This window comes from Sarcophilus harrisii, chromosome 1 (assembly GCF_902635505.1).
Source record: "Sarcophilus harrisii chromosome 1, mSarHar1.11, whole genome shotgun sequence".
Lineage (NCBI taxonomy): Eukaryota > Metazoa > Chordata > Mammalia > Dasyuromorphia > Dasyuridae > Sarcophilus > Sarcophilus harrisii.
In genome coordinates this window covers 84,048,420-84,103,614 of record NC_045426.1, presented here as the reverse complement: position 1 = coordinate 84,103,614, position 55,195 = coordinate 84,048,420, and the positions used below count along the sequence as shown (strand labels likewise).

The window sequence follows — 55,195 nt, the reverse complement described above, 5'->3', positions numbered from 1 at the left end:
TCCCCAAAACAGTACTTGTATTTAAATCACAGTTTTATGATCCCATCAGAAATAGGTAGTACAGTAGCTACATCACTGGGTCTGGAATTAAGAAACCTGAATTCAAATCTGGCCTCAGGTATTTAACTAAGTGTGTGACCTTGGATAAATCTACCTTAGTTTTTTCCAACTATAATATGAAAATAATAACAGCATCTACCTCCCAAATTGGTCTTGAGAATTAAATAAAATAATATTTTAAAGCATTTATCATAGTGCCTGGAACATAGTAGGTACTTCATAAATGCTTGTTTCCTCTCTCCATTCCTTCCTGTTAACAGGTGAGGAGGGGAGTATGGGCAACTGGTTGAACTTCAGGTTGGATGTTGGGGAGAGAAGGTGGAGAAGCAGAGTACACAGATTATGGGGAATCTGCAGTGCTAGGCAGAAGTGTTACCTATGGTGAACTCAGATCACTGATAGAATATTGGAGTCAGACATTGACTATGTGATTCTAGGTAAATCATTAACTTTGCTTCCCTCAGTTTCTCATCTGTAAAATGAACTGAAGAAAGAAACAGAAAAATCATTCCAGTATCTTTGCCAAGAAAACCCCAAATGAGGTCACAAAGAGTAGGATATGAGTGAAACAATTGAACAACAAAGACTGAGCATCAGGAGCTCAGTCTCATATTCCCCTACCCCACCTGGGCTATAGTGAGGTCCTGTGATGAACTATGGGTATCCAGGCAGAAGGACAAGACCAGATGGGACAGACTGGCCCCAGGGATCCCTGTCCCCAAGCACAGTTCCCTTCCTAGTTCTCAGTATGGTTCCCCATTAATTGAATGACTTGTCATCTCCACTTGACTGACAGGCAAATTCATTTAGCTAACAATGGCACTCCATGACAGCCCCTCAATTCCCCTTCTGCTTTCCCCCTCTACTCTCAATTCCCATGGGACTCTGGCTCCCAGCTCCAGCTGAGTCCCAGAACTCAGCCTGAGGCATTCATGTGAGTATTAGGGAGGGGGAAGGAGAGGTTTAGGAAACCAAAAAGTGGAGGAAAGATTTTTTTTTTAGGCTCAAAAGATTTAAAGAAGAACACTTAGAACATAGAATTTCAGAGCAGGAAGGGTCCTTAGAACATAGACTATTAGAACTGAAAGGTTCATTAGAAAATATTCTAACCTACTCATACTATAGACAAGGACATTGCAATTCCAAAAAAGGAGTTTATTTCTTTCGATGTCAAATGTCTACCTTGTTTTGGTACAGGGTCAAATCCAGACTATTAAAAGGTCTAAATGCAAGCCTTTTATACAATAGCTATCTCCCAACCCAATCCCATTTCATGTAAAATCCAAAGGCCCAGACAAACTTGGATCCTTCCCTTTAGGAACTCCCCAAATGGTTGGGGATACAGAACTGTGTGCTGGAAGAGTAGGAGAAGACTTGTGAAACTTCAGCTGGAACCTAATAATAATGTTTGAATTTATGGAAAGCAGGAAGATAGTATTTCAGCAGGGAGAACAGGAAGCAAATTCACTATAAATAAACTTGAAGTAAGTAAGGGATAATGGGAAACCCTGTCTGGTTAAAGAATGTAGGTAAGTTGGGGGTGTGGGGGAGGATGGAGAGTCAGAGTTGGGTTATATTGCGAGGAGAAAGGGGAGAGTCTCCTTTTAGGTGGACTTTTTCTAGGTAGAAAGGAATAAGAAATGAAGAAGGAAATGAATGTCAGACTTGGAATTTTAATTGCATCTCCATCTCCAAGTAGCCAAAAATCTTAATCTTAACCTCAGTTTCTCCATCTATAAAGTGAGGTAACAATCCTTGTATAATCTACATCATAGGATTCTTGCCAGACAAGTGTTTAATAGACTTCAAAAGTCCTAGGTACAGGAAAGCTTTTATTTTTAAGCCCCGGGAGTTTACCTCTACATCTTCTTCCAGTTGATAAGTCAAGCCAGCAAGCATTTATTAAGCACCTATTATATTCAGAGCACTCTGCAGAATCTGAGCTGATAGTAATTTTTTAATAGCTGATTTTTCAAAATATATGAGAGAGAGTTTTCAACATTCATCTTGCAAACCTTGTGTTCCAAATTTTTCTCCACCCCCTTCCCACCATTCCCCTTCCCTAGACAGCAAGTAATACACTATAGATTAAACGTGTGCAACTCTTCTAAACATATTTCCAAAGTTATCATGCTGCACAAGAAAAAATCAGATCAAAAGGGGAAAAAATAAGAAAAAAAACAAACAACAAAAAGGTGAAAATACTATGTTGTGATTCACATTCAATCTTCATGGTCCTCTCTTTGGATGCAGAGGGCTCTCTCCATCACAAGAACTGGTAGTAATTTTAAAGGTCAGGGCTGTGAACTAGATTTCTAATTACTAAATTACATTTAGTTAATTTAGTTATTACTTCCCTAGTCAGTTCTTCTCTTGCCTCAGTTTCTCCTCTGTAGTTGGGGGTGAGCAAAAAGACTATCCATTTTAAAGATTTTCAGATACTTGAGGCTGGGGTACAATCTGTTTCTGGATTCTGACAATAGCAAAATGCTTTTCTTTCACAGATGAATTTTGACAAATAAGCTGATTGAATGTTAATTAATTGCAAATTGAATGATATCATTAAAATGAAGATCTGACTAGTATTTAAAGTAGTTGAATTTGAACTTTAAAATTGCAGAGAAATTTAAATAACAGATTTTTTTTAAACCTCCCGGTGTGTAGCAGTTCCCCCTCTGCCTGGATGTGTTACTCGAATAAAAATAGCCTCTTAATGAATAGCAGGTCTGTGCTTGACTCAGCAGTTACATAACTCTGAGGCATTGATGGTCAGTCTTGTCCTTGGACAGACCCCTTTGGCTGCCTAAATTCTCCTCCCCACTTACTGCCATCTCAGAAAACAGAATTCTAGATACCTGCCTTCCAGAGGGTCTTGGATGATCTTAAGTCATTAAAAAAATTTCTCTAGGCTTCTGTCTCCCTGTCCCTTTGTGGAAAATTCATTTCCCCCACCCCTCTGTGCTAGGAACCCTGGAAGGGAGTAAGAGGCAACATAGTAGAAATATCACTGGACTGAAGCTAAAAGATCTGTTTTAATCCTATCTCTGCTACTTTGTACAAATGGTTTTACCCTTCTAGGCCTTAGTTTCCTAACCTTCAAAATGGATTTACTTCTAGTTCTAAATATGGGGTCCAATACTGAACTCTTAAGGGGCAAAACTAAGAAGCATAAATGCTGCTTTCCACTACAGAAAAGGAAGAGTTCTCCAGATTTCCAAAGGGAGAAACTGAGGACCCAAACAAAGACCAATTCTCTGCCAAGGGGATTTCATTTTAAGAAAAGCTGATCTGAAGAATCCAAACATGCAAAATAAGGAATCAGGATGGAATTGTTCCAACGGATTCTTCCTTTTATAGTTTCCTAAAGGGATTCACTACAGCTCTCCAAGAGCACTGGAAATATTTGGTGCTCTGCAAAAATTCCACTGATGCAGAATTCAGTTCAACAAGTCTCTATTCAGCCAGTGATTTCTTTGACTCAGGGAGCTGAGCTCACCTGTGGGAGACTGAAGGGAAGAAGAAAGGCAAGTGTTTGGGAGGAGGCTTGAGGGATAGGAGGACTGAAGGAGCTTGCCCTAATAGCAGTGTAGTACCTAGAGCCCTCAGAGCTTTATTTGGGGAGCTAAGCTTATCTGTGGGGGAATAAAGGGAAGGAGGAGGGGTAGGTCTTCTGAAGGAGGTTTGAAGAAGAGCTGGAAAGCACGGAGCCTGGAACTCCTAATGCCTCCCTTTATTTCAAGATCTAGGAGTAGAGTTAGCCCCCGAGATAGAAGACAGGAAGCAGTGCTGGGAATGTGTTATTCAGGTACCTTTCAGAGGCTGACAATTCTACAGCTCTCTCCCCACCCCCTTAAACCTCCAGCTGCCAGTGGGATGGATAATGGGGAACTGCAAAGGTCAGAGCTGCCCTAAATTTGTACCCAAGGTTATGTCCAGTAGAGGAGGAAGCAATATTTAATGGAAGAGCAATTTCAGTTAACAAGCATAATGTTAACTATGCACCACTGTGCAAAATGCTGGGGATTCAAAGAAAGCTAAGTCCTTAAGGTGCTCACATTCTAATAAGGAGGATGACAAGCAAATAACTGTACATAGTAGATGAGAAATGTGGGAGAGATGCTATGGAGAAAAAATTAACAAGTCTTGGCAAATTATCGCATGTTGGAAAGAAAAGACATGTCCCCTAGTTCTAGGAGGGAGGGAGATACAATCCTTCTAGCACTGATTGAGGGAAGGCAGGAGGACAGTGCATGTCTCAGTACAGAGAACTATCAACAAGATGCATCATCTTCAGGGATCTAGCTGATCTAGAAGGAGCTGTCAAGGTCAGAGAGGCTCCATGTGACATGTCTCAAAGTACATGTATCAAGATCCAAATACTCTGAAGGTCCAAAATGAACAATTCTGTTCAGGGATCTTGAGCTACTCCTGGAGCTGTCAAGGTAGAAGGTTCTCAGGTGAAATACAAGTTTTCTGTCTGAGTCCCAGATCCACAATACTCTCTGAAAGTCCAAGGAGGAATTTGAAAAGTTCTTTTGGGACTGAGCCTCTCTCTGAAAAGAATTCTCAGATGTGAAGATCTGCCGAGATCTTCTGACTCCTCTGTGGCAGAGCTACACTTTCCACACAGGATAGTCCTCTAGTCTAGGAAAGAACTTGGACATAAATTGAGTTCTCTATTCTTAGAGGATGATTTGGAAAGAACTTGGATGAGGCTCAGTGTAGATAGATCTAGCCTGAGATCGATTTCTAGAGATCACTCTGTGAGACGAGAGCTCACATTTTTCAGAGGCAAACTGAGCTAGAGAGGATGAAAAGTCCACTGTCCTGGAAACGAATTCTATGAGATCTATAAATATTGAATTTTATATACTATATCATTCCTACTAAGAGATAATGTGAGCTAGAACTTGGCTGAGGCACAAAGCTTAGAGCATAGATATAGAGAGGACAGTGATTTCATAGAGATCACCTAGGACAGACTCCATTTTTTACAGAGGCAATAACTGAGCCCTAGGGAGGTGAAAATATTGTCCCACAGTCACACAAACTAATTTATAATTATTTTATAATATATTTGATATATTTATAATAATTATATATATACATCATCTACTATATTGTAGATAGTGGAGCTACAAAGACAAAAGGAAATATAGTCCCTGTCCTTAAGGAGCTTATATTCTTTTAGGCGTTAATAGCAGTTAAGTATATATTTTACTGAGCAGAATAACTCAGTCAAGGTTCTCTAGTCCAGCTTGCTTTCCACTACACCGTTTCCTTATAAAACATAATCTCTACAATCATGGAACTCATTGTTAGTAGGGGAACAAGCAGCATACACATCTGCAGTACCCAAGATGTGAGTGCATCAGATAGAGGCAAAGTGCCCTGTGAGCACTTTGTGAGCACTCTTTCCTCACATGATGTCCTTTCTGCAGCTTTTCTCAGCCTTTAATTTCATCAGAGAAGTGCTGCCTCTGTTGCTGGTGCATCTTGTTCCATGCTTGGCAATGACTGCCTCCTGAGAAGATAGAGATGATGAATACTAGATCCTGTCTTTGGGAAATTTTTAGTCTGGGGAAGAACTACTAAGGAATCATAGGGTCAGACCTTGACCTCTAGGTGTTCACATCCTAGGGAGAAAATAATGAGAAGCCGATCCATTCCTTCATTTCCAGTCTGGGAGACACAGAATCCCTCTGCAGAAAGCATGACTGGCAGGTTCTGGGGGAAGGGCATGGGGGGTGAAGAGAATGAAAAGGCTATCCAGGCCTTGATTAAATAGCTAGCTGTTCCATGTCCTCAACACTCCCTCCTATTGTAATCCCTTTCTCATCAGTCTGTTTCTAGTCTTTCTCCTAATTCCTTATGTGTAGATTCATACACAGCCCTCATCCATCCATCTATCCATGATATTTCCTTAATGAAAAACTAGGACTCCTCATGACTGAAATTAGTCTTGCCTTCATGGCCCTTCAAGAACTGGCCCCAAACTACCTTTCTATTCCAAACTATCCTCCTTATGTGCAGATAGCTTATCCTTTTCTTTCTCTGAACTTTTGCTAACTCATTTGTCCCATCTAGGATTCTTTTCTATTTAACCTATCTTTCAATTTAACTTCACAAATATTTATAAAATGCCTACTATGTGTCAGGCACTGTTCTGGGATCTGGTAGTACAACTCAGAATTTAAAACAGTCCCTGCCCAAAGACAGAGGAGAAAACATATGAAAATAAATGTACAAAGTCAATACAAAATCTATGGGGGAGGAGGGAAATGCCAATATGGTAGGGGTGGGATAGAAGTGATAACAGTTGAAGGAAAAAGGAAAAGATTATATAGAAGGTGACATCTGAACTGACAGGCTTTGAAGGGAATTAGGAATTCCAAAAGGCAGAGGGCAGGAGGGATATCATCCTGGACTTGGGGGGATAGCTTGTATAAAAGTATAGAAATAAGAGATTGAAGATTGTGTATAAGGAAAAACTAAGAAGGCACTGGGGTTGGAACATAGAGTGTATTCAAGAGGGAATAATGTGAAATAAGTTTAGAAATATAGGGTTTCATTTTGGTAGAAAAGAGCACTGAACTAAGAGGAGACCTGAGCTGAACTACAGATTGGACTACATATCATATCCAGAGAACTGTACCTACTTCTGGGCTCCATATTTTATTTTCATTTAAATTTTTTTTTCTATTTCCAAGTTGATTTTTTTGCATCACTTTTATTTCCCAATATATCCTTTCATTGCACAGAAAGCTATTCCTTGGAAGAAAAACAAAAGGGAGGAAAACACGTAATTCAGCAAAACTAATCTCTTCAGCTAAGTGACAAATCTCCACATGCCCTTCCCATATGGGGTTCACTGGGAAGACCATTAACTGATCTGGGTCTCATTTTTGTCATCTGTAAAAGAAGAGGAATAGACTAAATGACCTCTAAGGCCCCCTTCTACTCTGAATTCTAAGATTTCTAAGATCTACAAACTCTTTAATATTCAAGACCCTCCATAATCAGCCTTATCTTACATTAGTTACTTCCTGCTCTCTAAGTCACAAATCTGGCCTATTCGTTTGCCTTCTTCCACTTCCCTGTATCTGCATAGGGTTTTTGTTTTTGTTTTTGTTTTTGTTTTTTAATAATTGAAATCCTTGTCCTTAAGACCCAACCTGGATGCCAGGTTCTCCATGAAGCCTAGAACTCATTGTCTAACGCTCTTGTTTGCATCATAAATCTATTTGGACACAAAGTAATAGATTTTAAGCTTCTTGAGGGCAGGATTGGATAGATAGGTAGATAGACAGATAGACAGATGGAGATTGGAGATAGATGGATGGATGAATGGATAGATAGATAGATAGATAGCATCGCTTCTAAAAATCATAGGATTCTTTTTTGGAGGGACTAGGGAGTATGGCACTCTGGGTCTAACCAATTTTTTTTTTCTTAGAAAATTCTATTGATGCCTTTGTTTTCACAATTCACTGATTTCCAGATAATCCCCACCCCACTCTGAAATGAACCATTTCTTGTAATATAGGGGGGAAATAATAAACAAAACCAGCTGACAAAATAACTGTCTAACAATCTTCTGTACCTATAATTTCTCGATTCTCCCACAAAAGAAGACAAACCAATGTAGGATTTTGTATGCAATAGGTACCTAATATTATTTAAACTGAATTGGTCTTTCAGGTTCTTTGTTTTTCATTTTTCTCCAGCAAAGACATTTTCTTTGGTATACAGGTTGTTCTGAGAATATTACATAGGACATGGAGAGCTCTGGCCCCAAGGCATCATCTTTGTCCTTCTCCCAAGCCTTGGGCAAGGACTCTGCTCAAAGTTGCTCTGATAACTCTGGAAGGCCTTTCTGAAACCCATCCCTGCTTTTCTCAACTACACCCTGGGATTCTCCCCTTCCCAAAAGGTCCCCTTATCTTGGGATTGTGATAAGTGGGAACAGAGCCTCTTGTGAAGGTATGGGAAGCTTTCTCCTAATCTGATGACTACCTTTTTCTGGACACCTCCAACTCTCAGAGTCACAGAATTTAAAATCACTCAAGATCTTAGCTATTAACTGGTTCAATCCCATTGTTTTACTGTGGCGGAAACAGGCTCAGAAAGAGGAAGGGACTAACTTAAGTTAAAACATGTAATAAGTGGTTGGAATTTGTATTTAGCTTCCCTGAAATGCAACGCTCTTTCTACAATATCATATTTTCCAGTTCTGCCATTACCCTCAACCTCCAGTCAAAGTGAGTCACAGAATGTCAATGCTGGGTGATGCTTTTGAGCTGGGAGGGACTTAAGAAAATAGAACATAGAAATCAGCATGTTAGAGATGAGAGGGACTTTTAAGACAGAAAACAGAATATTAGAGCTTGGAGGAACCTTAGAGACCATCTATAATCCCATACCTCCATTTTGTAGATGAGAAAACTTCCAAGCTCCACTGTGGCCTTCCAAGAAAGCAGGAAGTGGGATGTCTAAACCCATTTGCTTGCTATTGCTCATCAGCTTTTATTTACTCAAAAATAAGTACGATGTTTTCTGAAATGCTTGCCTTTCCTAATGTTCCCTGCAGAGTTATTCCTCATCAGCAGTGCTGCAAATTGAATTGTGGTACAGTGCAGTTACCCAAGCAAGGGATGATATGGGACTGGGAGGCTGGGTGCTTGGGTTCATGCTTATGTTCTACATTGTTCTAAATCACAGTGAGTGCTGTTTTAAAGACCTTTGGGCTCCAAACCTTCCTTTCCTTCTTGCCCATGTCTCGGGGAAGGAGATTGGTTCAAAATGGGTAGTATCCTGCCCTTTCATAGACAACATCCCACCTCCTCAGCCACACACAGCTGATCAGAGAGCAGAGGGTACCTGTCCTTCTGCCCCCAAGCTTTCTCAACCATTTTCTCAATCCATCCTGACAATGACTTTGTTAGGTAGGGAAGGCAGGCATTTAGATCATGATAGGCAATATGATGGTGCAAATATGAATCTAAATCCATCTCAGACGCTTGGTTAGTTATGTAACTCTGGACTATTATTCTCTTAATCTATGTGCCTTAGTTTCCTCATGTAAAATGAAGAAATTTGATTTACTGGCCTCTGAGGTCCACCCAGATCTAAATCTATACCATAGGATGGCCATTTGACAGATGAGGAAAGCTAAGGCCCAGGGAGATGAAGAGATATGATAGCACAGTGAAACGCTACAGTAGACAGCTCCCTCTTTTCTCTATGCTAATCCAAGTATGATGAAAAAACATTGGATGACCTAGATTCTAATTCTAGTGCTGACACTCACTACTTTTGTTACCATGGGCAAGTGACTTCCCCCCTATGACCCTTAGTCTCTTCATCAGTAAAATAAAGGCGTTTAGGTAATTTTAAAGATATCATGATCCTCTTCTCCTAGCCCACTGAAGTAACAAGTACTCTGAGGGACAGAATTCTGGACATGGAATCATAAAAGCTATACCTGATTGTGAATTCCAAAATTCAATAATTGTATGTTACCTTGAGCACATTGTTCTACTTTTATCAGCCTCAGCTTCTATATCTGTAGAATGGGGGTAATAGTTTTTGCCCAACCTGCCTTATAGCTGTGAGAAAGGCATTTGTAGGCTTTACAACACTAAATAAATGGGAGCTGTTATTATTAATCCTAGCCTTTCCTGTCCCTAGGGGAGCTCACAGTACCTTGGAGGCTTTTTCATAGATTTTACTGTTCCTAATAAGTGTCAGAGCACAATGACATATAAAAGCAGGCAGTTTTTGAGGCATCTCCAAGCCCAAGGTGACAGCCCTGGGGGCTGCTGGAATTCAGAGGCAGCCTCTTGGTAGATGGTCCCTCGTTTCTCTGGTTCTCTTCCTGACCCATCTCTGGGATGTTCAATTGATCCCATCACTGAAGTGCCTCCACAAAAAAAACTCCCTCTCTTTTCTAGGGAGGTGTTGCAAATATGAGGAAGGACCATCATTGTAGTCAAATAGCTTCTGATAGTATCTGACAAGTGCTGGCTTCTGGAGAAAAGTGAGGAGGACAATCAGCAGCAGGTGCTCGGGAGCCCTGCAGAGTCAGGTCTCATGAGCCCCCAGTGATATGCAGCCAATCCCCCACTTTTGGAGGACCTAATTGGGTCCTTTCCCCTGGGGGAACTACAGAGACTACAGGTATCATCATGGCCCAGAAAAAGGAGCCAAAATGTACCTTCTTCTTGAGCACATGGATTTATTCATAGCGTTTCCTTCATTCCCCCTTCCTCAACTCCCCATTTTCCTAGCTGAGTTCCCCTATTCCCTCAGTGACCCCCCATGTCTTTCTTGAGCCCCATGTTCCCACTGAATCCCAGTCTCCTCTGTTAGAGCTTTTATCAGTTATTTTTAATCTTCCTTGCCTTCATTGAGTCCCCTTTCTTTCATGGAAAGTCCATTCTTCTTTCTGATTTCTTTACACTGAGTCCTCTGCATTTCCTCCCTGAGTGACCATGCTCTTACTAACTCCCCACTGTCCCTTACTTGGCCCACTATCTCCTCTCTGACCGAAAAGAAAAAATCTTCCTTTGAGACCTTAACTCCTCACTGAGCCACCATCCTCGTCACTAACCCCCCATTTGCCTCACTGTGCCCACTATCCTCTCACTAATCCAAAGTTCTCCCTTCTCCTATCCACTGTGCATGCAATGCCAAATTAATATTCCTGAGTCATAGGTCCAACCATATTATTTCCCTGTTCAAAAAACTCACAGTTGTTTCACATTGTCTCAAGGATAAAACGAAGAATGACTCCTCTGGCATTTAAAACCTTTCACAATCCAGCCTCCAACCCACTTTTCCAGGCTTATTAACATCACTTGCCTACTTTGGCCAAACTCAAATTCTGTCTCTCTGGCCAAACTGAACTATTCCAGGTACATTACTAATTATCTCCTGTCTCCATGTCTAGAATGCCTCTCAAGATTCCCTCATTCTTCAAAGTTTAAGCCAGTTGCCATTTTTTCTATGTAAAACTTTCCCTCATCTCTAGCCATTCCAAGCTTCTATGGTAGATTCAACTATCTCCCTTCCATTGCTTTGTATTTACATATGTGCATATGTATTGTTTCCCCTGTAGAATATAAGTTTCTTGAGGGCAGGGATTCCTTTGGTTTTTATCTTTCAATCAATCAGTGAATTAACATTGTCATAGTGTCCTGCCCCATTTCAGGCATCATGCTAGCCTTTGAAGATATAAATACAAAATATAGCTCCTGCCCAGAAGAATTTTATGTTCTACTTGGGGTGAGGGTGGGAATGGAGAATACAATGTGGTCACAGATGATGTGTAAGACATACAAAATAAGTTCAAAGCAAGTTGGGATATATGTGAAAGGGGAGAGTATTTTTTAATTGGGGCAATCAAAAAAGGCCTTTTAAAGAAGGTAGCATGTTTTGGAACAAAAACTCATTATTTGACAAAAGCTGCAAAACAGTAAGGCAGAAGAAACTAGATATAGACAAATATTTCACACTATATATCAAAAGGAGGTCAACATGATTTATACATATAGGGTGATAACCATAAGCAAATTAAGAAGGCATGAAATAGTTTATCTGTCAGATTTATGGATAAGGAAAAAATTTGGGACCAAGGAAGATATAAGAACATTACAAAAGGTAAAATAGATAATTTTGATTATTTAAAATTAAAAAAATTTTACACAAACAAAACCAATGCAACCAAAATTATAAGGAAAGCAGAAAATTGGTTAAAAAAAAAATGTTTTGTAACAAGTATCTCTGTAACAGGCCTCATTTCTCTTAAATTCATAAAAAATATGTCATCAACCCAATTGATAAATAGTCAGAGAATATGACAGGCAGTTTTCAGACAAAGAAAACAAAGCTATCCATAGTCATAGAAAGAAATACTACAAATCACTATTGATCAGGAAATGCAAATCAAAATAATTCTGAGGTACTATGTCATACCTATTAGAGTAGCTAATAAGACAAAAAATGAAAATGTTGGATGTTGGAGGGGATGTGAGAAAGCTGAAACACCAATACATTGTTGGTGGATTTGTGGACTAATTCAATCATTTTGGAGAGCAATTTGGAACTATGCCCAAAGAACTATAAAGCTGTGCATATCTTTTGATCCAGCAACACTACTTCCAAGTCTATGTTCCCCAAGATATCCCCTCCCCCACCAAAAATGGAAAGAGACATATTTGTGCAAAAATATTTATAGCAATTCCTTTTGTGGTGACTAAGAATTGGAAATCAAGGAGGTACCCAGCAAAATAGCCAAATAGCCAAAAAAAGAAATGGCTAAAAAGAAGCTGTTATGTGATTGTACTGAAATATTATTATGCTATAAGAAATGATGAGCAAGATGATTTCAGAAATACTTGGAAAGACTTTTGTGAACAGATGCATACTGAAGTGAACAGAAGCAGGAGAATGTTCTTTACAGTAATAGTAATAATGTTCCATGAAGAAGTGTGAATAACAGCTATTCTCTGCAACACAATAATCCAAAACAGTCACAAAGGACTATTGATAAAGTATATTATCTGCCTTCAAAGAAAGAACTTATATTGATTGAATATAAACTGAAGCATGCTATTTTCTACTTTGATTTTTTCTTTTATTTGAGTCATCTTATACAAAATAACTAATATGGAAATATTTTACATAATTACATGTATAACCTATATCTGATTGCTTGCTGTCTCAGAGAGGGGAAAGGCAGGGATAGAATTTGGAGCTTAGAACTTTAAATAAAAGTGTTTAAAGATTTTTTTTTATTTAATAGCCTTTAATTTACAGGATATATATACATGGGTAACTTTACAGCATTAACAATTGCCAAACCTCTTGTTCCAATTTTTCACCTCTTACCCCCACCCCTCCCTAAATGGCAGGATGACCAGTAGATGTTAAATATATTAAAATATAACTTAGATAACAATAAGTATACATGACCACAACATTATTTTGCTGTAACAAAAGAATCAGACTCTGAAATTTTGTACAATTAGCTTGTGAAGGAAATCAAAGATGCAGGTGTGCATAAATATAGGGACTGGGAATTCAATGTAATGGTTTTTAGTCATCTCGAGTTCTTTTTCTGGGTATAGCTAGTTCAGTTCATTACTGTCATTAGAAATGATTTGGTTGATCTAGTTGTTGAGGATGGCCTGATCCATCAGGACTGGTCATCATCTAGTATTGTTGTTGAAGTATATAATGATCTCCTGGTCCTGCTCATTTCACTTAGCATCAGTTCGTGTAAGTCTCTCCAGGCCTTTAAAGATTTTTTTTTAAAGAATGTGCATGATGAATTTTGAAAATGACTAGGAGTTTCAGGAGGAAGGGGTGAGAAGGCATTCTAGGCATGGGGGACCATCTTTGCAAAGGTGTGGAGGCAAGAAATGAAATGTTACTTTTGAACAAAAGCCATTAGGAAAGTTTAATTGTGTCACAGAATAATTCAGGGGAGGGAGTAATGGAACAATAAAAAAATGAAGGACCTTTAAAATGCTAAAATGGTGTTAAAGGGAAATAGTTAAATTTTGCATATATTAAGTTTGAGTTGTTTCTCTAGCAATTGTTATTTATTTATTTATTTTTATTTAATGATTATAACTTTTTATTGACAGAACTCATGCCTGGGTAATTTTTTACACCATTATCCCTTGCACTCACTTCTGTTCTGACTTTTCCCCTCCCTCCCTCCACCCCCTCCCCTAGATGGTAAGCAGTCCTATACATGTTAAATATGTCACCATATATCCTAGATACAATATATGTATGTAGAACTGAACAGTTCTCTTGTTGCACAGGGAGAATTGGATTCAGAAGGTAAAAATAACCTGGGAAGAAAAACAAAAAAATGCAGGCAGTTTACATTCATTTCCCAGTGTTCTTTCTTTGGGTGTAGCTGCTTCTGTCCAGTATTGATCAATTGAAACTGAGTTAGATCTTCTTTTTGTCGAAGAAATCCACTTCCATCAGAATACATCCTCATACAATATTGTTGTTGAAGTATATAATGATCTCCTGGTTCTGCTCATTTCACTCAGCATTAGCTCATGTAAGTCTCTCCAGGCCTTTCTGAAATCATCCTGCTCATCATTTCTTACAGAACAATAATATTCCATAACATTCATATACCACAATTTATTTAGCCATTTTCCAACTGATGGGCATCCACTCAGTTTCCAGTTTCTGGCCACTACAAAGAGGGCTGCCACAAACATTCTTGCACATATAGGCCCCTTTCCCTTCTTTAGTATTTCTTTGGGATATAAGCCCAGTAATAACACTGCTCGATCAAAGGGTATGTACAGTTTGATAACTTTTGGGGCATAGTTCCAGATTAGCAATTGTTATTTATCAGGAGTTTAATAGATGCTTATTGATCAACTAACTGATTGTTCTCTAATTCTCTCACTGAGTTTCCAAGTTCTCTCTGAGCCCCTATTTTGTCCTTAAGTTTCCATCTGCCTTATACAGCCTCCTTTTCTGTTATGAGCCCCATCTAGGCCAGGCTGCTGAACCAAACTCAGGAAGCAAAAGGAGTCAGAGGAGAAGCAGCAAATCTAAGCCTTGATTTCAGAGGGGATATAGTCAGAGGAGAAGCAGACTTGGATGCTGCTCTCCCACTGTGAGCTCACAGTCTAGAGAAGACAAAGGAGGAGGGGACTTCAGATAACTGACAGTTTGGGACATTTGCTTCTATCTGACGGATGAGATTAAAGCTTAGTCTCTTCAAGGAGCTTTTGTCTTTTCTGTCATGTCCCAAGGCATGTCCTTTGGTTTAAATTCAAGAATTGGGGGGAGAGAAGAGAGTATATGTCTGACTGGGGTGGGGAGAGAGAGAGAGAGAGAGAAAGAGAGAGAGAGAGAGAGTGTGTAAGGGAGGGAGGGAGAGAGAGGAATGAGAGAGAGGAAGAGAGAGAAAGAGAGAGAGAGAGGAATGAGAGAGAGGAAGAGAGAGAGAGAGAGAGAGAGAGAGAGAGAGAGAGAGAGAGAGAGAAGGAGGGAGGGAGGAAGAGAGACAGAGACAGAGACAGAGAGAAAGAGAAAGGGGAGAGGGGGGTGAGAAAGAGGGGGGGTGAAAGAGAGAGGGGGGAGAGAGAGAGAGATGAGAGAGAGGAGAGAGAGGGGGGGAGAGAGAGAGAGAGGAGAGAATGAGAGAGGAGAGAGACAAACAGAAAGGGATAGAGAAGACAGAGAAAGACAGAGACAGAGACAAAGGGAGAGGAAGAGGGGAGGAGAGAGACAGAGAAAGAGACAGACAGAGACTGACAGAGGAGGAAGGAGTAGGGAAGACACACACACACACACACACACACACACACACACACAGAGAGCGAGAGCGAGAGAGAGGTACACACACAGAAAAACACAAAGAGACAGACATAGAAAGGGATAGAGACACAGACAGACAGACAAACAGAGACAGAAAGACAAAGAGACAGACAGGAGGAGAGGGAAAGGGGAAGAGAGACACAGAAAAATAGAGACAGACATAGTCACAGAAAGAGAGGGAGGGAGGGAGAGAAGGAGAGAGAGAGAAGGGGAGAGAGAGGAGGATATGGGAAGGGGGTGAGAGAAGAGGAGATAGAAACAGGGGGAGGGGATAGAAAAAGGGGAAAAGGGAGAAGAGGAGGAAAGAGGGGGAGGGAGAGGGGGAAGAGGGGAAGAGGGGGAGAGAGGGAGAGAGGGAGAGAGGAAGAGGGAGAAAAGGAGGAAGAGGGAGGGAAAAAAGGGAGAGAGAGAGAGAGAGAGGGAGGGAGAGAGAGAGAGAAAGTTGGTATCAAGCTCACTTTGGAATAATATCTCATTGCGGGCAGTGGTCATTTGTTTTTTCTTTGTATTCCCAGAATCTAGACAGGTGCTTGGCACGTAGTAAATGCTTTATGTATGCATGGTGATTGACTGACACAAGTATAGAGCTTGATACTATAGAAAGACAGAGACCTTTTCTCCTTCCTCATGGAAGCCCAGAGGGATGATCAGAACCCCCTCCTATCCAGGGGAAGGCAGTGGGCACTGACCCAGGGCTAGGGAAGTACAGGGAAGAAGGGAGCAGGCAGCCTGGAGGAAGCAGAAAAGGCTCTGGAGGAAGCTTCACTTGGGCAAACCCTGGAGCGCAGATAGGATTTCAGTTGGTGGAAATGAAGAGAGGGCATTCTAACTGTGTGATGCAGGAGAGTGCAAGTCAGAGAATGAGGAACCCGAGGGGAGAGAGGGGGACCCGCTGTGCCAGTGGAACTCCTTCCCACTCCAGTGGTCCCGGCACTCAAGGCTGACATTCGCCACATTTTCAGATGACGCACTTGCCAGGAAAAGGTTGTGATCTCTCCGTTTCTCTACCTAAATGCCCCCTCCCCCTCGCCCCACAGCTTGCTTGGAAGCTTGCTGAGTGCTGGAGTCTATCCAATTTCCTCGGGAGAGGAGACTGAATTAGGGGAGACTATGAGGCAGCCTACGTGCAAACTGCACAGGCAGTTCAGGTGTGAGTGTGTGTGAGTGTGTGAATGTGTGTATGAGTGTGTGTGAGAGTGTGTGAGTATGTATGTGTGTGTCTGCGCCTGTGCATTCTGGAATCCCTCTAGGCATCCTGCTGCCATAACTACCCAGTGACAGCTGAGAGAGGAGGCGGAGGGCTTCCTCTTGTCTCACTGGACCAGGGAACTTGAGAACCAGACGCCAACTTTTCTCTCTGTGAATGCCTCCGACAGACGTCCCCTCCCATCTCCCTCTCCCCAGTTGCTGAGTTTTAGTCGTAGGACATGCCTTGGGACATGGGACAGGAAAGGGGAAGGATCCCGAAGAGACCAGACTTTCTCCCAGTTAGAGAACTGGCCCGTCTTCTTTGCCTTCCCCAGGCTGTAAGCTCCCAGGGGGAGGCAAGGCCCAGTTCTGCTTCTCCTCGATTCCTCCTAGACTATATCCCCCTGAGGGCAGAGTTTGGGTTTGTCCCCTTCCTGGCTCCGTTTTTTAATTTGACTCTGAGCTTTGTTGTCAGCATCCCTGGACTAGATGGAGCTATTTACTGGACAGGGAAAGGGGCAGTATGAAACAAATGGAAGTGTAGAGAGAAGACAGGGCACTCAGGGATTAGAAATATAATCAATAAGCATCTATTAACAATTATTAGAGAAAAAACATTCAAATTCAACATGTCCAAAATTTAACTATTTTCCTCCCCTTTGGGGACTTTTAAGAGCATTTTGTTGATTTTGGAATTAGAATCTCAAAGCCAGGCTGGGTCCATGGTTTCACTCTTCCCAATTCCTTCCAATCCTCCTTCCCTGGGTCTTAGTAAAATCTCAATTCCCTGCTTTTTTTTTTTTATCCCAGGAAGCAGGGCCTAGAAATCCGAAGAAAGCTCAAAGACCATTTAACCCACACCTGAAAAGTTATTCCCCTTAATAATACTCTAACAAAGGTCATTCAGGCTCCAATGGAAGAAATCTTCCCCCCACCAAAGTAGCTAACATCCACTGGAGCTGTGACAGCTTTCCTAGGTCCAAAAAACTCCGCAGCTAATCTCTCTTTCCCATAACAGTCTTTCAGATACTTGGAAGTCAGAAATCATGCCTCCAGCTCACTTTTCTCTTCTGCAGACTAAACAACTGATTCTCATATGTTGTGTCCATCTCCAGTCCTCTTGCAACATTCTGTTCTCTCTCCTCTGGACACACTCGATTTTTCTGGAAAGCCTTCTTAAAACAGCCCCAAACTCCAGATGTGAATTGCAACTCACAGTGTGACTCTGGACAAGACTTACCTCTCTACCTTCTCTGCCTATAAAATGGAGACAATCTTGCATACTCACAAATTTTCAATAGAAAAATGAACTGTATATACCTCAACGATACTGTATGAGGATGTATTCTGATGGAAGTGGATTTCTTCGACAAAAAGAAGATCTAACTCAGTTCCAATTGTTCAAGGATGGACAGAAGCTGTCACACCCAGAGAAGGAACACTGGGAAATGAATGTAAACTGTTTGCATAAAATTGTTTTCCTTCCCGGGTTATTGTTACCTTCTGCAATTTTCCCTGTGCAACAAGAGAACTGTTTGGTTCTGCACACATACATTGTATCTAGGATATGCTGTGACATATTTAACATGTATAGGACTGCTTGCCATCTAGGGGAGGGGGTGGAGGGAGGGAAGGGAAAAGTTGGAACAGAAGTGAGTGCAAAGGATAATGTTGTAAAAACAACCCATGCCATTCAGGCATGGGCTCCGTCAATAAAAAGTTATAATTATTAAAAAAAAAAAGAAAAGAAAAGAAAAAGAAAAATGAACTGGAGGGAAAAAAAAACCTTAAAGCCCTATATCATTACAATTATATTTTTCCATCAGGCTCCACCCAAAAGAATAATGGGAGATAAAATCCAGGCAAGATCCCTGATGATTTCACGCTTCCTCCTGAAAAATCTGGAGCTCAATTGGGGAAGATCAGATGATCCTGGGTGCCTTACTTCTTTGATTAACTTGGTTCTGATCCTGGGCCCTTTATTTATTTGGTTAACAGGTAAAATGGTTGAGTAGAGAGGGGTACATATAAAGGGCAAAGAAGAGGAACCTTGGGCTGAGCCGAGAGTCCTGCAGAGAGATGGTTAAAGCCAACGATAGCTGGTCACGTTGAATGAATTCTGTTCATCCTGTTCCTCCCCTAGCTGCTAAAACAGGTGTTTCTCTGTCTAGGGCTTTGTGAGAATTTCTTCTCTGAGAGATAACAATTTCTCAGTTATCTTAGGATCACATGGTTTAGAGGCAGAAGAGAATTTATAGCTAACCTAGTCTAACTCCCATTTAGAGAGGGTATGGGACTAACCTGGGACACTAAGGGAGCTCATGAGGCACAGAGCTTTCGGTGAGGTCCGTGCCCTTCCCACACGTCTGAGTGCCATCTTGCCAACAGGGACTTATCTCCTGGGTGAAACACAGAACTGGGCACACAAAGAAGTTCTGGAAATTCCTAATGAGGAATTAACAGCCTGATATTAAGGGCAACATCAAAGCTAGAGCTGGGTCAGAGCTAAGCCCGAATATATAATTTAATGGGAAACTTCACTGTCAGGAGAATAGCTATTAAAAATGATAGCTGGAGGGCTTGGAGGGAGATGGAGACCAGGTCTTGCTCTGTTTTCATTGCACTTAACCAGGATGGAAATGCAGCTGCTCCCCATGGCCTAAAGCAGTAGGTGACCTTCAGCCTTTGTTGGGCCATGCATGGATGGCTCCATGGCCTCCTTTCCTAGACAACTTATGTACCCGTGCTTCTAAACTCTGCTCAGGAGTACACTCAGCTGGTGCAGGTTGCTTCTGAGGATTGTTAGTGATAATGATAACTGATTATTTGTTGTTCCAGCATAACTTTTCGTGACCCCATTTGGTTTTTTTTTTTTTTGACAAAGATTGACTATTTCCTTTTCCAGATCATTTTTACAGATGAGGAAACTGAGGCATACAGAATTAAGTGACTTGCTCAGGTCCATAGATACATACATATATTCATACAAGTAAGTGTTTGAGGCCAGATTTTAAACTCAGCAAACTGAGCCTTCCTGACTCTAAGCTTGGCATTCCATATTAGCTGCCCTTAATAATTTATACATTGATTTAAAGATTTTAAAAGTGCTTTACTGACATCTCTAAATAGCTACTTGATGTAACAGATGAAACACTGGGCCTGATATTAGGAAATTCTGAGGTTAAATTAAACTTCAGACATTTGTTATCAGTTTCCCCAAATGTAAAATGGAGATAACTCTAAAGGTTATTGTGAGGATCAAATTGAGAGAATATTAAAGTATTTCTCAAACCTTAAGGCAATAAATATATTAAACTCTGGTTCTTAAACATCAGAGGTGGCACTGGAATCCAGGTCCTGTTGGTTCCAAATTCAGCACATTAGATACTGTCTAGAACAGGCTTTGGAAAATTCCATGCCCATTCCAGATATGAGCAGACAAAGCTTAAGAGTCAGATCCCCATCTCTGGAGCCTAATTGTGGTCCCAAATGCCTCAGCCTAGGATCCTATGTCTCACTCTGCCTCTCCTCTCCTATCCCCCAAAGGATCCCAGAATGAAAAAAGAATTCTCAGTGGGCAATGATCAGGAAAGGCAGATGATCTAACCCAGAGTCCCTCATGATCAAAAATGGGCAAGAAGCTATTTGGCTCCCACAGCCAGGATGAAAGGGTGTGGTGCACTAGAGTTTCTGAGAAGCCAAAAAAAAAAAAAAAATCCAAATAGTCCTTGCTCCTAAGAAACGAGCTGCTCCTGGGCTCATGGAGGAGAAAACATGCAAACAGACATATATGAATAAGATGGAGACAGGATAAATTGGGGATGGTTTCAGAAGGAAGACATTAAAATTAAGGAGGATTGGGAAAGGACAATTGGTATAGAAGATAGGACTTTAGCTGAAACTTTGAAGAAAACCAGGGAAGGATGGAAACAGAGATAAGGAGGGAAAAAATTCCAGGCCTGAGGAACAGAAGGAAGGGGTTGAAAATGTTCATGCTTCAGACAGACAGAGTGTGGCCAGTATCACTGCATGGGCGAGTCCTTGGAGGGGAGTGAGGTGTAAGGAGGCTGGAAAGGTGTGAAGGGGTTGGGTTAGGAAGGGTTTTGCAAACTAGAGAATTTTATAATTGATCTTGCAACTAATAGGAAGCTACTGGAGTCTGTTAAGTAGAGGAGTAACATGGTTAGACAGGCACTTGAGGAAGATGATTTAGACAGCTGAATTTTTGGTCACCTCAACTCTTTTCTCTTGATCAGCCTCACCAGCTGTTAAGCCAGGATGAACCTCCCCAAAATACTACTAACTGTCTCTCAAAATGTAAGTGATCTCACAAGGGATGGATTTCAACCAGAGTATGGTCAACACACTGTTCCTCTTGCTGGAGTTCAGACCCCACACTCTTTTGGCAAAGAGCCTGAGGGTCTTCTTATAGCCTTTGGCTGGGGCAATGACCAAGAAACTCTGACCATCAGAATTTTCCATCTGGGAAGGACCTTAGAAACCAAGTGGCCTGATCTTTACATTTTGCAGGTGGGGAAACTGAGGATGCCCTGTGAGAGGAAGGGACTGAGAGGAAATTGGTTTTTTTTTTATCCTGGGTTTCTTGCTTACTGTCAATCAAAGCAGGTTAAGATGGAGGAAACCCAAAGTCCAGAAAGTCAGCAAAGCATGGGATGTGGGTTGGGGGGAAGGCCCGGCTGATCCTGGGACATTATCTTTACCCAGACAGTTTTCGAGCAACTTAGCCAGGCTGGGCCAGGGATGAGAGAATCAGAAGCCCAAGCCAGCAGGAGATATTTTCTAAGTGAATAGTAGACTTTCTGGAATGGATCTGATCTGGTGAACAGGATGAGGGGAAGAGGAGGAAAGCTCTGTGCTTTTTACATTTTCTTCCTTCTCCGCCTGAGAACCTCCCTCCCCCGTTCCCTCAGCAGCCCCTTCTGGGGAAAGCAGCCATTCACGGGCCCCCAGTCCCCGCCTGGCCTGCTGTGCTGATGGCCTTGAGGCTGGTATAAATAGAAGTCTGAATGCCTTGGTTACAATGGATGGCTCACCCTCACCCTCCTCCTTCCTTTCCCAGGCCCCCCTCCCTACAGATTCCCAGCCTCCCTTCCCCCAACTCAGCTGAGACTGTGCGGACAGAACTGGGGGATGGTGTCTGGGCCAGGAACAACAGGCTGACGTCCAGATTTAGCCCAATGAGGAGGGCCGAATGTCAGCAGGTCCCATAGGCCTTAGATCCAGAATCCCCAAATGTCCGAGTGGGAGGGAAGAACACGGCCTGTCCAAGGTGGAAGCGGGGACTCTAGGCCCCATCCTGACTTCAGAGGAAGAAGAAAAGGGATTTGTTTAAAGTCACAAGTGGCAGGGCCAAAGTCTCGAACCTGGCTCTTCGGACTCCCAGGCCCGCCCCTCTTGTTGGAGGAGAAGGCAGCTCCCGGGAGATCACTGGGGAGGCAGAGAAAGGCAAAACAAGAAAACAAATACACAAATATCAGTCCCGCTCTCAAGGAGCTCATAATTTAATGACAGAGACAACATGAAGACAATTATATACAAACAACAGCATAAATCAGGGATGGTCTCAGAGGGAAAACACTCAAATTAAGGAGGACCTGGGAGGGATTATTCTTACAGAAGGTGGGATTCCAGAATAATGTTTTTTTCAATAAAAGGTCAAGGAATGAATGAAAATATAATGATGAAAGTTCAGGCATCGGTGGGAGGAAGTATTTGTAGGATCCTCAAGCACTCTGTAAGGCCAGCTCTTCCCCAAACTGGCTGAACATTTAAGGGGTCTCAAAAGAAATGAAGTGGTGGTTATAACCACTAAGGGACCACCATGCCTGGAGAGGAAGGGAGATAGGGGGCCTGCCCCTGATCCTCTGTAGGTATTAGAGCTGGTGAATGACAGCTCTGTGCCTCTTTTCACACCATTTGAAAAAGGTCCTGTCCCCATTCTTTCCTCAGAGGGAAGGAGGGGAAGGATGACCTGTCCTCCCCCTGTCCCTTAACCACCTCAATTATAAGCATGGAGCTGGACCAGGGCTCCCGAACAAGGACAGCAGCCAGGATGGGCCTTGAAATGTTTGCATTTCTCTCCAGCACCAAGAGCTGGGGAGCCCTGAGTCAGACCAGGCCAGGGGCTCTGTCTGTTGGCCTTGCTCTTCCTTCCCTCAGTTTCCCTGAGCTGCCCGCTCTGGGTCCTAAGCCCCCAGATCCAGGCCAGGTAGGCTATCCCTCGGGCCACCTATATCGCTTTGGGAAGGTCCTTGTCCCAATTCAGAGGGCATCCTTCCCAAGAGCAGTTGTCATGTAGTGAGGGGAGGTGCCGAGAGGGGCCGGCGACCCCCGACTTGCTTGGAGGCCTCCTTTCCCTCATCCTTCTTCCCTGACTCCTCAGGTCCCATCTCTTCCTCCTCACTGTGGTCCAGTTCATCTTCAGAGCTGGGGCAGGGGGGCAAGCTACGGCCACACTCCAGGTTCACGTAGCCGCTGTGCAGGTTGACATAATGCTCCCCCCGGAGGGAGGCCGAGACACACTCCACCTCCCTCACCAGCACCCCGAAGGCTGGCCGCTCTGTGGGGACGGGATCCCAGCACTGGAGCATCACTGAATACCTGGGAAGGACAGACATCCTCAGAGGAGGGAGCGGAGGAGGGCACACAGATTGCCATCCGCTTCACACTCATCTAATTGCACCTTCTCCCTGAGCTCGGGCCCCAGCCCAAGAAAGTCTCACTGAACCAGAACTCAGTGGGGTTCTTATAGATCAACAGTCCCACCCCCTTCATTTCACACAGGGGAGAAGTGGGCCCACAAGCTGGGGAAAGAATCACTCAAGTTCATAGTAAGTTAGGGCAGGGTTAGGTCTGAATTCCAAGGGTCTCATCTCCCAAGCCAGGGTCTGTGTGCCCACTCTATACACCAGACCTCATTTTGAATCCTGATTCTATCCATCAGACTCTATGACTTTGACCAAGCACTTCTTGGGGGCCTCATTTCCTTCCCCAGAATGAGGCGATTAGGTAGTGTAAAGGCCTAAACCCTTTCTGGTTCTAATTCTTTGTGGCATTTGGGATTAAGTGACTTGCCCAGTATGGTTCTAATTTATGAATCTCTTACTCCAAAAAAGAACATTGGAATCATCTGGGGGTAACAAATGAGAACTGAAAGGGCCCTTTACCATTCCAATCCCCTCATTTTATAAAGGAGAAAACAAACCCAGAGAGGCCCCAGGGCATCCTGATTCCCAACCTAATACAGCCAGCCCCTTCCCTCAAGCGAATTGTGCCCCACTCCCTAGTGCCTTCATGGTACTCACAGGGCATCAGGGCAGTACTCGGGCTGGGGTAGACGTCGGCCTTGTGCCAGGAAATGGGCAATGTCAAAGGGATCGATGTTGGGATATGGGGATGCCCCTCGAGTCAGCAGCTCCCAAAGGAGGACCCCAAAGGACCACTGGGGATGAAGAAGACAGAGTATTAGGAGTCAGTGGAAAGCCATTTCAACTGTTCTCTGACTCTACAGCCTGAGAAGGGTCCTCTCAACTCCCCACAGGACCCCCTTGGCTCTAGATGAGGTGCCCGAGGCTTATGGCAGACTTTTTATCCTTTAAATGGCCTTTCACATTTCTTCCTCATTCCCCCTTAGATCTCAAATCTCCCAAAACCATCCTCCTGAAGCCCCTTTGCTCCTCTACCCGACCCTCACAGAAAATCTCCCCCTGCTTGACAGGAGAAACTGAGATCCAGGAATGATAGAAATGACTCTAGAATCAATTCTTGATTATCTGTCTGTGGGGGAGGAAGAGGAAAGGGGGTGAATCACCTTGAGGACTATCTGTGGCAAATTCATATTCGTGACAATAGTGACTCATTCTAGAGCACTGAGTGACCAAGTATCATTACCCTGAGTCTGACACTGACTGTGTGACCTTGAATGGCAATGTGCCTTTCTGAGCCCTAGCTATAAAATCGGGTGCCATCCCCTGCGCCTCCCACCTGCAGCTCATGAGGCTGCTGAAGGAAAGCCCTCTGAAGGATGCAAAGGTGGTGGCTGGGAGGCTACACTTTTAGGTTAGCCCCTGTCTGGGGAGAGTCGGGCTACAGTGGGTCAGCTAGTCCTTTTATAAAGGGAGACTGTGAAGGCTAAAGGGGCCAGGAAGGGGAAAGGGGAACTGTCCCCTTGGTTGAGGCTCACAGATGCAGACCCCATTCTGTAGGTGACGAGAAGGGGAGGGCTCCTTGCCTCTGATCAGACAGGTAGGGTTTGGGCAGGGAGAGAAGAGAAACAGCCCCTCTTTACCACGTCCGACTTGGTAGTGAACTTGTAGGTCTGCAGACTCTCCAGAGCCATCCACTTGACCGGTAGCCGGGCGTGACTGTGCTTCCTGATGCTGTAGTACTCCTTGTCCACAATGTCCCGGGCTAGGCCAAAGTCAGCCACCTTTACTGTAAACGTCTCATCCAGCCTGGGGAGATGGGGGCAGGGGCCTCTGAGGGGATGGTCAGGGAGCGGGGCTGCCCTCTCTGCCCCCCTCTGCTGGCTTGTCTGGGTCAGCCCTGCAGGTAAGCTAATTCAATTCCATTTCACAGGTGGGAGAATTGAGATTGAGAGAAGGGATGTGACTTGACTAGAGCAACATGCCTTCTTATTTCAAGCCCAGGGTTCAATCTCCTATATCAGCAAGCTTTCTGTCTAGTCCCACCTTCATCGTGGTTCTACATGTGGGAGCCAGAGGGGAGATTTTCCCACGACCTCACATCCAGGTTGTTGCTGGTCTGTGGGCTGGTCTCCCTGGAATCTGGCAGCTGTTCCTGGACTTCCTGACCCAAGCCCTCCTGGGTTCTCTCTGCCCTGGCTCAGACTCCCCCTAACCTCTGCTCCCTCCCCCAGCTGGCTCCTCACATGCAGTTCCGAGCTGCAAGGTCTCTGTGAACAAATTTCTTCTCCGCCAGGTAGGCCATCCCTCGGGCCACCTGGATCCCGAAGCCAATGAGGTCCTTCACTGTGGGATTCTGAAAAGATATCACAGAGTCAATGCGGGTGTGCTGTCAGGGCCAGGTCCCCCTGGATGCTCAGAGACCTTGCCCTTGGCTTTAACTCTCAGAGATGGCCTGGCCAGCAGGAAGTCAGTCTGGGGGAGTTCAGGGAGAAACAGACCCTTGATGGGCTGGGCAGGAAGACCCCAAAGGTCTGTGACATGGCCTGGAGACCGTGGGCAAGTAGGGGAGGTTGAATCAGGCAGAAAAGGCAGAGCTGTAGGTTTCTCTCTAAGCAAGAAGGGAGCCTGGGCTCCAACTGGGAAGCCATGGCCCTTTCGATCTCAGGGGATGGAGGCTGAGACCTGCAACCTTGGGGGCCCCGGGAGGAGCTGCAGCAGTCGCTTTGGAAGGCTAGTGGTGGTCTGGGGTCACTCACCCTCTCGGGGGAGCGGATGAAGTGCCGCAGATCCCCGTGCTTCATGTAGGGCAGCACCACGCTGGGGAGCCCCTCGGAGGGCAGCAGGATGCCGGTGAGGGACAGGACGTTCGGGTGACAGAAGCTCCGCATGAGCAGGCCCTCCCTCAGGAACGCCTCCACCTCCTCCAGCTCTGTGATCCCTGCAGAACATGCAAGCTCTCAGGGTAGCCGGGGCCTGGTCAGGGAGGCTCTGTACCAGGTGGAGGAGGACCGGCCCCCCGCAGGGCAAGCCTTCCCCAAGCCATCGGCAGGGCACCCTGGGGGGATGCCGCTCCCTCACAGACCCTGGCTGTAGTGTGCCCTTTTCCTGAGAAGGGAACCAAGGCCGGGGCAGCCTGACCCCACGGCCAGGGCGGCTTTCCCTTACCACAAGGGGAGAAGGCTGATCATCTTCCCTCCTCCTCCATTCCTCTCCCCCTGATCCCAGGTAAGGGCCTGACTGCAAAAGCCCAGGGATCCCAGACAGGGCTGGCCCAAGCACAGACACACTCACGATTCAGTGATTTGACGGCACAATGGATTCGATTCTGAGAAGAATCCACATATTCCCCATGGTAGACAATTCCAAAGTGTCCTGGGGAGAGAAGAGGAGGGCGCCTAAGGAGGCTGGGATGGGTGAAGAGCAGGAGAAAAGCTCCTCAGGGATGACGGGAATGGACCTGGCTTTATCCCCATGCCATCCCCGGGCCCTGAGACTCAACCTCACCCCCCCCCCCAGCACCCAAAGGATCCGACATTTCCATTCCCCCAACCTTGGGCCCTTGGCCCGGCCTCACCCACACAATGACCTTGCCAGCCCTCACCATTGCTGCGTCTTGGGGGAGGGGAGAACCTCCATCCTATCCTATCCCCCTGGCCCAAGCCCCCGCCCCTGCTCTGACTGCCCTGAGCCTCCTTGCCAGCCCATACCTTTGCCAATGACTTGGTCGTCGTGTATAAGTATCCTCTCAGGAGGGATGAGGACATCCTTCACCTCGGCCAGGAGCTCCGAACTCAGTTTGGCCACACAGATGGACTTGACCCGAAGGAGGGGAACCCCACAACCGCTGCTGCTGCCCGTGGATGATATCGGCTGAACAGGGCCAGGTTCTAGTGTGTGGAGAGGAAGGGAAACAGTGAAGCTCTGAGAGAGCTGACCCCCTTCCAACCCATCCCTTGCCACTGCTTCCTTACCAGTGCCATTCCTGTAATCAGAGCCTGATCGGAGCAGGGGCAGGGAGACAGCGCGATGACTCCTGTCCAGAGATCCTCTTGGGTCTATTTGAAGAGAGATTTCTGTGAGAGCAACAACCCCCCCTCAGAGCTGTGCTGACCACAGCATACCCCTACCTCAACCAGTGAGTCAGGACTTTCCACACCAGGTGGGGCCACTGGGAAGCAAGAAACTCAGATTTTAGTTCTGCATAGATTACAAACTCCACGTACAACCTTAAGCAAGTCACATTTCCCCAGGCCCCAGTCTACCCATCTGCAAAGAAAAAATAACCTACCTTCCCTGCCAGTGAGGGAAATGGGCAATCTTTTAAAGATGAACTGAGGGTTGCATTAAGTCATTCCCGCCCCCCCCCCCAACAGATAAGCATAAAGTGATAATGAGTGCTGTTCTTTTTTCTCTTTCAGAGGGAAAAGAAAGGAGTTACTTAGCTGTCAATCAGGAGCAAGTGAGTCAAATCCCAAGAACTCATTAGCAATAAGAGGCAATGTGACAGTGGTGAAGAATTGGGGACCAAAAGACTGAGATTCAACTCCCAGCTCCTCTAATCTGCCCCTGGGCCTTGATTTTTCCTCCCTCAGATGATTCCCCTATGTCCCCCTCATTCAGATCCCGTTATTGGCTGAGAGGGGAGCCCTGATGCTTGGAGACTGGGACACGGCAGCTTCCCAGGGCCCTGGCCATTCTCTGAGGAAACTTCATAGACCACCTAAGTCTGCTTTTTATGGGGAGGCTCTTTACTCCTCGGCTGTTTTGTGTCTTCCATTTTATAGCAGGAATCGAATTCCTTGCCAGTGACCCCAGACCTCGTGTTATTGTTTGTTCCTCTCCTGACTCTCTGGGGCTGAGTCCACAACCAGACAATAGGCCTCTGTCAGCTGGTCACTCCATCAAGTGAGTCACCGGCCGTTCCTCTCTCTGCCTCCCCGTCCACAGGGACTCCAAAGCACAGAGCCCAGCAGTTGGCTCCCCCCCATGTCCAGGTGTGGGGAATAAAGCCTCTGGCATCTTTCCTGGTATTACCGAAGATGCCCCACACTGAGGGTGCTGAGGCCTCGGAGGCCGGAGCAGGGTCAGCAGGGTGCAGTTAAGATGCTCAGGCGGAGGAACTCCTGGGGGGGGGGCAGAACCTCATTCCTTCATTTCTTCCAAGCTAAGCATCTCTGGAGTAACATAATCTCAGGCCTGATGGAGATATATCTTGGCAGAGAGGGCATCCACTGAGATAGATTCCCTCCACCCCAGTCTGGCCACCAGAGAACTCAAACAAAGGGATCAGCTGGTCCTTCTGAGGACACGGCTACCCCTGACACCTGCCCTGCTGACACAACAGTCCAGGACAATCCTCAAGGACTCAGGATGGGAAACGCTACAGAGCACACTATTTTCTCTTCTTGTGGTTGTTTTTTTGTTTTCATGGCTTTTCCCTTTGGTTCTATATCTTCTTTCATAACATGACTAATGTGGAAATATGTTTACATAATTGCATATGTATAAGCTATATAAGATTACTTGCCATTTTGGAGAGGGAAGGAAGGAGAAAAAAATTGGAACTCAAAATGAGTTGAATGTTGAAAACTCTCTTTACATGTAATTGGAAAAATGAAATGCTATTTTCAAAATTAAAAAAAAATGAAATATGCTGAATGTTGTCTTGGGCGCTTTCCAGAGATAATAAACCAATCCTGGCTTCACAAGTCCACACCTGCTTGTATTCCCCAGGTAAAGAGCTCCTGTCCTAGTCAGACCTTCCTTTGAATGCTTCAGGTAAACAGGCTTCATCCTTCATGTGTACTTCTGCTACCATCTGGAGCTCAAAGAACCATTTTGTACCAGACTCCTAGATTCCTTCACCAGCCCTGACTGATTCCCGAGGGTCACCGCTTCTCACAAACCCATTTTCTTTAAGCTGGATTCACCAGCAGTCATTCATTTCATCTCCAACAAGAAGGCCTGTTCCAAAGCTAGAAACTTTGCTTCCACCTGTGGCCCACTCTCCAGAGGAAGTCCCTGCCCCCCCTGCCCTGCTTCCGCCTGCCAGGGGCCCGCTTCCTCCTGTCACAGAGCCACGCCGGCCCCCATTCCCCAGATAATTGTCGCTTCTGGTACATGGGGGAACATGGGCTGGGTCATCTACATTCAGGCTGGTTCTTCCTGTCAAACGATGCACACCCAGCTCGGGGAAGGCTGGGGCCACAGCTGCTCTGTGGCATCCAAATTAGCCCTTGTCAGAATATAGGTCAACAAGTTGTTTTCGGTTCTTCTCTGAAATTAGCTCTGTACACATGCTCCCCAGCACTTTCAAGACAGCCCTCTTCAAGTCCAATCGCATCCATTTGTGGAAGGGAGAGCCGTCTCCCTGCCCACCAGCCCTCCATTGGCAAATGCAATTGGTTTTCTCTGATCATTGATCTTCTGGCACACAATTGTCCCCTGATTATCTCGGTCGGCATCAGGGTGTGACCTGAGAGACCTGCAGGAGGCCTTAAAGCCCCCGTCACTTTCCTCCTCCCAGCGATTTCCAAAATATGCCAGGGAGTCTGGGCTGGATCCTCTCCCCCACCTTCTCTCCTTCTGGCTTTTTAGCCATTTTCTGCACCTCCATCCAGGGAGAGACAATGTGTACAAGACTCAGACAGGGCAGGTGGAAGGTAGCCTGGGAAGAGCAGGGGCAGGAGCCAGGAAGGGCGGGGGAAGGCCCCCTGTGTGAGGTGGCCGCAGGGCCAAGTCTCCAAGGAAGCCAGGGGGTTTGAAAAGTGGACTGAGAAGGGAGATTCCAGGCTTAGGCTTAGCAAAGGTGAAGAGATGAGGGCAAGCCTTCGTGCAGGTGAGTCAGTATAGATGGACCTTAGTGCGAGTGAGAAGATGCGTGAGAAGACTAGAAAGGAAAGAAGAGGCCCCTGGTGAAGAGCTTTAAATGCTAAACACAGGAGCTTCTCATGCTTCGTGCTGCAGGTAATAGGGAGCCACTGGATTATTGAGTGGCAGGGTGGGAGACTGGGGGGGTGGGGGGAGGGTGACACAGTCAGACCTGCACTTTCAGAAAATCACTTTGGCAGCTGTGTGGAGGATGGATTCGAGTGGGGAGAGAGTCGCTCTGCACTCGGTAGATACTTAATAATCTTTTGATTGATTGATAATAGACATGCAAGTTTTCTGAGTCATCATGCAGAGCATAATGGGTGCTATAATGCATTATAATTTTCCATTGTTAGAGTCTAGTCCCAAGGGCATAGACTTAGAATAACAGGACCCCGGAGCCCGCTGGGATCTTAGCGTGCAGGGGGCAGGTTGTCAGGCCCGGGAGGGACCTCACGACCCAGGACATAGAATGTCAGACCCAGGAAGGGACTAAACACCGAAGAACAAAACCGTCTCCGAGCTGGGAGAAACTGGAGATCACGCAGCTCAGCCTTCTCGTTTTAGAGATCAGGGAATGGAGTCCCCGGTGGGGGGGTGACTTGCCCCAGTCAAGGCCAGGGGCAGGAATAACAGGCAGCTTTCCTGAATCCCCAGTCTGAGGATTTGGTCAACTTTTAGGTCTACTCTGGGAAGAGAGGGAGAAGGGAGTGTGACTGAGACCAGGGATCTGCTCCTTCAGAGTCAGTCTAAGAGCTGAAAGGGACCTCACCTCAAAAGCATCTTATGACCTGCACCCAAGCAAGAATGCCTTTAACAAAGTGCCCAACAAATGGTTGGAGACCCTCACTCATCACCCCCAGACCCCCCACTTTGGGAGGGAATAAGCATTATTTGTACCAGGCATTGTACTAAGCATTTTTACAAATATGATCCCTTTTGATCCTCACAACAACCCTACAAGGTAGGTTCTGTTATTAACTCCATTTTACAGATGAGGAAACTGAGGCAAACTGAGGTTAAGTGACTTGTGCAGAATCATGCAGCTGGTGTCTAAGGCCAGATTTTAACTTGGAGCTTCCTCCCTCAAGGACTCTGTTTGGTCTCCCGGATCGATGAGGGGGCATGGAAACGAATAGAGGAAGAGGTAAGGGAAAGATGAGTAGACAGAGACTCACCCTGCCTCTTATTCTTCTTCCTCCACAGCTTGAAGAGCAGCAAGGACAGGAAGCAGACCACCAGCATGGTGATGATTAAGAACACAATGATGAAGGCTTGGGGGAGCTCTGAGGAGCTTGGTATCACGTTACTGAGGCGCCAACATTCCCCATTCAGGCAGATCTAGGGACCAACCGATCCAGCTCAGACCCCGGGCTGTGACCTGAGCCTGGCAAAGCCCCTAGATTCCCCTTACAAACCCCCCCCCCCAGGCTCCTCCTCACAAAGCCCCACTTTGGGCATCTCCAGCCCACGGGTAGCTCCTGGTTCCCTGGCTCTGTTAGGTAAGATTTCAGCTTCTGATACTGAAGCTGGATAGGGGAGTGAGGCTTCCATGGCATCCCCTGGTGTGCCTTCCCCATGCCCTGAGATGGCACTGCTGGGGTCCCAGGGTCTCAGAGGGCCCGAGGCGGCACTGCCGGGGTCCCACAGTTGGGGGAACAATCCCGTCCCACCTCGGGTCACAGAGGGCCTGAGACGGCACTGCCAGGGTCCCAGGGTCACAGAGGGACAGAGGCGGCACTGCTGGGGTCCCAGGGTCGCAGAGGGCCTGAGATGGCAGGGGTGGGCCCGGGACCTAGAAGACTAGTGTTTGAGGCTCGGGTCCCAATTGTTTTTTCCGTGCTCCCAGAAATGGTTCTACCCTTGGGCTGGGAATCTGAGGCTCAGGGAGACCAGGGATCTGTGCTCCAGTGCCCAGGAAGTCCTACCTGCAGGGGAGCTCCACTGCGGGGGATGGACAGGGAGGGAGGAACATAGCAGATCACGGGGTTATTCTTCAGGTTGGCCCGGCAGCTCTGGCCACCCACGGTCATGTTCACCTCCATGCAGGAAGCCACGGCACTCAGCCCAGGAAACTGTGAACACAAGAACATGGTCTCTCCTCCAGCTTCTTGTCCCTTTTCTCCACCAGTCCCCTCCCTCCCTCTCTGCCAATGGCTCCCTGCTCCCAGAGGGTCAGAGTCTCCCGGACTCAGAGTCTGGGGTCTCGAAATTCACACCTCAGCCGTCTGAAGCCCCCACCCCACGAACCTTTATTTCCACAGTGCCGTGGTCAATCTTCAGGGGGCCCAGCTGCGGGTGGACTTGTGGCTTGGGGTAGAAGGGGAAGTCGGGGTGGAAGTAGAGAACAGAGCCGTCCCCACTGATGCTCAGGTTGCCCTGCGCCTGCTCCAGGTCCGGCAGGTGGGCGTAGGCAGGAGCCCAGCACACGCGCTCAGTGGGGAGAGTCTCATTGAAGCACTCCTGGGGGCCAAAGTTAGGCAGGTTGGCAGCCCTTCTTCCGGTCCCGGGACGGGGGCTGAGGGCCGCGAGGTCACCCACGCTAACATGGGAAGGGGGAGGGAAAGGTCTCAAAAGACTCCCAGGGCTGGGGCTCACCAAGCGCTCCTTTGTCCTGTGCCCATCCTCGAAGGCGAGAGTCATCTGCCAGACGGCGTCCAAATTCTGCCCTTGGATGGTAATGCGGGAGCCGCTGGGGGTGCAGAAAAGGAGACTTTGTGTTCTGTCCTCCCATACAGAAGAGCAGCAGCCTCCAGGGGGAGGTGGTACCCATGAGTGTGTCCATGAGTGCCCAAGTCCAGAAGGGAAGTGGGACCCTGCACAGGGTGTGGGGCAGTCACAGCCCAAAGGAAAGTGCAGGAGTTAGCGCTCAGTTCCTCATATCCCTTATGGACTGGGAGCTCCTCAAGTGAGGGGGGGTGGGAGACAGAAGGTGGAAGGGACTCACGGATAGCTGCAATTGGGGGAGATGCTGAAGATTCGGGGATTGTCCCGATACTGGAAGAGCCACGGGATAGAGATATTGGAACCTCCAATGGACAAGCTGATGGAGACATTGGCCACGTCCCTCCCCGGCGGCGTGACACACAGAAGCCTTTGTTCTTCCATCCTGGGGAAAGGGGGAGGACAAGATTCAAGGGCTGAAAGGGGGGGAGTTGCAGTCTGGCCTGGCCCAGCTTCTCCTTCCCTCCTCTTTCCCTCCTGAGACCCTTTTCCTGCTCTGGGCTGGACCCCTCCTGAAGTCTCCACTCAGCAGTCATCACTCACCCCCTTTTCGTGTCCAACTCGGGCTTGTCCAGCAGCAGAAAAGAACTGCAGCGTTCCTGAGCTGCAAAATGAACCTAGTCCAGTTCCTAACTGAGCGGGAGCTTCTACAAGGCTATTCCCAACCAGTAGCCATCCAGTCTATGCCGAAAACTAAGAGGGAGGGGAAACTTGTACCTTAAATGCAGTTTCTTTACCCTGAAATAAAGTCTGCCTCCCTGTACCTGCTGCTCCTAATTCTGCCCCCTGCAGTCAAGGGGAACTCTAAGTGTTGCTGACAAAGTGCTGGGCTGGGAGTCAGAAGACCTGAGTTCAAATCCAGTCTCAGACGTTTAATAGCTGTGTGATTCTAGGCCAGAAACTTAAACTCTGTTTCCTTGTCTGTAAAATGGGGATAATGCTAGCACCCACCTCCCAGAGTGGTTATGAAGATCAAATGAGATAACAATTGTAAAGCACTTACAACAGTACCTGGCACAGTTAGCTCTCCAGAAATGTTGGCTATTATCATTACTATGTGACAGCTCTTCAAATACTTTCTCTAAGTTACACACTTATTTATACACATTTGTACAAAATTTGTACACATTATGTACAAATACACATATGTCAGAATTGGATAAATCTAACCATAAAAAAATAATAAAGAAGTTAAAGGGATGAATACATTATAGAAAAGTTAGATCTGGCAGCTCTCTGGAGAAAACTGAAGGGGAATAGGAAGGAATATCTTTTTTCCTCAGCAGTAAGTGGCAACATCACAAAACTGGCCATGTATTAGGACATAAAGCCCTCACAAACAAATGCAGAAAAGCAGAATATTAAATGTACCCTTTCGGTACCATAATGTAGTAAAAATAACATTCAATAAAGGGCTTTAGAAGCATAGATTAAAAATGTATTGGAAACTAATCAAATCCTAAGGGATAGATCCATATATAACTGGATAAATACTAGGTGGTGTAATAGAGCACTGGACTCGAAATTAGGGAGACTTGAATTCGAATATTGCTTCAGACTATCACTACTCATACGGCTCCAGGCAAGTAACTTTTTACACTTCTCAGCCCCTTGAAAGCATGGATAATAACAGCATAAATTTCACAGTGTAGTTGTGAGGGCGAATGAGATAATATCAGCAGAGTGTTTTGCAAACTTTAAAACACTATATAAATACTGTTGTTTGTCCTTTAGTTTCTAAGATGACCAATGACATCATAGATGTTTCTTGACTTGTGCTTAAATTAGATTTAAGCAAGGCAGAGTCACACAAAATTGCTATCTTTACTCTCTCTTCATTAAGCTCCAGGAGCAAAACAAAAGGCAGGACAACTGATGATGGCCCTGGATGCACTGGGAAATCCTGGTAGCTCTGATTCTTGACCAAGCTCTAAGCTCTCCCTAGCACCTGCTTCAGCCACCTTCATGGCCCACTGGAGGAGGGGGAAGTCTTCGTGTAGACATCCAGACATCCCCCTAATTTTCTCAAGGGTTTGGGACTTCTTCATTACCCTCAATCTGGTTTAACCCATCTGCCAAGATGGTCTATCAGCATGTGGTCACTGCCTATGTTTCGGCTTCTTGGAGTCATTAGGTAACATGTGAACCCTCAAGGTGGATGAACAGCTCTGAAAAGGGCTCAGCAAGCCATCATACAAGAGGTGCTCTTCCTCCTGAACACCCCATATGCCCCGATTATAAATGATAGCTCCTAATCAAAGCTTAATATCTCTAATTCCTGCAAAAATCTTTCACAACTAGACAAATGTGTCTCCTTGCTTCTGTTTCTTTGCTAAATTCTCTTGGAAATTAGTCTGCTTGTCTTGACATTACAATTACAATAAACTTTGTCCTTTGACCAAAACAAAAAAAATATCCTTCACAAACCCTCATTATTCCAGACAGGCTTTGCAGCATCTAGAACTAAATATAATTCTCCAGGTGTGATCTGCCAGGGCAGACAGAGTATGACAGAGTTAGCAGCGTTCTCATTCAGGGGGCAGTGGACTCCTCTCAAAGGGACTGAATCACATCTTTCTTGTCACTAGGGCTCTCAATACAGCTATCAACCACAACAGCGCTTGATTGCTTCCACTATTAACTTATGTTATCAGATCTCAACTGGGCCCTCACTGCAGCGAAGCAATCCTTTTATTTCTCCTTCATTAATTCTCTCTTTCACTTTCCACAGTGATTGTGCCAAAACTTCTCCTCTCTTCAAGCCTTATTATTGTTTTCTGACCACTTTCTCAGCAGAAGTCCTGACTTCACTTTACTGAGTAAATAAGAGACAATTCACCAACAGGAAAAATTTTCATCTCCTATCTCCATCCATCTTCTCTACATCTCAAAACCTTTTGATTCCTATTCTCTTCTCCTTCCTTCTAGTTTCTGATGAAGGAGCAATCCTCAGGGTCCAAGACCAATCTCTTCTCTTAGACCTTTGATCCCACCTCCCTTCCATCTCCTCAGATAGACTAAAATACAATCATTCCTCTTCTTCCAAACTTCAATCTTTCCCTTTATACCATCTCATCCCTTGCTACTTGTAATCTCTTCCCTTGACCCTATTGTCTCCTTAAACTCTCCTCCATTTCTCAGCCAAATTCCTAGAAAAAGCTACTCATTGCTTCTACGTCCTCTCTTCTCATTCACTTATCAACCTTTTTCAATCATCTGAAACTGGCCTCCCCAAAGTTACCATGATCTCTTAGTTGCAAAATCTGGTAGTCTTTTGGTCATTCTTCCCAACTACTCTGCAGTATTTGATCCAAAGGATCACTATCTCTTCCTGGATACTCTTTCCTCTCAAGATTTTCATGACACTGTTGTCATTCTCTTTCTATTTGTCAAACTGTTTCTTCTCAACCTCCTTTGCTGGTCCATCATTCATACGTCACCTCCTAGCTGTGGCAGATATACTGAGGCTTGTCCTAGGTCTTTTTCCCTTATATTCTCTCCATACTTTCTCTAGGTATCTTGATGCAGATGATCCCTAGACCTATATAATCATCCCTAGTCTTTCTCCTGAGTTCCAGTCTTGCAGTAACTATCTAACATTTTAAACTAGATGTCTTTCAAACTCAGTTTTCCTAAGAACTCATCATCTTTCCCCCAAAATTCATCCCTCTTCTGAACTTTCCTATTTCTGTCCAGGGTTGCACCATACAATCCCTCCAGTAGCTTCAGTGTATGTACACATTATCCCCCTCAATCTTCAGATAGAATGTAAGCCCCTCATGGCATTGATTGGTTCATTTTTGTCTTTATGTTCCCCAGCATATAAGCACAATAGTTGACAATAGGATGTGCTTAATAAATGCTCATTGATTGACTGCTTGACCCCCAAAGAAAACATATTATAGCAACAAGTACCCCCCAACCATGTTCAGCCACCATTACTCAGTGCCAAAGAAGTACTCACTGTTTAAGGGTGCACTCAGTCCCATTAATCAGCACCAGGTGACTGGAACCCACATTCAGATTTTGCCCTTTGATGGTGAGTTCAGTGCCCCCAGCTCGAGGGCCAAATAATGGCAAAATGGACGTCACCACTGGCTCCTACTCAAGGACACAGGAGAAAAGCCCAGAGAATACCTCATCAATAGCTCAACCCCCAATACTTAGGATAAGCCTCCCAGTACAGCCTTTATTTCCACATTTTCACCCACAGCAGTAACCAAGCTGACTTACCACAAAGGAGAACCCGCCCAGGACAGAAGAGCCATTCAGCTGAAAGTGAAATTTGGTAGGTTCCCCAAAGATGCTGAGGGTGACGTTGGCAGGACCAGGAGCCTGGGAACTCGAAGCCTCCAGCAAACACTCCAGCTGTTCCACATAGTTCTTCTTAAAGCTTGGGAGGTCGAGGGGAAGCATGAAGCCAGGTAAAGTCTGTGTCTGAAACCTTCCCTCTCCTAATTCAAACTCTCTCCACCCCATGACACAAGTCAACAAGCATTTAGTAGGTGTCTGCTATGTTCTGGGCACGTTGTATAAAAACACTGAGAATATTCCCAAAAGGCAAAAAGTAGTCCCTGCTTTTAAAGAGCTCATTCCACTGGGGGATACAGCATGTAAATAACTACGTACAAACAAGACATACGCAGGATAAATTGCAGATAATAAACAGAGGGAAGCAAATAACATTAAAGGGGATGAGGAAAGGCTTCTTGCTGAAAGTAAGATGATGAGATTCTAAGTAGGATCTGAAAAAAAGCTGAGGACCAGGGCTAAGAAGAAAGAGCATTTCAGGCAAGAGAGAAAGCCAGTAAAAATGCAGAGTCAGAAGATGGATCAGTTCTTAGTCAGGCATTCAAGGCTAATCTGTATTCAATCTACCTTTGTAGCCTCGTCTCCTAATTCCACCCATTATATAACCTTCTGTCCCAATCTGCCTAAGCTACTTACCTTTTGTCAAATATACTTTAATTTTTGCTCCTGCCTGGGCTCTCCATCTCTCTACCCTATCAAATGAGATAATAAGTGTAAAGCACTTAGCATAGTGCCTGGCACATGTAGGCACTCGATAAATCTGTGGGTAGCTAGATGATGCAATGGATAGAGCACTGGGCCAGAAGTCAGGTATACTCATCTTCCTGAGTTCAAATCTGCTCTGATGCTTACAGTGAGACCTGGGGCAAGTCACTTAGCCCCTTTTGCCTCAGTTTCCTCATTTGTAAAATGAGTTGGAGAAGGAAATGGCCAACCACTCCAGTCTCCAACTGTGGCCAGGAAGTCGGACATGATTGAACAGACAAATTCTTAATTCCCCATTTCCCTAGACCTCTTTCTGCTTAGAGGAATAATCTCCATCCTTCAAGACCCAGCTCAAATGCCACCTCCTTCGGGGGAGATTTCCTTTCTCCACCCCTGCCCCTTGTGTGCCTGCTAGCTCTAACACTATATATACCCCTCTCTTCTGAACCTAATCATAGTGCTTCGTGTGGTACTTCTATGTGACTATTTGACTGGGACTCGAAGAAGGCAAAGACTGGGTTTTAGTCAATTCAACAAAATGCTATTAGACGCTCCTAAGTGTATAGCCTCGTGACTGAGATACAAAGATGGAAGAGTACCTTCCTTCAAGGAGATTACAATCTAATGGGAGAAAAAGGCCAATACACAAACTACAATACTATTGGAAACACAAGTGTGTAGATGAGGGATGTAGATATAGAGGGAAGAAAGATAAGGGAGGGACTGATCACTTCTAGCTGGGGGAGGCAGGGAATCCAAGAAGGATGCATGGAGGGAGTGACTTGAGCTAAGCCTTTAAGAAAGAGAAGGATCATAACAGACCGAACCAAGGGGAGTGTTCCAGGCATGGAACAACAGCCTTTGCAATCTCATAGAGGAAAGGAAGAGACTGGGGAATGGCCAGTAGTCCAAGTTGTCTCCATTATGGAGAGAAATGAGGTTGAAGCCACATTACAGAAGCCCATCGCTGCCAGGGCAAGGAATTCGTATTATATCCTGAAGGCAACAGGGAGCTATTGAAGGAAAACCTTGCAGTAGGAGAGGGACATATGAAGATAATGATTTTGGCAGCTTGGAAGGGAAGACCAGAAGGAAGAAGATACAGTTAGGGAGACCTCTGAGGAGACTGTCCACATGAGAGATAAGAAAAGCCTGAGCCAAGGTGCAGCTGGTGAAAGGTGGTTGTTGAATGGGAGAGATGTTAAAGAAGGTGAGAAACAGGATTTTTCTATTGAGTGGCTGTGGATGGGCTGGGGCTATTGGGTAGGAAAGAGAAGGATCCAGGATGGCTCTGAGCTTCAGAGCCTTGGATGAATGGACAGACAGTAGTACCAGGAACAGAAATAGGAAAGCTTGAGATGAAATGTAGGTTTAAGTGGAAAGAAAAACTTTATTCTGTTTCCCCTGTAACACCCACAGCACACAGCCTTGAACATGGCAGGTGGTCCGAAACGCTTGCTGAATTCTGAATTTTTATTACATATCATCTCTCACACTGGTGTAGCAATTGATAATAGCAGGCACCCTCCCATTCCTTCCTGGTTCTTCATAAACAAGTGAGAGAGAAGAAGGACTGAGATTATTATTCCCATTTGACAGATGGGGAAACTGAGGCATAGAGAGATCAAACAAGCATTGGAGTAAGAACCCAAGTCTCCCTGGCTCCCATCTAGGTGATGTGCCAGCTAGGAGGGGGCAGAAGGAGAGAAGAGGGACAAAGGAGAACAGTTCGATAACAGGCTAGGCGGGTGGGGGACCATGTATACATACGGCATGTATGAGGTAGCTGCAGGAGGCACTTTGCAGGGGCTCTGGCCCACCGTGACTTTCTGAGGACCCTCTGGAGCCAGATTCTGGGAGTGGCTGTGAAAGTTAGAGCCGCATATTGTCAGCTTCGTGCTGCCCCTTGTGGGTCCGGCTTTGGGGTGGAACTGTAACACACATAGACCCAGCACGTGTACACACATGTGTGTGCTGGGAGGAACCACTCCCCATTCCCCACTAGGTTTCTAGATCCAATGAAATGAGGGTAAAGCGTTCATCCTAAGGACTGAAGACATGCCAGGAAAACCAATGGGGTCTCACTTCATCCTGCTCTGGCTTCCCCAGCCAATTTAGTTTTCCCTGCCTCCTCTGCCTTTTATAGCCTTCAGAGCAGTGGTTTTCAATCTGGGGAGTATGGACTTATTTTTATTTGAATTTTCATAAATATTTCAGTATAATGGGTTTTCTTTATAAGTTGGGTAAATTGTGAGTTCCTTGGGTTTACTGGGGAACTGGGGGCAGATTTGGGTTGGTGCTGAGTGAGTTAATTTTAATCTTTCTTTCTGAGCTGATCCAAGAGAAAGAACAGCTGCTCTAAGAGAGAGGATGGAGAGGCAAGGGCAAGAGAAAACATACCTCAGTAATAATGGGGGGGCAGGAGTCCTGCTGCCAAGTACCTGGACACTCCTGTTGCCGGGCACAGACATTCCCACACCAACCACAGCCCATGAAGGGCTCGGCTTGGAGGCATTTTTTACAGGTCAGGAAGTGACGGCATCCGGGACCCTTGATTGGCACCTTGAAGACCTGTGGGTAAAGGTGGGGGCACTGGTCAGAGTCAAGGAACAGAGAGAGAGAAACAGACAAAGAGACAGACAGACAGACACACACACACACACACACAGATACAGAGACAGAGACAGACAGAGAGACAGACAGACAGAGAGACAGACAGACAGAGACACAGAGAGACCGAGAAACAGAGAAACAGAGAGACAGAGACAGAGAAGGGCATCTGAGAGATAGAGACAAAGACACAGAGAAACAGACAGAGAGAGAAAAAAGAGAGACAAAGAAAAGAGAGAGGGGAAGAAAGAGAGAAAGAGGGACAGAAAGTGAGAAACACAGAGGCAGAGAGAGACAGAGAGACCAAGAAAGAGGGAAAGGAAAAGAGAAAAACAGAGAGATCACACCTCTCATTCTTTGTAGGCAGCCTTACTTGGAGACAAGGCTGGAGACTCCAGGGAGGGAAGCTGGAAGGCTCTGGTTTATCACCTTTCATAGTATGCACACCTTATTTACACTTCTCCCAAGTCCTTACTATATACTATTGTATATTATATATATACACATATATAAGACAAATTGTAATTTATCTTATTCCTCTACTAAACTTCCATCAAAGAGTTCCATCAAGGACAGCTGGGTGGTGCAGTGGACAGCGCACCAGCCCTGAAGTCAGAAGGAATTGAGTTCAAATCTGGTCTCAGAACCTTAACCCTTCCTGGCTGTGTGACCCTGGGTAAGTCATTTAATCCCAATTGCTTCAGAAAAAAAAATGAATAAAAATTTTAAAAAAGAGTTCCATCAAAGCAAAGCCTTATCTGTCTCCCAGCTTCCAGTCTCCCCTTTTCCCTGATTCCTCCTCCCTGGGATGCCTAAAATTTTCCTCTCTTCATGTCACACCTTCTCTCAAAATCCTCCAGTGGCTCCCCCTTGTCTGACAAACAAAGTATAGGCTTCTGATCCAGGCATTCAAGACCTTTCTTATTTCAGTCAAGTCACCTTCACATACCCCACCCCAAAATGAATTCCTGTAATAGACTGCTCTCCTAATCCAAACCCACCCTCTCTTTTATATCTTCATTTTCTGAAGTTCTTCCTTTCCTTTAGGCCCATTTCATGTGCTGCCTACCTTCCCAAAGCTACCTGCCTCTTCCTCTGCCCTCTTCAAGTTGGCAGGGATCACTCTGTCTTCAAATGTCTCAGACTACTTTTCCCAAACCTGACTAGATATGACCCTCTTAATTCCCCCGTATATATTTATATTTTAAGCTGATAGATTAGAAGATTTTTGAAGGAAGGACCAGCATCTAGTCTACCTTTACATTTCTCACTAAGCACAGGGTCCTTCCCGTACTTGGAAGGTGCTTAATAAATGCTTCTTTATTTGGGAGGTGCTTAATAAAGGCTTCCTGAATTGAGATCAGGCCTTTTCCCTTAGGAAAAGAATAGCTGGGATCAGAGGGACACTCCCCATTCCCTTTGCTGATACCCTCCTGCATGGCATCCCAGGGAGATCCAGACTTACTTTATTGCCAGAGCTGAAGAACAGGTGGTCTCCAAGGCAGCTGACCTCTCGATGCACAGGCTGGGAGGATCCCAGGGAAAAGTTGGACACGTAGAGCAGATAGTTGAGTGACCTGAACAACTTCACCTGGGGGCCAAAAATGAACATGAATAATAGAAGTTGCTAGGGCATTTTATGATTTATAAAATACTTTGTGATTCTTCTTCTCTCTCTCTCTTTCTCTTTCTTTCTCTCTTTCTTCCTCTTTCTCTTTCCTCTCTGTGTCTCTTTCTCTGTCACTCTCTCTCTGCCCCCCTCTCCTTCTCTTCCCATTATTACCCTCTCTCTCACACACTCACACAAAGTGGTAGAATTGTGGCTTTTTTCCAGCTCTCTAACCTCCAAGGTTAGAGCTCTTTCCCCACACTCTGCTTCCTCTTTGCTAAAAGATAGTGACCTTAACAACTATGTCTTACCCCCCACCAGACATCTTCCTCCCATCCTCACCTGCAGGATGCGCCCATCAGCAGTGCCCATATGGGCCACAGTAGCATTGCCCTGGTGAATAACGTGGATGGCTGTAAGGAGAACATTGTCCAAGTGCCCATTGAGGAGGTCCTCTCGGGGGTAGTTGGTGGGGATCATTGTGGGGTAGTTCCAGCAGCTGACATTGGGATCCAGGAATATTGTTTGAGGCTGAGAGAGAATCAAAGGATGTCAACAGAGAGGATCAACAGAATTCAGAAGAATAAAAAGGAAAATTCATTTTTCTATAGATCTTTGAGGTCTCCAAGTGGCAGCAGTGGCTCCCCATTGTCTACTAAATAAAGTACAAACTTCTGATCCTGGAATTCAAGGCTTTCCACATCTTATCAAGCCTTGTTTCATTTAACTCACCTTTGGGTACCCCAAGCAAACGAAATCGCTCTCTGTGTCCCATTCTTTTTTTTTTTTTAATAACTTTTTATTTACAAGTTATATGTATGGGTAATTTTACAGCATTGACAATGGCCAAACCTTTTGTTCCAATTTTTCCCCTCCTTTCCCCCACCCCCTCCCCCAGATGGCAGGATGACCAGATGTTAAATATATTAAAGTATAAATTAGATACACAGTAAGTATACATGTCCAAACCGTTATTTTACTGTACAAAAAATACTGTACTGTACTGTATCTGAAATAGTATACAATTAGCCCGTGAAGGAAATCAAAAAATGCAGGTGGACAAAAATAGAGGGATTGGGAATTCAATGTAATGGTTCTTAGTCATCTCCCAGAGTTCTTTCACTGGGCATAGCTGGTTCAGTTCATTCCTGTTCCATTGGAACTGATTTGGTTCATCTCGTTGCTGAGGATGGCCAGGTCCATCAGAATTGGTCATCATATAGTATTGTTGTTGAAGTATATAATGATCTCCTGGCCCTGCTTGTTTCACTCAGCATCAGTTCGTGTAAGTCTCTCTAGGCCTTTCTGAAATCATCCTGTTGGTCATTTCTTACAGAACAGTAATATTCCATAACATTCATATACCACAATTTATTTAGCCATTCTCCAATTGATGGGCATCCACTCAGCTTCCAGTTTCTGGCCACTACAAACAGGGCTTCCACAAGCATTCTTGCACATACAGGTCCCTTTCCCTTCTTTAGTATCTCTTTGAGATAAAAGCCCAGTAGAAACACTGCTGTCTCAAAGGATATGCACAGTCTGTTAACTTTTTGAGCATTGTTCCAAATTGCTCTCCAGAATGGCTGGATGTATTCACAATTCCACCAACAATGTATCAGTGTCCCTGTTTTCTCACATCCCCTCCAACATTCCACGTTATCTCTCCCTGTCATTCTAGCCAGTCTGACGGGTGTGTAGTGGTATCTCAGAGTTGTCTTAATTTGCATTTCTCTGATCAATAGTGATTTGGAACACTCTTTCATATGAGTGGAAATAGTTTCAATTTCTTCATCTGAAAATTGTCTGTTCATATCCTTTGACCATTTATCAATTGGAGAATGGCTTGATTTCTTACAAATTAGAGTCAATTCTCTATATATTTTGGAAATGAGTCCTTTATCAGAATCTTTGACCGTAAAAATATTTTCCCAGTTTATTGCTTCCCTTCTAATCTTGTCTGCATTAGTTTTGTTTCTACAAACACTTTTCAATTTGATATAATCAAAATTTTCTATTTTGTGATCAATAATGATCCCTAGTTCTTCTTGGTCATAAATTCTTTCCCCTTCCACAGGTCTGAGAGGTAAACTATTCTGTGTTCCTCTAATTTATTTATAATCTCATTCTTTATGCCTAAATCATGGACCCATTTTGACCTTATCTTGGTGTACAGTGTTAAGTGTGGGTCAATGCCTAGTTTCTGCCATACTAGTTTCCAATTTTCCCAGCAATTTTTGTCAAACAGTGAGTTCTCCCAAAAGCTGGGGTCTTTGGGTTTGTCAAACACTAGACTGCTATAGTTATTGTCTGTGCCCCATTCTTATCCTATCTTCATGTTAGGCTGGCAGTACCAACAATATTATCTAGATTTCAGAGATGCTGAAATAAAGGCCCAGGGAAACTGCCTGAGGTTACACAGTAAATCAATAATAGAACCCCTATTTTGGTCTTTTCTGAGATCAAATCTTAATCTAAGTTATTCTCCAACATTCTGTTCCTCACCTTCAAGACTTTATTTTATCCTTCCCTTCCCCAAAGACCCATCAGCCCCAGAAAGCTGGTTAGGGCCCTGAAGGCAATGCTCACCACAGAAGCCTCACCTTCCTCCTCCTCCTCTTCCTCTCAAGGTCCATCCCCACCCCCTTCAACACACACTCACATTTCCTGTTTCCAATATTGCCACAGACTTTGCTCAATCTGAGGTCTGTCTGCGCAGTGTCAGGGAATGGGGAAGGTCGAGGTGTACTCCATCTGTCTGCAGCTGGATCACGCCTATGCTTATGAAATGAGGCCCCAAATGCAGACTCCCAGTCCTGTCCCCTCCTCCCTAGATGCCTTTAGATAAATGTTAGCCTGGGGCACCCCTGACCCCCACTTAAGGAAAAGGGGACAACTGTCCAAGGGACACGTTAAGAACATAAAGGATCATGGCATTTAAAGTGAAAGGAGATGATTAAGTACAATCATTTCCTTTTTACAAATGAATAAACTGAGAATCTGAAAGGGAAATCACTCAGCGAGCTAAGGATGTAGACCCAGATTCTTGGTTTCCAAATCTGGTGCCCTTGTCCTGGGTCAGAGCTAACCAGTTCTAGTCCAGGGGGGCCCTCCTGGCAGAGAGGGGAGTCCAGGGGGCTGTCACTCCAGAGGAAATCCCTGCAAAATATTCTCAGCATGACTCAGAGACAGGTGAGGCTCTGGCAGAACAGGTCTCACTTTTCAAACACCCAGGCAACCTTCGGCAGCTCAACCCTACCTTACCCTGCGGGCTCCTTCTCAGGAGACCGGAAGATGATCTTCCATCCTTCCAGCCCCACCCCTGTTCTTGGAGTCCCAACAAATTATGACTAGTAGTCCCTCAAACACAGACAAAGCAACACTGAGCTGGATAAGAGAACATCAGTGGCTCCGGTCTGTACAAAACACCTCCATGACTGCTATCACATGGGATCCTCACAAAAACTCTATGGGGGCCACATAGGAGGCAGAAGTTATTACACCCCCCTTTTATAGATGAGGAAAGCGAAATCCATAGAGGATATGGTCGGGAATTAGAGGCAGAGCCCAGACAGAACACAGGTCTCCTGCTGACCGGCCAGGGATTTTCTGCCCTTGTAGCACTTTTAGAACTGGAAGAGACCCAAGAGATTATTTCGTCCACCCTGCTTCCTTTTATAGAGGAAGGACTTGCCCAATGGTACACAAACAGGAGGCAGGTCCTAAATAAATCAAGATCCGGACTTCAAATTCAGGACTAAGTAAATATGGGAATAAAGTCACCGAGTCTCAGAAGGTGGGGCAAGCAGGGGAGCAAAGCCCCTGGAACCTGGCACAACTGTCTCGAGGGATGTTAAACCTTTCTCCTGGAAAAACTGGGCCGGGCCCCAGCTTCCCCAGCCTCCCAGACTGGCCTTTTCTACTTCCTCCTTCCCTTCATGCCTTCTCTGAGCTCCTAAGGAATCTTGGGGAGAGGCTGGGATGGGCAGGAATGAGAAAGCAGTTCTGTGGAGGAGGCAGGTGGGTATTGGCTGCTAGGTGTCAGCTTGCCTCACCCCCATGCTCCCCCTTTTCCCTACTGCATCAGCTCACACTACCATAGATTTTGAGGGGGTGAGCAGTGTGGTATAGTGAAAAGTACACGGGCTTTGAAGGGGGCTGGATCTAATGGCCTTTCTTTCAGCACTGGACTGATGACCAGTTCTGGGTCTGTGATCTCTGATGGGCCTGCTCCTGACAGCAGCTACCAAGGTCAGAAGGAAAAGATGCTCTGTCCAAGCTCCCAATCTATTTTGTCCAGGAGATAGGAGATAGCAGGGGGTCTGTCTGTTTTCTGGCCCCATAGTCAGCAGGGATCAGATCTATAACTTGGCTACATCCCGCTCTAAGCACTGAGCAAGGGGGAGTCAGTAGATGATTCTTTCAGTTACTTTGTGATCCTGGAACAAGTCACAAAAGTCTCTGTTTCTCCAACTATCAAATGGGGGCTTGGACTAGAATCCTTCTGTGCACTATCTAAATCCATGATCCCAAGAATGGGGGTATCTACCCCAAAGCCAGGGGAACAGGGGGAACAGCAGCAGTTAATTCAGAAATGGAGATTGAGAAACATTCTGAGGACTGGTCTGTAAAGGTCCCTGTAAAGGCCAAAAGGCCCCCCAGGGAAGGAGCCACTCCTCCAGTCAGTCCCTGAGTGCCCAGGGAAAGGGGGTAAGGTTAGGGTATCTGTTTCTTCACTAGAAACGATCTGTATCATTCCCCTCTTCCTGGGGATTCCATGGTATGGACTCCAGGTATGCTAGAAAGCAGGGATGGGCTAAGTGATTCACTCTCTCCTGATACAAAATTGAGGGGGCGGGGGTTAGGGGTGAGGAGTGGGGTAGGATGGAAAAGGAAGGGCTGGGCTGACCATGCCCTTTCCCCTCAAAGAGATAAGTAACATTCTTACTTCATTTAACTTTGGTGAGCCTCAGTTTACCCACTGGTAAACTCAGCATTGAAATTTCAAGGCAACAAAGATGGATGGAAAAACTTTGTGAAAAAAATAAAAATTAATAGGACTGGATTCTAATTCTGACTCAACTAGCAACTTCCTGAGTAGACTTGACTAAATTACTTAACTTTTCTGAATCTTAGTCACTTTATATGTAAAAATGGGAATAAGACTAAATACACAGAAGCAGCATGATTCAGGGGAAAGCAAGAAATAAAATCTGGCCTCAAATCTTGGTTCCATCATCTAACACCTATTTGACTTTGACCAAATAACTTCTGTCTTTTAATCTTCTCTTTATCCTTTGTAAAATGTTAAGGGTTTGTTTTTTTTTTTTTTTAAATCTGCAATTGGGCTTTCTTTTAAGAACAAAACCAAAAAGCATCCCCCCATCCTGTTTGAAGATTCGTAGCTCATTTCAAAAAGGGTGCATCAAAGTTATTATCCTCTTATTAAAATAAAATTTTAATTGCTGTCTTTTGCTTTTATATCTGAAAAAAGGGGATATTAATCCTTGCACTGACTCCTTTCGGGGCTGTGGTGAGGATCCAATGAGCCAGTGCCCATGAAAGTGCTTTGGGAAGTCTAAAGTTCTGAACTGATGGGAAGGGCATGCACTCAGTGGGACACAGAAAGCTTTAAGCAACTGGTTCCACAAGTGGTCACTGGGAAAGTCGCAGCAGGGCAGTTTGGTGGTGGTGGTTTTCAAATTCTCCAAAGTTTATCCTAGAGGTTCTTAATGAGATGATTTGTGTATCCATATATAGTATATTATATACACATGCACAATATATTCAGACACATATATATGCACACATGTACAAATAAGTACGTATATACATAAATGCATGTGTTTATATGCATTACATATGCAATGCACTATTACAAATATGCAGGTGTGTATATTATATACTGTACACATATATACATATTGCACAGTGTATACACATACACATATGTGCGATATACACATATAACATATTGTACATATGTGTACATGCATATGTAGCTATATTGCAGTGATTACAATGCATGCATACAGTCATACATGTGTGCATAATATAGCATGTCACCATGTGCCATGTGTTGCACATGTATATAGTGTGCATGCAGTTGTGTGCATATATGTAATGCATTATATATTATACCTATACATGTATACACACATATGTAATAAATGATATAATGGACATGTGCATGTATGTGTGCATATGTAATGTGTATGATGTTACACGTGCATATACAAAATGCATATATGTATAGTATATTGCAGGTGTGCATACATATAATATATAGATATGTACAATATGTAAAATATTGTGCATCACACACACGGACATATACATATACATACTCACATGTACACATTTATACTATATTACATGTATACACGTATGCTCACATGCACAAGTGTGTATGTGTAATATTATATGTATGGCACATGTGTACATACACACATATACAAACACACATCTATGTATAATATATTGTACATGTATATATTTACACATCACAAGTATACATATGTATATAGTATATTTTATATATTACTTACATGTATGCATCCTCATATATATGTATAATATAATATATAAAAATTTATTCACTAACTTCTAACTGAAATTTAACATTTCTGGATTCTGAGGACTCCATAGGTTCCAGCAGACTGGCCAAAGGGATCTAGGAGGCTAAAACCCTCCGATCTAATGAATCCCAAAGGCTAATGTCTAAAATCAGAGGCTAAAGACAGTTTCTTCTGGCTCCTAAGCAGGTAAATGACCGGGCTGGCCCACACAGGACAGTCTGCCCAGCTGTGGGACCAGAGGGAAACCTAGAAAGCTTTGATTTGCTTTATCACATCTTGGGCCCCTTCTCTCAGACTAGAGGTATAGAATTGGGAGGGGGGCGTTAAAGGGGGAAGGTGATACATAGTGTTTGAGTTTGAGGCCCTGTCAGGTGGAAAGCTGGATGTTAGCTCCTTGTGAAAGAAAAAAGCAGAAGTTAGAAGACCCAGATTTAAATTCTGCTCTATGACCAAGTAGGTGATTTTACAGGATCATAGATTTAGCTTTGAAAAGACCCAGAGACCTAGCCCAGTAGCCCACCATGAGGAAGATGAAGAATCATGAGGAGCCTGGGGCCCCACCAGGAAGGGCAAAAGAGGCCCGGGTCCAATCTGTGCTTGAGAAGCACAGGAAGCTTGGCAGCATGTGCCAGGAAGGGAGGTCCGGTGCTCCCTCACAGCCAGGTACACTCCACCCCACCCTCTCCAAGTCCCAACAGATCCCTGCAGCTATCACACCCAGCCCCAGTATGTTTACAAACTCCTGCACCTGGCCTTAGCACCCAGAGAGGGTTCCATCACATGCAGAAAGGACCCTCAAGCCCCGCGTCCAAATCCAGTCCTTTGGGCAGGGGAAACATGGACCTCCTCATGCACTGGACCCGCAGTCACTAACCCACCTTCTCAGGAAAGTCCTAGTCTGGGTTCCAAACTTTGGCTAAGATTAGTTTGGGTCAGGGCTTTCTATCGTTGGAAGCTAAGACTCCTCACTCCACCCAGGGGGCTCCTTATTGTATCAAAACCCTAAACTCATACAAAGCCCAGAGACCATCCTCCTACTGCAGGGGGTGGGGCACTGATCTAGCAAGGGATGGAGCTTGGAACAGCAGCATGTGGTAGCCGTCACATAGAGGCAGCAACATGTATAATATTACAATTCCATATCCGGGTGACCTTGAGTAAATCATTTTTATCTTGATGGATCTCAAACTTTCACTCCTCTCTGTAAATTTCAGAGATCTGATTAGAATACAAGTTCTTAACTTTTTTGTGTGTATTGGGCCCCTTTGGCAATCTGCAGAAGCTTATGGACCCCTTCTCAGCATAATGTTATTTTCATTCACAATAGAAGGAAATGCTAGGTTTCAGTTAAAGGTTAGCACACACAAAAAATGGAATTTTTTTCCTATCCAAGATCATAGACCCTCTGAAATCTGTCCACAGTTTCCCCGTGGGGTTCATGGGTTCCAAGTTAAAAGCCACTGGATTAAATGATCTTTAAGATCCCTTTCAGCAATGAAATCAATGATTCTAGAGGCTGGCTTGGGAGGTGTGTCTCCTGTAAAGGACTTAGCCCAGGCTCCCCAAATAGGGAAGGAAATAGGTATCAACAATCCTGGAGATGGATAGGGAAGGGATCCCCAGAAAAGGGTGTTTGCCTGCCCTCCTGGTAGCTGGTGGGGGAAGGAGGGTGGAGAAAGTCAGAACTCAAGCTATGGTGTAATCACCATAACTTTGGTGTAACCTTGGAGACTCCTAATAAATCAGGAATGGGGCCAAGGCAGAGGGTGGGGCTGAGGCCAAGCCAGGAGGAAGTCTCCTAGAGCTGGGGCCTGTTCTTCCTTTTTACAGAACAGATTAACTATGATTCCTAACTTCACCACCCTTCTAGTTCTCCAGGATCCAGCAAGCTCACTTTTCCATTTCTCAGCCACCGATCTAGGACTGGAAGGGGACACCTTTAGGTCATCTAGTCCCCAGGTTATAACTGTTTTTGTGCCAAAGACCTCTTGGGTAATCTGGTGAAATTTAATACCCTGGAAAGTCTTGCTTTCCTTCTAATTGATGTTGAATTTCAGCTAAAAGTTGATGAAAATAAATTTGTATTTTTTCCCCCTTCCAAGTTTGCAAACTCTCTGAAATTGGAAGTTATAAAACCCCCAATTCTAATCCAATCGTCTCACTTTTCAGATGAGGAAACTGTGGGCAAAGGGATTTGCTTGGGGATGAGTCATAATATAGAGAGGGGTCAAAGATGTGACTCTAGAACCTTTAAGGCTAATCCTGAGGGAGGAATAAAAGGAGAAGTACATCCTCAAACTTTGCTCTGGCTCCCTTTAATTTTTTCAGTGGTGGAATGAACCTGACAGGATTCTGTCCCTTGTGCACCTCAAACAATGGGTTCGCCTCCCTTTCGCCCCCATTTTCCGTTCCCCCCTCCCGTTCTGTCTCTTCTCTCTTCCCCTTCTCACCGGATCTGGGCAGTAGCTCTGGGGCTGAAAGAACTCCACTCCTCGCTCCAGGCGCTCCTGTTGGGCCGGAGACCCACAGCATCTCTCCATGCCATTGTCAATGAGCTCATCCAGTTTGCTTATGGAAAAGGCGCAGACGGCCGATTTGGGGCGCGGGAGCCGGCTCCCCTCCCGGCTCACGGCAAAGGCCCCAAACAGCACTTTCTGGCCCTCAGGGACTCCCAGACCCTCAGCCAGCGAAGACTCCACTCTGGCCACGTGGGCTGCCTGCAGCACATTGTAAGTCTCCTTCTCCAGGCTGACCCCCTGTCTTCTCCGGCGCCGCCTCTTGTTAGAAAAGTGACAATCGAGGACCAGCTCCCTGTATTCCCCCACGTCCGGCTCGGTCGCGCTCAGCCGCACCAATCGCGTGTGGAAAGTGGTGGGAACCTTCAGGGACTCGGGCTGGACCGTCAGGAAGTAGACGTGGCCGCCAGAGTGGAAAGTGTAGACGTACTCGATGGGGTAGGTGGCCAGATACCCGGGCCGCACGGACAGAGCTGGAGAACTGGGGGCAAAGCCTCGGAGGTTTGACTTGAGCCTGCGGATGGACACCGAGTGGGGACTGTAGCGGGAGGCCACTGTCTGGTTCAGGGTGGAGGCCACATAGAAGTATGAAGAGTAGCCCAGCGGCACCACAGTCACCCGGGTGCCCAGCGGGCTGGCTATGCAGTCGGGGCAATGCTGGGGACTGTTGGCCGAGGGGTCCCAGAGGCAGGAGGTGCGGCCCAAGCGGGGGGCCCTGTCCTGAGAGTCCAGCTCGTGAACAAAGCAGCGGCCTAGCAGGGAAGAGCCACAGCTATAGAGCCAGGGCTGGTCAGGATCCAGGACCAACACGGCGTTGTCTGTGTCTCCGGTGCCGGGGAGTGAGGACTCTGACCAATTACAGGCTGCGCAGGACTGGCAGCCGGGGTGTCCGGCAGGGCCCGTGACCAGGCTCTGGAGCAGCTCCAGGTCGGCGCTCAGCATGTACAGGTGATTCCTAGTGGCCACGAAGACGACCTGGCCGTCGCCATAAGCTATCACTCTTTGAATGGGGGCAGGAGCCTCAAAACTGGGCACCACATATTGGACGCTGAAGTTCCGGGAGGCGGCGTACGGGATCCGGGGACATTGCCAAGATTCCTCTAGGGAAGGTGTCCCCTGTGCCAGGAGGAGCAGCAGTAGGCAGAATGAGAGGGACCCCATGGCAGGGATGGAGGGGGGTGATTATCAACTGGGCCAAGGAAAAGGCGTGGCAGGGGTCATCCTTCTTGGGCTAGGAGATGAGGAGAGAGCAGCAAAAGAGGATCAGTCCCTACGAAAGAGATCTCTGGGGCTGGGTCCCCCAGCTTTTCCTCCTTCCCATGCCGGTCAGGAAAGGTTCAGGACTTGAGTTATGGCAGAATCTTCATTAGGAAAGGACTCCACAGAGCAGGGTCCCCGGGGGCATGGGAGAGGAGTGCTGGCTTTCAACTCCCTCGGGGCAGGAATGCCCCTAAAATTCCTCCCCAAAGCAGATCTGGCCCTGAGTGCCGGACTCACCCTCCCCTCCCTCTGTCCCTCCTCCCCCCATTTCCCAAGGAATGAGTCCCCAGGAGCCATACCTGTGGTAGGGGCAGGAGCTGGAGGCAGCCAGCCACAAACAGGAGAGAGCTGCTTGAGTCTCCGTACTTCCAGCCTGGCCCGCTTAAATCATTCACCTGTGGCCTTCTCGACTCGGGCAGAAAAAAGCTAGATCGGCCCTGCAGGCGGGGCTGGGGGCTGAGCCCCGCCTGAGAGGGCAAGAGAGGGCGGAGCCCAGGAGGAGGGGCAGCGGCAGGGGTGGGGCTCCCCGGACCGCGCCCCGGTCGGAGGCCCGGGGAGAGGAAGGTCCAAGTCCTGCCCGTGCCCTGCACCCGAACCAGCTAGGCGGTGGGATAGGGTGGGGATCTGCTCCGGGTTTCAGGCTCAGAACCTACTGCCGGTGCTGGGAACTGGATCCAGAGAACCAGAGCCACACCAGTGGCTGAAGTCAGCCTTGTAGAGACCGTAGAGAGCCCTGGACCCGGACTCAAAAGACGGGTTCGATCCTGTCCTCGCTTGCTCGCTATATGATCTTGGGCAACTTACAGGGGACTTGGCTTCTTGATGTGTAAAATGGAAGCGGTCCAGACTAGCTGATCTCTCAGCCCCTCCCAGGACTAATTTTTAGAGCCACTGTGCGACCATGCCTCTCCTCCCCAAAGTCGTCAAAGGAGAAAGAACCCAAGTTGGACTCTGGCCGGAACGAAAGGAAGGACTCTGCTCTAGGAGCGGGCTTGCGAGAGCAGTGACTGGGCGTGGGAGAGAGCCTGGGCGGTGGGTGCCCTGCCTATGGGCATGTGCCTTTTGGTGTTCTGGTCTGGACCACACGTTAGGCTCACAGAATGTCAGCGCTGGAGGTGAGGATCACAGATAGAAGGGAACTTTAAGGTCATCTCTTCCAAGCTCAGAGAGGTAACGGGTTTGTCCCATTCTATTAAATCAGACTTGGCAAGCAAGCTGTTGGCCCAGGCCGCAAAAGTCCAGAGTATAAGCCAAATCTGCTTAAAATATAGTTCCTCTTTGATGTGTGTGTGTGTGTCTGTGTGTATACTGTGGTTTTCTAAGTCAATATGCAGCCCATAGGAATCCTTATGTGGTCCCTTTCATTTGAGTTTGACACTTCTGTATTAAGTGGAGAGTCGGATCTTTTAACTCTGTCTCGTGTCCTCCATTTCTGTACGATGCCAGACTGGTACTTGTTCTCCCCCTAAGGAGGGTCCTGAGCATCCTCAAACAATTCTTCCAGGGCTCACATATGTGGAAAATGGAGTAGGAATGGAGAGCACAGGGCCCCAGTATAAGATTGCACCCCACCCTCCGCTCCACTCTGTGGAAGGCAGACCACTTGGCCCGGAGGAGGGATCACAGGTTTATGAAGAATGGACCATACAGGAGTAGAGAGGGAGGGAATGTTAGCATTGAAGAATGGCTGCCATCAGGGGGCCCAGGATGTGGATATTAGTGTGGAGATGTGAGTAGCGCCAACCCAGGGAGGGAGGGCAAGATAGATACCATCAGGGTACTTTCAGCCTGACCTGAAGACCTTAGACATGGGTCTGTAGAAGCAAAATCCTGTGCCAGTGAGGTCAAGAGGGGCCTGACAGAAAGAGAAAAATAAACAGGTAAAAGTAAAAATGAGACCAAAAACCCCAAACCAAACAAAGGAAGTGGATCCACAGGTTTACACTCCTCTGAAACATGGGGAAAATATAGGGGAAAGGGAAGGAGGAGGGAGGGGAAGAGGAGAGAGGTGGAGGGAGCAGAGAAGGGAGGAGGAGAGGGAGAAGGGGGAGGAGGAAGGGGAAAAGAGAGAGAGAAGAAAGAAGAGAGGAGGAAGAAGGAGAAGGGAGATGGGGAAAGGAGGGAGGCAGGGGCAGCAGAAAGAAAGCAGAGAGGAAGGAGGGGGAGGAAGGAAAGGAAGGAGAGAGATGGAAGGAGGAAGGAGGGGGAAGGGGAAGGAGAGAGGAGGAAAGAGAAGAAGGAGGGAGAGGGAGAAGGGAGATGGAGAGAGGAGGGAGGCAGGGATAGCAGAAAAGGAGAGGAAGGAGGGGGAGGAAGGAAAGGAAGGAGAGAGATGGAAGGAGGAGGGAGGGGGAAGGAGAAGGAGAGAGGAGGAAGGAGAAGAAGGAGGGAGAGGGAGAAAGGAAAAGGGGGGAAGAGAGCAAGGAGGGATAAAGTACCCTGGGCTGAGAGTCTAGAGAGCTGGGTTCCAATCTTAGGTTTTCTGCTCTGTGATTGTCTCTGTGTGTCTCTGCCTCTGTTTTCTCTCCCTATCTCCTTGTCTCTTTCTGTCTCTCTCTTTTTCTATCTTTGCATCTGTATCAGCAAGAGCAGTTGGCAGGCTTGGCCCAGGGGATACAGATTTTCAATTTCCGCAGCTGAACGCCCCCCTCATTTGGCCGCCTTCCTGGTTGGTGGGGCGGGGGGAACCAGCTCCTATCATTCCCTCCCCCTCCCCCTGGCTCACGTGTC

General features: G+C 45.9%; 1 protein-coding gene and 1 long non-coding RNA gene across 4 annotated transcripts; one reads left to right on the top strand and one right to left on the bottom strand.

Moving 5' to 3' along the window:
* The first annotated feature begins 704 nt into the window (after positions 1–704).
* On the top strand, positions 705–18,779 carry LOC116422312. Its single transcript, XR_004232904.1, has 3 exons — positions 705–994; positions 1,379–1,544; positions 18,441–18,779. It is a non-coding gene; the product is annotated as an uncharacterized LOC116422312 (long non-coding RNA).
* Positions 18,780–22,108: 3,329 nt separating this feature from the next.
* Positions 22,109–52,888, bottom strand: MST1R (macrophage stimulating 1 receptor). Of its 3 annotated transcripts, none has more exons than XM_012543515.3 (21): positions 52,765–52,887; positions 51,140–52,436; positions 42,454–42,642; positions 41,968–42,093; positions 40,293–40,463; positions 39,663–39,823; positions 37,110–37,269; positions 36,841–36,977; positions 33,100–33,261; positions 32,751–32,844; positions 32,403–32,615; positions 32,081–32,227; positions 31,331–31,493; positions 27,254–27,355; positions 26,990–27,169; positions 26,574–26,654; positions 26,039–26,220; positions 25,526–25,635; positions 24,923–25,088; positions 23,940–24,076; positions 22,109–23,235 (listed from the first exon to the last, which is right to left on the bottom strand). In XM_012543515.3, exons 2-21 carry the CDS (start codon positions 52,364–52,366, stop codon positions 22,926–22,928), a joined length of 4,218 nt encoding a protein of 1,405 aa, XP_012398969.2. In that variant the 5' UTR covers positions 52,367–52,436; positions 52,765–52,887; the 3' UTR covers positions 22,109–22,925. The 3 variants fall into 3 exon arrangements, 2 of the variants coding, with proteins under 2 accessions (XP_012398969.2, XP_012398970.2); XM_012543516.3 differs by having other exon boundaries at positions 27,254–27,337; XR_004232898.1 differs by having other exon boundaries at positions 23,147–23,235; positions 24,923–25,044; positions 52,765–52,888.
* Positions 52,889–55,195: the final 2,307 nt, after the last annotated feature.

Bases quoted from the DNA above. Each gene is read 5' to 3' on its own strand.
- MST1R (XM_012543515.3), bottom strand. From the start codon at position 52,366: ATGGGGTCCCTCTCATTCTGCCTACTGCTGCTCCTCCTGGCACAGGGG. The intron at 26,655-26,989 runs GTATGGGCTGGC...TTCTCTCCCCAG, and splicing joins CGACCAAGTCATTGGCAAAG to GACACTTTGGAATTGTCTAC. The intron at 25,089-25,525 runs GTGAGGAGCCAG...CCATCTCCCCAG, and splicing joins CTTGCAGCTCGGAACTGCAT to GCTGGATGAGACGTTTACAG.